Here is a 72089-nt window from a genome sequence, read left to right on the forward strand (position 1 = left end):
AAGTGAAAGGTGATTGAAATGTGAATTACTAAATATGAAAAGTGAATAAGACTTAGGAAATATTGGGAGTTTTCAAGAGTTGTTGATCAGCTGACTTCAGAACCACATTACACATGTTTAGGGGCATCTTTTGAAGAAAATTTTAACATTAAAGTTGTTCATCTCATGAGGATAAACAACTTTGTAGTTGGAGTTTTTTTCCAATTAAAGCTCGATTCAAAAGTTATAGAAGTGCAAAGTTGGAAGATCAAGACTGATTCAATTCCATTTGCCAGCCAAATTTCTTGCCAAGCGCATGTAAAATATCAATCACGTTGGTACTCAGATTCATGGTAATTTTTTAGGAGTTTCTAGGTAATGTCTCAAGTCAAGTCCAACACCATATATGTTCTCTTACACTTCCTCTTTTCATTGATCAAAGAAGTATGATGTTTGGCTGAAGGGTTGGTAAACTACAACGGTTGAAAGTCACGCTTTTGAGATTGCATTTGGCTGGCACGATGTGAAGATTAGCACACACGCGCATGAGCAGCCATGCAGAGTAATTTTCCAAGCCACATTTGAATGAGTTCCAAACCTTATCTTTTGATCTTTCAAACACGAAACATGTGCTATCATGTTCACTCTTCATCATGAAATAAGAGGGGAAGCATTTGAGCTATTGGCTAGAAGGTTAGAAGGCCATAAAGTCCACGATTGGAAATTTGTGGCAACGATCTCGCCGGCCCAGTTCGTGCTTCTGCATGAATTCAGAGCGAGCCAGCTACTTCCAAGATCATTTGCATGCAAATGCCATCATTATTTCAAAGGGTTCTTAACAGCAAGTTCCTTCTATCTTATGTCCTCTTTTGATTTGGTTACAAGGGCTAGGTATTTGAGGGAATACACATCAATTTATGGTTCCTTAATGGGAGGCATTTGGAGCTGACATCAAGGTTGCAGACTTGGCTCAGTTTCGTTGCAACATAGGTTCAGTCACGAGCCACACAATATTGATTTCAATTCCCGTACACGTTACCTCACTTTGGCCAAGCCAAATGCTGCATGTATAAAGCATACAATAAGCTTACTGCAAATGATAATGCTTGCTCACTAAGTTTGGTGGAAAAAGCTACCATACATCAACCACACCATACTCTACCATACACTCCTCACATGAAAACAAAAACTCACCATAGGAAGAACAACTTGTTCTATAAGTATACAAAAGAAATGCTACACTACATGGACCTCACCATAAGCTCATGTGCTGCAATATATAAACAGAAACTCTTCACAAATCATGGACACGTTCATTTTTACTTTTTCCAGTTTCAATCACCTTTCTCTTTACACTCTTCTCTCTTCCCATAACCAACTCCATTTTCTCATCCTCTCACATTCAACCTTTCAACCGTTTTGTAACAAAATTCAATCACCTGACCATCACCATTATCGTCACTCTTCTTCAATCATCACTATGAGCAGCTTCTTGTCTTGATCACCATCACCATCACTCTCTATCCAAGCTCCACCATTATCATCGGAATCATGGTTAAAGATTGAAAACAAGATTAAGTGCTACTCTCAACATATACATCAACCCTGAGTTTACTTCTCAGAGGTCTAGATCTATTTCAAAGCCAACATCATTGTTAAGGAGTGGAGTAGCAGCTCTGTAGAGTTTTCTTGCGTCTTGATCCAAGAACTTCATCAGGTAAGTGATTCTGGAACTACTCAGCATATTAGCAACGTGTTAGGATTCATGTAGTTGTATCTGATTCCCTACACCGGGATTTGGGCATTGGCCACTTGTATTGGTGTGTTTGTGCATACGTATGCATTTTGTTTGATTCTTGAAGCTTGTTCCGTTTTCCATGAGATAATACTTGTTTGATCGTTTAAATTGCATGATTGAGGTCTATGTGACGTGAGGATCATTTTGGTATGCTTGTAGTGTGTTCTTGCAAATTTTGGTTGTGTTAGGGTTTCGTAAATGCTTTCGGTTTGAAGTTTAGATGAAGAATTAATGAAAACAAATGCCGGATTCGTGTTCTACGTGAAAATCTGAGTGAGATGGTGGAGGTTTCGTTTATTTCTGGGCGCTTTGAGATTGCACCTCCGTGGGAGCGGCCGGAGAAGACGACCGGAGATCTCTCCGGCGCTGGCGCCTTGTTTTTAGTCTTTCCTTTTTCCGTTTCCTGCGTGGCCCTGTGTGATTGGTTATTGCTTCCGTACCCACATGATTGGAGAGTGCGTTGTGTGCTTCTGATTGGCTCATGAATCCTTTTTGTCCTTTAGTAATAGTTGACCTATTGATTCACGTCACATGTAAATAGCCAGACCATATAGTAAAATCACATGCTGAATAAATGGAAATACATGGTGGGATATTGGTATTGTTGGGCCATGAATTGAATTACATTTGGGCTGGTGTTCGTTTTGCTAACACCACGCGTGCATCTTAACAATTGGGCTTCAGTATATTAACTTCTAAAAACTTTTACTTTGTACCCCAACATTTATCCTTATACCCCTACATTTTATGAAAAATGTCAAATTTACCCTTTTGTATTTTTAACCAATTTATTATTTATTTTTTAACTTTTATTTTGCATACCAGAAGTCTTTGCAAAAGAATTTCGGTAGTCAATTTTTTATTTTGCTTACCGGAAGACTTTGCAAAAGAGTTACGGTAGTCAGTTTTAACTTTTATTTTACATACCGGGAAGACTTTGCCAAAGAGTTCCGGAATGAAAAATGATTTTGCAAGAAAAGTGTAAATTCTGACGAATTAACTTTTTTTACATACCGGAACACTTTCAAAAAATGTTCCGGTATGTTAATTTCTTTACCGAAACACTTTTAAAAAGGGTTTCGGTTTGTATGCGTAGGGGTACAATTTTTTGATTTTTTTTTATAAATAATAAAAAGTAAAATGATAAAATTGTTAGAAATATGGAAGGGTAAAATTGATATTTTTAAAAATTGTAGGTGTATAATGCTAATTGTTGGGGTACAAAGTAACTTCAGTTCATTTTACTTTTGCTTTTTCACCCCTTAGTTAAGGCAGATTTTAGAGATTGTTTAATTTGTTTTCCTCTTAATTTTTTATTGTTAGTTCATCTTTTGCTCAAATAAAAATGTGGAAAAATACCTTTTAAATACTTTAGGGTGTGTAGATATTTTTCATTATTTTTGTGGGATTTTATAATTGTTTTTAGTATTTTTTAATAAGCCATTTTCTAAAGTAGGTTCGCAATAGGTTAGATTTTGACCCTTTGTGTGTTTTGTCTCTTTTGATCGACTTATAAATTGATTTTGTTGCCTTTTTTGGTGTGTAATCAAAAGACATCTATAGGATACCATGTGTAAAAATCCAAGTTCTAATTCTCATTTTTTTTATTAGATTTTGGGTAAAGTTTTTAGACCCGATTCATGTATGCTTCTAAATGATACTGGTGTAGTTTTTGTTCATAATTTGAAATGCATTTATGCAATTGCTTAGGATCTTTTTGTATACACAATTAGAGACCTTTAGAGGACTTAGGACCCGTGGTTTGGTTTTTTTAAATCAATTCTTCTTGCTTTGTTCAAGGCATTGTTTCAACATGTAAATATTTGGTTTTTGGTTAATGATTGTAACATAGTTTGTTCAATTAATTGACTTGTAAGTTTGTGTAAAGCTTTTGACATGATGTCATAGGTATTTGAGAACCTCTTAGAGGTCATTACCTTTTGACTTGTTTGGTTCCTTTCATAATATGTATGCTTCTAAACTTCATTCACACTTTGACATATGTTTGACCTAATTCGATTTTTCTTGTAAGACATTTACTTTATTTCAAATTTGTTGGTTAACATGGGTGGATGAGAGGTCCTTGACCTATATTATGATGTTTAGTGGCTGCCTTCAGTTTATTTATTTTAGGTTCCACCTTTTCAAAACTTCATTTCTTTTCAGGTTAACTTAGTTAAGTTTCCTTTTGAAGTATTTTTATTGTTTATAAATAGAACTTGTTGTTACTTGTTCCAATTGATTCAAACTTCTTTGTGTGACACGAGAGGCTGTAAATATAGGTTATGCTACTGACTTGTGAAATATTTTCATGCATTTATATGCTTTGATTGTTATCTAATTGTCGTATGCTTACTAATTAAACTATTATTGTTTCGTGTACACTACTTTGACCTAAAACTTGTGAACCTTTTTGTGTTATACCATGAGACTTTGGTACTTGTTTTAAGGCACTTCAATAATTGATTTTCTACTGCCCCAACTCATTTCTCATTCATTTACTTGTATAGTCATACATGTTTGAGTTCATTTGAGTCATTTTTTTATTTGTAAGCATGATAGGTTGTAACATAAATGTAAAAGTGTGTTGATTGCTTTGTTAAGTGTCTTCTTTGCTAAGTTTTGTTAAACTAAAGTGAGATTGTTATCTCTATTACTTTCTAAAGTGTTTGGTTTCAAATGTTTGTTAATTGTTTGATACATGTGAGTTGTTACTCAAAGGTATAAATGTTATGATGCTACTTTGTTAAGTGAATTTTGTTTTGAGTTTTGTTAGACTTAAATGAACAATTGTAATTGTTTTTCTTGTGAAGCATATGTCTTATCTTGAGTTCTTGTTAGTTCTTAAGATGCGTGCATGATAGGTTGTAACCTTAAGTCTGGTACACTTATTTGTTTCCTTGCCTTGTTAGGTATGGATTTCTTTGTGACTTGTGAAATGTTCAAAGTAGGATAGTAATCCTTTAGCTAGGGTAGTAACCTTTAGCTAGTATTTTGCCTTGTTAGGTAGAGATCTTTTTTTTTGATACTTGTAAATATTCAAAGTAGGATAGTAATCCTTCGGGGAGAGAGTATCGTTAGATATCTTGTTGGGGAATGTCCAAAGGATTACTATCCTAATCAAAGGATTACTATCCTACTTTGAATACTTACAAGTATCAAAGAAAAAATCTCTACCTAACATGGCAAGATACTAGCTAAAGGTTACTACCCTAGCTAAAGGATTACTATCCTACTTTGAATACTTTACAAGTGTTAAAGAAATCCATAACTAACAAGGCAAGGAAACAAACAAGTGTACAAGACTTAAGGTTACAACCTATCATGCACGCATCTTAAGAACTAACAAGAAATCAAGACAATACATATGCTTCACAAGAAAAACAATTACAATTGTTCATTTAAGTCTAACAAAACTCAAAACAAAATGCACTTAACAAAGTAGCATCACAACATTTATACCTTTGAGTAAAAACTCACATGTATCAAACATTTGAAATCAAACACTTTACAAGGTAAAAGAGATAACAATCTCACTTTAGTTTAACAAAACTTGACAAATAAGGCACTTTACAAAGCAAATAACACACCTTTACATTTAGGTTACAATCTATCATGCTTACAGGCAAAAGATGACTCAAATGAACTCAAACATGTATGACTATACAAGTAAATGAATGAGAAATTATTTGGGGCAGTAGAAAATCAAGTATTTAAGTGCCTTAAAACAAGTACCAAAGTCTCATGGTATTACACAAAAAGGTTCACAAGTTTTAGGTCAAAGTAGTGTAGACGAAACAAAAATAGTTCAATTAGTAAGCATACGGCAATTAGGTTACAACCAAAGCATATCAATGCATGAAAATATCTCACAAGTCAGTAGCATAACCTATATTTACAACCTCTCGTGTCACACAAAAAAGATTGAATCAATTGGAATAAGTAACAACAAGTTCTATGTATAAACAATGAACATACTTCAAAAGGAAACTTAACTAAGTTAGCTTGAAAAGAAATGAAGTTTTGAAAAGTTGGAACCTAAAATAAATCAACTAAAGGCAGCCACTAAACATCATATTAAATGTCAAAGACCTCTCATCAATCCATGTTAACCAACAAATTTGAAATAAAACAAATGCCTTACAAGAACAAGTCGAATTAGGTTAAACTAGTCTAAACAAGTTCAAATTGTGAATGAAGTTAGAAAAATGTGAAAAAATGATAGAAGTCAGTAGTGAATGACCTCTAAGAGTTGTCTCCACCTTGAAAAGTCATGGAAACAAGTTTGTGTCACAAGTATCAACCAAAAGCCAACTATTTTCATATTGAAAGAAGGTTTTGAACAAGGGATGAAAGAATGACTAGACTAAACAAATCGAATTAGGTTAAACTAGTCTAAACAAGTTCAAATTGTGAATGAAGTTAGAAAAATGTGAAAAAATGATAGAAGTCAGTAGTGGATGAACTAAGAGGTGTCTACACCTTGACAAGTCATGGCAACAAGTTTGTGTCACAAGTATCAACCAAAAGCCAACTATTTACATATTGAAAGAAGGTTTTGAACAAGGGATGAAAGAATGACTAAACTAAACAAATCATACTATAGTTCACATAAGTTCTCTATAGACTCCTCATCACATCCACAAAATGATCCAATTATATTGCACAAGTGCGCTTCCAATTATGAGCAAAAACTACACAAGTATCATTTACAAACATAGATGAATTGGGTCTAAAAACTTAAACCAAAACCTAATCAAAAATAGGAATTAAAACTTGAATTTTTACACATGATATCATATGTGAGTCTACCAACCTCACACAAAAAATTGTGGCAAAATTTCACTCCTAAAGCCTCTAATCAAATTCATTTGCAAAGTGTGTCAAAATATAGAAATTTATGAACACATGTGAGAAAAAAGATCTTACAAAACCAAATCAAATAAAAAAACTACTAAAATTATTACAATTATCCTAAGAGGTTATTGGATCTAAAAACTATTATTTGGGATTTTTTTTTAATTTGATGGAAACGGGTTATCAACTAAAAATTAGGAGAACACAATTTTAAACAAAATATAAATCTGCCTAAGGCTTGGGGGTGAATTAGAAATTAGCAATAAACTGACTTTAGTGTCATTGTCATGTCTGGGCCTACATCAGGTAGTGCAGGAATAAAAAAAGTTATGCCTAGTACAATAACCTCGCGCTAGTGTTAGTAACATGGGAGTATGATCAAGGAAAAAAAATACTAATCCCAATTCACTCAACTAAACTCGTGAGTGAAGAATACAAGTTCTTGGAGCCTAAATGCATTTAGAACAGACACATACAACTAGGGGTGGAAAAACGGGCCCGGTCCGCGGGGAAAGCTCGTTTTACCCGTCATTTTTTGCGGGCCGATCTTGAAATTTGAACCCGCGTATATAAGTATGCCCGCCCTGCCCCGCACTAGGGCGGGCGTGTGGCGGTCACGGGCAGCCCGCGGGCATATTTTTACAAACAAATAAAATGAATTTTATGACCCATATAGCCCAGACCAAAACAAACAGCCCATTATCAAATACAAAAGAAACAAATTAATGAATTAGGTTTAGCCGTAAGTTTGTAACATCCCTTTTCTTTTCCAAAACAAAAACAGTTCTTAGCAGCTCTCCCACTCATCCGTCATACACTCTCTCAGTCTTATCTGTATACCCAGTCCCAGTAAGTTTCAAATTTATCTTCTCTCTTTCACGTCTATTTTGTAACTATCACTATGTTGGCTTCATACTGAGAGATTATGTTTTTGTTTGAGGGTTGTTTTTACTGGTTCCATTTGTGGTATTTAGGAAGGCTTGGGACTGATACTTGTTGCTCTGCCTCATGGTGGATTTACTGTTTTCTGTTGTAAAGTTCTTGATCTTTCTTTTGCACTTGTGCTTAGATTAAGTTCTTTAAAAACATAATTATTTCTTCAAAAATAAAACAAATCCAACTCATATAGTGTACTTGAGAAGAATATAACAAGGACATCTTAATTTATTAACATCTCTAACTCACGAGATACTTTTGTCTTCTGTTACCAAAGAATTTTTGTCATTAAACAAGTTACTGCAAGTGCCACCAAAATAACAAACATGTGTTCTTCTAAAAGTAATAGCATCCTAGTTAACTGAGTGATCCTAGATGATCTATTCTGTCATTGCACCGTTTATTTAAAAAGATTTATATATGTTGTTAATTTTGTTATGTTCATAAGTTTATTTTAATAGAGCATGTATGTTGATAATTTGGTATTGGTGAAAATTTAACAGCAATACTATGTTAACTTTTTATTGTATGTCCTAACTTTTTAATATGATTGAATACATAGGTGATAACTTGAAATGGATTCACAAACTGTTGGTAATGAAATTGTAGATGAAGTGAATGTGAATATGGATGATTTGGAGAATCAAACTATTCAAGGGGAAAATGAATTAAGAAACACTGAAGATGATGTTTTACCTAAGTTTAAGAAGGCCAAAACGTCAAGTGCCGATTGTTGGAAAGTGTTTCTAAAGTTGGGGTGGATAAAGATGGGAATCCATTGGCTAAGTGCACCAGTTGTTCAAAGGTTTTGAAGGGTGGCGATAGGAATTATGGTACCACGACTTTGAATTGTCATATGAAGAAGTGCACTAAAATCAAATACGCCGATGTAGGTCAAGTAATGATCGACTTGCAAGGTAGACTTAAGAATCTTACAATAGATAAAAAGGTTTCTAGGTCAATGGGTGCTGCTGCAATTATTGCACATGATTTGCCGTATAAATTTATGGAGTTTCAAAAAATTAGGGATTGGATGAAATATTTGAACCCTGAATTTTCTCCCATTTCAAGAAATACCGCTAAGGATGATGTTGATGAAATGTTCAAGACAGAGAAAGAAGCTCTTAAGAAAGAGTTAGCTAGTATTCCCTCTATAATTTCATTAACTTCTGATATGTGGACAACTTGTACAAGTGAAGGTTATATTTGCTTGATTGCTCATTATGTTGATTCTAACTGGAATTTGAAGAGTAGGATTCTAAACTTTTGTCATATGCCACCTCCACATACGGGATCTGAGATGTCAAAAAAGGTTCTTGAATTTTTATCGGATTGGGGAATTGAGAAGAAGATTTTTTCACTCACATTAGATAATGCTTCTGCTAATGATGTAATGCAAGCTCACTTGAAAAGACAACTTGTATTACAAAATTGGTTATTAGCTAAGGGAGAGTTCTTTCACGTTCATTGCTCAGCACATGTTTTAAATTTGATTGTCCAAGAGGGTTTAAAAGTATTTGGTAACGCATTGGAAAATATTAGGGAAAGTGTGAAATATGTGAAATGCTCTGAGGGTAGAATGAAAAAATTCAAGGAATGCATTGAACTCATTGGTGGTGTTGAAACATCATCTGGTTTGTCTTACGATGTTTCCACTAGATGGAATTCTACTTATTTGATGCTTCAAAGTGCATTGAAGTACCGACGTGTATTTGCAAGTCTTAGTTTTCATGATGATAATTATAAAGTTTGCCCTTCATAAGAAGATTGGAAAAGAGGAGATAAGATATGCACATTCTTGTTGCCATTCTATGAGACCAGGAACTTGATTTCTGGAACGTCTTATCCTACTTCCAATTTGTATTTTTTGCAAATTTGGAAAATTCAATGTGTTTTGATGGCAAGCATGAAAGATGAAGACACTCTTATTCGAGACATGGCTGAAAGAATGATGATCAAGTTTGAGAAGTATTGGAGTGATTATAGTGTGGTTCTTGCTCTAGGAACGGTTCTTTACCCGAGGATCAAGCTTACCTCTTTGGAATATATGTATGAAAAAGTTGATCCACTTACCTCAAAGCTTAAAACAGATGAAATTAAGCAGAAGTTGTACACTCTCTTTGAGATGTATCGTCGTCTTCATACTTCGTCGTCCACAATCTCTCAAACTCCATCTTCCATCACTAGAGGTGAATCAAGCTCTAATTTTTAACTTGTTTTAATATGTTATATGTTGTAAAATGCTTAAATAACTTGTTGTAAGTAGCTCTAATTTACTATAAATTGTTGTAATAGACTGTAAGTTACTAAAAATTGTTGTTATAACCTGCTGTAATAGACTGTAAGTTGCTGTAATATACTATAAACCGTTATTATAACTTGTTGTAAGTTGTTGTCAATTGCTGTTAAAAGTTGCTGTAAACTCTTGTCATAACTTGCTGTAAGTTGTTGTAAACTGCTGTTATAAGTTGCTGTAAGTTGTTGCAACTGTTATAAGTTGTTCTAACTGCTGTTATAAGTTGCTGTAAACTGCTGTAAGTCGCTATAAATTGATGTAACATATTCTATTATTTTTGTTTTTATCAAAATAGGATTTGAAAGTTCACAAACAACAACTTGCAACAGAGACCGGAAAGTCTCAACTTGATGTTTATTTGGAGAGGCAAGTGTGGATTTGAGTTATCAAAATTTTGATGACTTGAATGTTCTTCAATGGTGGAAGGAGAATTGGAATAGGTTTAAAGAGTTATCTTTATTGGCACGTGATTTGTTAGGCATCCTTATTACTACTGTTGCCTCTGAATCTGCTTTTAGTATTGGTTCAATCATTCTCAACAAATATAGAAGTCGCTTATTATCGAAGAATGTAGAGGCACTGATTTGTACTCGAAATTGGCTTCACGGTTTTAATAGCTTTGGTACATAATCCAATATCAAAGTTTCTTTTACTACTTTGAGATTTTTTACAATATCGTTAATTTAGTTACTTACATTAAATTATTTTATAGATGTAGTGGGTGATGATGAAGATAATGATGATGGAAGCTTGATGAAAAGTATTACAACAGGAGCATCATTTGTTTACGACGTAGATGAAGATTGATTGGTGCATCACTTTTGGCTGTAGAGAATTTGGAGACTGGTGTTAGATTAAACAATTTATGACTTATTTACTAACTTTTGCGAATTTGTGGTGTTGAACTTATGTTTAATTTGTGTTGTTGAATTGAACTTATTTTAAAGTTGTAATATTTAAGGTTTGTTGAATTTAATTTTTGGATGTTGGATTTATGAGTTTTTTTTAAAAAAATTATATCATGAGTAATAAAAAACTTTTTTTTATAAAGAGAATAGCGGGCCTGCCCGCATGCCCGTCAATAAATGGGGCGGACCTAGAAAATGAGCCCACACCTTCACCTTTGACCGTTCCGCCCCATTTTTTTGCGGGCTTATGCGAGGCGGGCTTAAACGGAGCGTGCTTGCCCGTTTGCCACCCCTACATACAACATTCAATTTTTATAGCCTTGTTTGGTTGGATTAGAAAGCACACTATCTCATTCTAGTTGCTAATAACATGGAAATAAATATTCAGTTATTGAAATAAAAAATTAAAAAATTCAAGCCATTGAAATATCATGTCTAGAAAGCAGTGATCCTTCCAAAAAGAACAAGCTGATGTGTTTATTATGATAAAACAAATAATTAGGATTTTGTAGTAGATATTATAACAAAACAAATAGTTAAGATTTGGAGTGCATGCATATTGCTATGTTTTTCAAAAGAGAGCCCACCGCTGATAGAAACTTATAATCATTAGTCTCCTATCATAGTCATATCTTTACTTTGAAATAAATAACTGAAACAAGTACTCATTCAAGGATGTGATCAATTGCTCCACGTATTTTACCATTGAAATTTGACTGAAAATTTACCTAAGTTAAAAAAAGAGAATTAAGAAATTAGAAATGTTAGATTTGGTAGTAATATAATACTACCTTTTTGGAATATAATAAATTATTTTCTTAGATAAGTTGAGTGGAGACTATTGTCGAAGAAAATAGTTTGTAGAATCAATATCTAAAATTGTCTTCAAGTCTACCAATGTCCACTTGAGTAAAACAAGGTCATGATGGTACAAATATTTTATTATAATGGTCTACGAAGTGTTGCTGCACCGTAAACTTGAGGCAATAAATATTTTAAATGATATGAATTTCATATGTACAAAATACTAGTAAAACTTTAATTAGAGACCAAAACCTTTGCATAAATGTTTTCAGTTAGAATATTTTCAAATCAACCAACAAATAAACTACAAAATTAATAAAAATACAAGTGCAAATTCATATGCAATATTCACCAAAATGGTGTGTGGACTAGCCTCGTCATCTATAGGTTCTTTTCATGTCTAGTGATTGAAAGTTACAGTTATCATTTACTTGACACTATTCTACTACAAATTTAAATAGATAACAATCTTATTGCCTTCGCCTTGGATTTCAAATTTCAATGTTAAAAAAATCTCACACCTCTATAATGAATTTTCATATTGTAAAACTCAACTCAAATAATAATGAAACTAGAATGTAGTATGAGCCCGTTCTATGTCATTTTAAAGCCTAGTGTCAAGTTTCAATATTTATATTTATATATTGCTTTTCAAAGATATTTCTCAATAAAGTTTAAATCTAGTTAAGATTGAAATTGTGACATACTTAATCTCACCTGTTTGTTATTAAGAATGGTGAGACTTTGAGAGAAACACACTCTCAAGACCCAAGCAATTTACCACTAGACCATACACACGCACACGCTTCACATTTTAAAAGGCTCAAAATGAAGAGAGAGAAAAGAAGCCAATAGAGAAAATGTATTATCATATAGTACAAGTGCTATTGTCATATATCTCATTCTTCTTCTTACTTATACTAGTCCACAGGCCACGTGCCTATTCTGTAACACTTGAAAGATACGTGTCAAACAACCTTCAATTAATGACATAACCAGTCTCATGAGCAATATTGGACAATGGACCGATTGGAGCACATGAGTCACTATCGGTGAGTAAGTGATCGTTTGTGAAGGATTATATATGTCTCTACGTCTAGACTTGTAACACATTAATTCATTAAAGTTCACTATAGGCCTATTCCAATCCAAAATATAGAGAGTGAAAAGTCTGTTCATTTCACCATCTAAGTATGTGTGCTTCGGCTTCTAATCACAATGCCAAATCTGAAGTCCATAGAAATGTTGCTGATTTTCAGCCTAGTGTTTGGGGAGATTATTTCCTTCGATATGCCTCCGAATCTGAATCTATGGTACGTAACCTTATGTATTGTTTAGCATAATCATCATTAAAAAAATAACATTTTATTTTATTTTAAAATTCTCTAAGAAATTGCAAAACTATGAGAATAGGCGGTAATATCTATAGTGACCGATGTTTTATTCTGTGTATTTTTAATAAAATTTTATGTTCCAATAGTCTATAGCTACTGTAGTTTCAAAAGGTTAGACCACATCTTGAACCTTTAACTTAAGCATTGACATTTGACAGTTTAACAAATCAGTTTACCAAGCATTTGTTAGTTGGTATAGCTTTGACAACATTTTATTTTATTTTTTTAATAATAATAGAAATTATATTTTCTTAATAATAATAAATATTTTCCAATATTATTTTGTACACACTATAACTATAAAAAAAATTAATTATATTAAAAGACTAATAAGTCTTATAAACATCTCAAATTGACATAGTACATTAAAACATTAAAACAATGTCACTTATTTAAATCTCTCAAAATTAAAACTGCATCAAATAATTAGACAGAACAAAATTGGTAGAAATTTGGCCCGGCCCAATCAAACTTAAAGTCTTTCTAATTTAAAAAAATGGACTCAAATTTAAAAATTAATTCTAATTATTTTGTCTTTGATCAATTTTTTTTTATGTATTGGATTTGTCATAATATTTTTTTATTATTAGATTTTTTATAACATTTTTATGTTTATTAATATTAATATAAAAATATTAAACTTTTTAAAAATTTTAGATCCTCTAAAATTTGAGGTCCTGTGCTACAGAGTCTACTGCTTTTGTACATGACCGGACCTGCATATATAAGGCAAATTTAAAAATTCTAACAACCATACTAAAATATACATGCTCACGTTATATGGCAAATTACATGACCGAAGCCTGTTTACTTATATTCCATCATAAAATTAAAAATTTTAAAACTAACTGGAATTCTGGTGACAGCGGACTCAGATGTCACATAAGGATGTCTTGACATCTGATCTGATATTATAAAACAGATAAGGTAGGAGTACAAATAATAGTGCAGGAAAACAACAGAAAAACACTACAAAATTGTTAATCCAATTCGGTCTAACTACCTACTCTGGGGGCTACCAAGCCAGTAAGAAGATTCCACTATCAGTAGTACTATTTTATGTAAACAACCTCTGGTTTACCTAGTCACTACCCAATGCAACCTTTATTTTAGAACTACATCTAAGACAAGAGAACCTCTGCTCACTCTCTAGTGATACCTAACTGTTACAACCCTGTAACAACTATTTAAACAACAACAGAAAGATATACTTGATCTTGCTTAACAGCTTCAATCAAGAAACAAAACACTCAACTCTTACCTACAGGATTCGAGTGAGAAAAATACTTCTCTTACCTATAGGTTTCGAGAAGAACATGGCAGCCATCCCATAGCTCGGGTGGTCTACATTGACAAACCCTAAAGACTACATCTTTTTTATACACGATTTGCTTAAAAAAACTAGGTTACAAAGCTTCCTATTTATAACCTATTCCCAACTGGACTTGGGCCTTCAATCACAGCTTTATTTGCTGTTACAAATCAGTAGAAATCTTTTGCTAAAAGAAAGGTCTTCAATCATAAGTTTCCTAAATTGTCTCCATAATTAGAAACAAATTATTCTTCAATATTCTGACTTGATTCTTTTGACTTTTAAATCTGCGCCACATAGGATTGCATAATATTCCATTAGAATATTCTGCATCTGTTTGATTACATCTAGAATCTTTATATATCAGCTTAGCAGGCGCAATATCACATAAGACATGATTTCACAGAACATGTCTTAACATTCCATAGAACATCTTGATGTTGTACCTGTTTATATTTGCAAGTTCTATAGATCTTATTACATATTGCTGCTACTACGTTTTAGCCAAACATAAATGCCAATCACATAACTCAAGGCATTAACACTAACAATCAAACTAAAATATACATGCTCATGGTATAGGTCAAATTTCTTGATTTCGAAATATATTTTTTCCCGCAAAAACATAACTTTTATCGCATTCGAAATAGTACTCTATCTTTGGATTATATGAATAGTCTTTTGATAACTTGAATAAGTTTGTTCAAAACTACGCAGGAACTTGATCCAAATATTGTGGAACAAATTGAAATGCTAAAAAACGATGTGAAGAGCATGCTTGGTTTAAATACTGAGAATTCTTTGAAAAAAGTCTACTTGATTGATTCAATATGTCGTTTGGGTTTGGGATATCATTTTGAACCTGAGATTGAAGATGTTTTGCAACATATTTACAAGAACTATGTCAAGAATGGAGAAATAACTATATTTGAAGACAACATTTACTCTCTTGCTGTGCTATTTAGATTATTGAGGCAACAAGGATTCAACGTTTTACCGAGTAAACATGTCTCAACTTATCTTTATTATTTTCTTTTTATATTAGTCTTCAATTTATCTTACATTTAATACAATAATTATTTAATGAAAATAATTATTGATGATTGTTCTGGCAAAAAACACTAAAAACACCAAAAACACTAAAAGGTTAGCTTGCTCTTTATTTTTTTTCCTACTTTTTTAAAATCTTATTATTACTAACATTTTTTCAATGTTATGGTTGATTGATAAAAACACTAGATGTATTCAACAAATTCAAAGATGAACAAGGAAATTTTAGTGAAAGACTTATAGAAAATGTTGAGGGGATGTTAAGCTTGTATGAAGCCACACATCTTATGGTTCATGGAGAGGATGTTTTGGAAGAAGCTTTGGCTTTCACTATCTCGCATCTTGAGCCCATTGCCAACCAACTGAACAATTCTCATGCAAAACAAGTTAAGCATAGCTTAAGGCATGCTCTCCATAGAAACCTGCCTAGGCTTGAGGCAAGAAGTTACATTTCCATATACGAGCAAGATCCTTCTCATAATAAAAATTTGCTAATTTTGGCAAAATTAGATTTCAACACGCTTCAAAGACTACATCAAAAAGAAATTAGTAACATTTGCAAGTAAGAACTTCAATCATACACTACTTCAATCATAGACAAATCTTTGCAATTGTGATTAATTGTGTTAATTTTTTCTTATATAGATGGTGGAAGGAGTTTGACTTATCTAATAAACTACCATATGTACGAGATAGAATAGTGGAATGTTACTTTTGGGCTTTGGGGGTATTCTTTGAGCCCCAATATTCTAAAGCAAGAGAAATTATGACAAAACAAATCATCATAATAATGATTATTGATGATACATATGACGCATATGGAACAATTGATGAGTTACAACTGTTTACTAAGACAATTGAAAAGTCAGTTTATATATATATATATATATATATATATATATATATATATATATATATATATATATATATATATATATATATATATATATATATATATATATATATATATATATATATATATATATTTGTGGTATTATTCTTTACTCTTTATCTAATTGTTATTGAAAGTGATTTCCAGGTGGGATAATAGGTTTTCGGATAATCTTCCAGAGTATCTGAAATCTCTCTATAAAAAGGTCTTAAATATTTACGACAGAAAAACATATGCCCTCAAATACTATGTAAAAGAAGTACGTTTTTGTATATGTTTTAGTTAGTGAACAAATATTTCTCATAAATGCCAATACAAGTATATCCTAAAAACGTATAAGAAGCTAATTTGTATTTAGCTAATTATAATATTTCATTTGATGGCAGTTAATAAGATATGTTCAAGCTCATATGACTGAGGCCAAATGGTTAAGCATTAATTATCAACCAACATTAGAAGAGTACATTCATGTATCAGCAGAAACATCTAGTTGTTTACTACTGGTAACAACGTGTTACATTGGTATGGAAGACACAGCAACAGAGGACATCTTTCAGTGGGTATCAAATCGGCCAAAAATTATCAATGCATCAATTGTCATTGGAAGGTTATTGAATGATATTGTGACAAATGAGGTATATATAAAATTCCAAATAATATTCAATAAAACTATATATATTTTAATACAAACTAAGTAAAAATTAATATGAAATATTATTCATTGCATATAGTTTGAACAAAAAAGACAACATATTTCTTCATTTTTGGAATGCTATATGAGACAATATAATGTCTCTAAAGAAGTTGCCATTCAAGAAGCCCGGAAGAGAATTTCTAATGCTTGGAAAGATATAAATAAAGAATTTTTTAGGCCAACTGATATTCCAATGCCTTTTCTGAAGTGTATCCTAAATGCTTTACGCTTTCTTGATGTGATTTATAAAGATAGAGATATATTCACACATCCTGAAGGAGAAATGAAAATACTCATTAAAGCTTTATTGGTAGATCCAGTGCCGATTTAAATTAAGTTTAGTCTTTCTATTTATTGTACTTCTGTTTAAATAAATAAAACATGTAATGTGTGACATTTGTTTTGGTTGAATAAGAAATTTGTTTTAATTATAAAACAAATTATTTGTTTAAATCACTTAACTATATTGTTATGCATCTCTTGATTTTGATAACATTTAATTTGGAATTAATATTTAAATTTTATATATTCTTAAAACTGCAAAATATTTTTATAAAACTCTACCCAACTTAAACTTGTTTGTCCAAAAAAAAAATCAACTAACTCAAGGAAACAAACGCAAAAATTCAAAAATTACGAATCAACAAGTTTTAAAAAATGGGCAAATGTATGGCTCAAATGAAAAATGGTACACACAAAGAAATGTACTTACCACTAACTACGACGGCAACATAATCACAAAACAAATGCTAAATACAAAGAATATACCAAACATTCTAAAACAACACCAGTTCACAAATGAATCACACCTAACACACAATCATCGGTAGATAAAAAACACACAAAAGTGAGGTATTTTCTCTCATCCAACAATCTTGCAAACAATAGACTAAATTATGCTGTCATCCAAAAATCGTATTGGAAATACAAAAGCAAGAATCACAAGAACTTTTCAAGGTTGTAATGTGGCTTGGTTAACAAACAAAGGATAATTCATAAAGCTAATTGAAACAAAAACTTGCCTAAACCTAAGGGAGTAATCAATCCACAAAGTTTCAAGGAACAAAATCTCCATCAAACTTCTTCTTTATCACAAGTTGTCCAACCAAAACTTACTACTTATTTGCACAATTGTTCCATACTTCTTTTTTTTTTCTTTTCTTTTTCAAAGCTTTTCTCTTTTTTCTTTCTTTTTCATATTTTTTTCTTTTCTCTTTATTTTCTTTTTAACCTCATAGAAACAACCAAATAGTGTGTAATCATTTATTTTGTAAGTGGTTATTTTCTTTGTAAGTGTGTAATCATTTAGTCAACACAAACAAAAGATTGTGCAAAAAACTCACAGAGGTTAATAAATCATTAATTTTGATCTTTGTTTGTGAATTGACTATTTGGTTAGGTAGTTGTGCTCAAAATGAAACAAAAATGCCTTGATCATTTTCATGTCTCATATAGTCAACACAAACAAAAGATTAAGCATAATAAAATCCAGTTAGAACAAGAGTGTCGGTCTCCAGCATATGTGAACAATGAAAAGTTACCTCACAAAAAAAAGGGAACTAAAGTGATTCATAAATGAACAGGTATACAAAAGAATGAATGACATAAAATTTGTAAAAAGCCTAAGTATCATGAATATTCTAAAGTCTAGAAAGTGATAAACACATACCTTGTACGTGTACAAAACTTTAACAAAATTATTACCATATACTTGCAAGTCAAAACGATCAAACTTGGAAAAGCACCTCAAATTTCTGAAGCTACTCAAAATGAGCTTAAAGGAAAACACGCAAACTATTAATATTAACAAACTAAAAGACCATATGAAATTGTCTAAACAAATTTAAGAACTGGTCCGATCTAAATTTGTTTAGACAATTGCGTCACACTACTAAACTAAACAAAACTAAAAAGAATAGATATGCTTGTTTAACGTCGTAAGCTTCACGCCTGTTATTTAAGAGCATTTCTCCAAGTTACTTCCGCCAGGTTATTCCTAACCACACATAAGCAAATATGAAAAGAAACAAACAATGATATAACAAATTTACAAAGTATAAAAAACATATGCAAGTATATTAAACATGTACACAAATATAGACAAGTAAGAATATACAATACATGCGATATATACAAAACTCAAAACCAAAGAAACTATTGTGATGCAGGTTAATAAACATCATTCCCCGGCAACGACGCTATTTTGTTGAAGCGGTAAAGCGGCAAGCAACAAAAGTTTTAGAAATATTTATCCGGGAAATTATCGTCTCCCCAGGAATTAGTGCATTGAACTTCCGTTCAACATTTTCCAAAGTTATGAGTTTGGATTGAATAGTTAAAAACATAAAAACGAAAAAGTAAATATCAACACAAAAAGAATTCATTCAGAAAGAAGTATTATTTATATCGTTTAAATATATGTCCTATTATATTATTTATATCCTTTAAATATTTTTTATAAAATAAATTAAGAACTGTTTATCAAGTCATATAATTTTTTTATATAAAATTAGTTATGTTATTTAATTTATTAGAAATATCTAAAACTATTTATAATTTAAAATGGACGGAGTAAAAATATTAAAGTATGATGGAGAAACATTTTTGTGACATTATAAAAGTTTATAATTTGGAGGAAATTATTCAAATAAAGTAACATTTTTGTGATATTATTTTTTTGTTTTATTTATTCATTTTTGTAATAAGTATAAAATGTTGAAATATGTGTGAGTAGAGTTGTTAAAATGGGTTATTCGGTCCTAAACGGGCGGGCTCTAGGATTTTTAAGGCTGTGTCAAAAAGACCTAGATTAATATGGGCTCGAGAATTACTACACGAGTCCGATCCTAGATGGGTACCCGGCCTAAACAAAATTTTTTAATTAAAATAAAAACTCCTTATTATTTATTATAACTAAAATTATAAATTATAGTATTATAAATATAATTCATTTTTAAGTACTATGTTATTTCTTATAAATACTATAATGTGTTTTTAAATACATAATATGTTCAAATTGTATAAAATAATACTTGAATATTTAAAATAACGGAAAAAGTAATATAATACAATTTAAAAATGTTGATTATATTTATGTATTATATTTAAAAGTAAAATATCGAATAGAATAGAGATAAAATCTAGTGAGAAAAGAAAAATTAATTTGATATTTTAGAATAAACAACTTAAATATTAATATATATTTTTCAAATTTTATAATTATACGGGTCTAATAGGCTACCCACGACTCATATAGGCTAATCCTATGAATAGCGGGTTTTTTAGGGTTGGGCTAAAAAAACCTTGAAAAATATGAACTCTAATTTTAAGGTTCAAATTCTATAATTTTTTGGGCCTAGGGGACCGGCCTATATGAACTAACTCATTTTGAGAGCTGTAGGTGTGAGAATAGAGAAATAAATTTTTTCCAAAATTTTCTAGGACTGATATTTTCCACCTCATGACATTTTATTTTAAAGAAGCTTATAAATTACTTTTACAACTCTTTACAAGTACATTTAAATGTAACATGAAAGGAGTAATTGATTTCTCAACTAATATCTACCTGCCCCTACCTACCCCCTACCTGCCCCCTACTTGCTCTTTTCTATACAAAGCGTAACAGCATTCTTAAATGGACAGCAGAGTATGAAATAGTCTTATTTCAATACTCCTCCTAATTTGCATTACAGATAGCAACACAAGGAAAGAAAATCACTTTACCCAACAAAAGAATTTTCAACACCCACTCCAATTAATGGAGATGGTGTCTGCAAGATTGGAAGAGACACAAGGTTCCAAATGCGAACAACATACGGTAAATAAATATTACTCCTACCATGTTGCATTCCATTATCAACAAATATGTAAAATGATCATTAATGTTTTCTTCTGCTTACTTAGGTAACAACAAATGAGCATTTAGCTTTGAGGATGATGATAATTATTTTACCTGCGGCTGTGATTTTCTTGATTAAGGTAAAATCCTTCAACATTTTTCTCCATTTTCTTATCTGCTTCTAATTTTTTATATTTTATATTCTAATATATGATTTTTTAAGGCTAAAATGGGATAGATATTGGAATAGAACAACAACAATGAAATACATTCTCACTAAAGAGAAAAGAAAAATAAAATAAAATTATTGTTGTGTATTCACTCTTGATTTTAATAGTAAAACTACATTATGATATTTTAAAAAACAAAGCAATTTTCAAAAACAAAGGAAAAATATAGAGACCCTTGGATTATAGTGGTAAAGTTAAAAGACACCTTTATAATTTTGTTTTTTTGTTTTTATACATAATGTAATGCTAATGTATAATTTATGGTGAATTTAAATAGTTACCTAAAGACTTTTAATTAGAGTCATAAATATTAAAAGCTAAGTTTTATTTAACTAATCTAACATTCAAAACATATAAAATCCAAATTTTAAATTTATCAACTTTCAATAACAAAAAATAATTCATATTTGAACATTCTAATATATCATAATCAGAAACTTTAGCAAAATATAAAATGTTAAGATTAAACGTTATTTTCTTCCCCAAATTTTCTTTACTCTCAATTCTTGCCCACAATTTTCAAATTCATGATTTTGTTCTCTCAATATTCAAAATGCCTTAACATTTTCCTTACATGTGTATTTGAGGTTGATTTTTTAGGATATGACAAGTGATATATTTATGTGGCAATTGAACTGATGACATAAAATTGAGTTATTAAGGAATAATTCACTTAGATAGTGTTTTGGTGTTTCCTTGTGATGTAAATTAAATTCTATTTTAATGAAATGAAAGTTAAATAAAAAATCACTAAAACAATGTCATGTCAATAATTAACTTGTCACATATGTATGTCACCAGTCAACATTTTAAAATTTTCATACTTCTTATGTGTTGCTTTTATGGTTTATGACCCAAACACTAATTGCACCCAATGCTCAAGAGACTTCCTTGTAAATTTATTTCTATTAATTTCTATTTCTATAGTGTAAGTTTTAATATTTTATAATTTATTGGTTCAGACATGTCTTCTTCTAACTACGAAATGGTGGGTATGCCCATGGAAAATAAGTATTATGAAATTTGAAGAGACAAGTTAAATACTTTGATGAACTTCTTGAAAAATTGCTAAGGTGCGTGATCTTCTTATTACTTTTGCTTCTTTTGGATGGTCTAACAATTATACTAAATGTGAAAATATAAATTTTTATGATAGAAATCAAAGTTAAAATAACATTATTTATAATTGTATTGTTATACGGTAGAGCATATTAGTTTTTAATTTAAAGTTACTAATCGTTATCTTTTTTTGTCTTATATATTTCAGGAACATTGAAGATTTGTGGTTTGGTTTTGATAAACACTTATTTTTTTGTGGGTTATTAGGACAGTTAAAAGTAGATGATTTTTTAAAACTAATAATTTTTAATATTTTATAGTTTATTGGTTGACTCATGTCTTCTGACTATAAGAAAACTCAAAAATATTAAAGAATTATTATGGATGACGTAGTTCCGATATATTTTTTTGGAAAATTTAAGATTTGTGGTTTGGTTTAGGTAAATGCTTACTTCTTGATAAGGCAATGGAACAATAGAAAGTAGAGTCTTTCATAAAATCAATAATTTTCAATATTTTGAAAGTATATAAAAATGCATAACCATTGTTCAATTATATGGTGATAGCAATTCACATTGGGTCAATAATGCATCATATTGATTTTTGTAAAGATATTGAAGAAAAAATAATGTATTTATGGCTTAAGATAGTTAGATTACCTCGCCATGCATGTCATCATGCGATAGATTCAAATTTGAAATAGATTATTCATATTTGGTTTTAGAGAATTTCCCAAACCACAAATGGGTGTGTTTGGATTGGCGGTGGCCAGATTTAAGTTTGATAGAATTGATATTTAATATAGTTGAGTTTAAAATAATTGATTTATGTTGGGATACAATGATATAGAAGTGATTGTTATCAATTAATGTTGTTTGGATAGTTTTAACAAAATTGATTTTGAATTGTATAATTACCAAAATGATAATAAATTCTAGTACAAATCAAAAAGAAAATAAGTAATTAATGAAAATTAAAGAGGATAAAATAGGAAAATTTAAAAGAGTTGTAATAAATAATATATAATAAATGTAAAATTGATTCTACTAAACTCAAAAAGCTAGGAATTGTAGTATATGTTTGGTTTGACTTTTGGAATGGCCAAAAGCAATTTTTAGAGGAGCAGAATTGATTCTCGGTGATTTTAAAATGTTTGATTAGACAAAAGTAGAATTGATTATGTCTCTAAAATTGATTCTACTTGAAGTTAGAGTTTGTAGCTTCTGTCTCTAGAATTGATTCTGGATCATTTTTACACTGTTAGCATGTTTGGATTGGCTTTTGGAAGACCTAGAATCAATCCTAGAGGTGTAGAATTGATTCTGGGTGATTTTGAGGTGTTTGTTTTATCAAAAGTAGAATTGATTCTGCCTCTATAATTGATTCTATTTGAAGCTAGAATTTGTAGCTTCTATCTCCAGAATTGATTTTGGGTCATTTTTACACTTAAACTTATTATTCAATTCACGTTTTCATAAATGTATCCAAATTTAAATCAATTCTGCTAAACTCAATTCTATTAAAATCAATTCTACCAATGTGTTTTATTGTATCTAAACTCAATTCAAATTTAAATCAACTCATTTTTACATAAATGTATCTAAACATAAATCAATTCTGCTAAACTCACTTATGATAAAATCAATTATACCAAACTCAATTCTGCTAGAATCAATTTGTTCACCACCAATCCATACACACCCGTAACTTCTACTGGAATTACTTTTGGAGGAGAGGAATTGATTTTAAAAAAGTATCCCAAAAAAAAATTAAATTGAAATAGACTAAAAGTGCTTTTGGAGCTTGTAGAAGTCAATCCAAACATGCAAATAGTTAAATTGTATTTTGACTCATACACAATTAGTCTTGCCAACATTGAATATATGTTCACTATTTGGTATAAATCATTCACTATTTGGTATAAATCATTGGACGAAATTTTTTATGAATTTATGCCTCGATAAAAGACAAAAAGTAACAAATGAAAAAACATGTGTAGCTAACCACATGGAGTGTGAATAGAAGCAAAGTGAATAATAAAACAAAATCATGCATAAACATTTTATTTTTATGGAAGAAAACGTTAAAAGAAGAAACAAAATTCTCTGCACTTTTGATTAAATATTTGCGGACTAGTGGCATAAGTTAACGACAATAAAAGCACACAACTTGTATAGTTATTATACTTGTGTTGCATGTTTGTTGATCCATGGACAACTTCCCACTGTAACTAAGAAGGATACATAAAACTGTTATTTCAAGTTCATAAATTAAAGTTACAATAAATTTTTATCAATGAAAGGGTAACCAACTTGATCTTACATTTACCAATCGTTAGTTGGTCCAGTGATGATTGGCGCTGGACTTGGTAGGTCAAACTACGGTTCGATCCCCGCAACTGCGATCGGGAGGAGGATGGAACCATTTGATGTCAGAACTCGCCTTCGAACCGGGCTAAACCGGTGGTATAAAGCCAAAAAAAAAAAAAACTTGATCTTACATTTTGAATGAGCTTGATAAGAACTCATGTATATGTTTTTAGCATTTTGAATGAGCTTGATAAGAACTCATGTATATGTTTTTAGCCTCAAAATTTGCTCTTATAACCAAATCACTTCTCCAGCATTGATTGCTCTTATAACCAAATCACTTCTCCAGCATTGATTTTAAGAGGTGAACATGGAAAGATAAAGAAAAATCAATATCAATTTACTAAAAGTTTTTAAAATTCAAGATAAAGTTAACCTAGTTCAATTTACAATGATATATTTATAACTATTTATTTAGAAAGTGACTTACTCTTCATAATTAAAAAAAGCATAACCAACTATTTGTTTTGCAAAATTAAAACCTGTGCGGTAAAACACATATGCAATGTAAAAAAACTAAATGTTTCACGCTCTAGTAAACTTACAATTAAGTTATGAGTTCTTTGTAGATTATACTTAAATGTATCTTAGTAGCATCACACATTAAATAAACTAAAGAGCATACAAATGTAAATTATAAGACATGAAATGATCTTCTATAACATTCTTATAAGTGCAGCGTCTGAAGCTGCTTCTGCGTCACTTGCAGCCCGCGGTTTCGGGCAGTGATGGTGTTGTTTGGTTGGCGGAAGCGGACAACGTTTCTTGGTTAGAAATTGAGATGGTTTAGATTTTGTAAATTCAAAAAGGTGAAATCCGGTAGAGAATGGACTATTTGGTTGGCTACTTGTTGGTCTATTTGGAAACTTAGAAACGAGATCATCTTCTAGAATGATTCTTGGAATGTTTTCGATACCGTTTGGAGCATTAATGCGCTTATTTGGCAGTGGTTGTACCTAAGGAAAATTACTCGTACAAATTATAACTTTTATGAGTTTAACAAATCTCCTTTATTATATCTTTCTTAGGTTGTATTTCGAGTGTAATTTTTCTTCAGTTCGAGTTTTGTCTCGCCTTTTGTAATTTTGCTCTAGAATTTTTGGTTTTTTTTAATATATCTTGATTAAAAATAAAAAAGGATAAAGATATGGTTTGGATTTTGAACAAAGAACCTGGTTTTTTAATTAATGTTGAACGGTTGATTAATTGGTGTGCTTTGTGAGTATAAGTTGGCATTAATATGTTAATTATAAAATTGAGTATTTGCATGACTAAAATTGTGAAACACGTAAGAGCGTTTTAGAGTGTCTAGTGACTTTCAATGCTCTTAGATAATTAGTTGATATTAATATAAATTAAGACATAAAGATACATATTGTGTGAATACGAGGCAGTGTGAAAATTAAGGTATATATACACACACACTCATTTTCATTTATTTTAAAGAGTAATTATTTGTGCTAGTATCTATTTCAAATATTCTCTCATAATGGTTATGTATATTCTTTTTCTTCAGATCTTCATTAAATCTGAACATTATTGTTCCCCTTAATCATGATTAAATATTATATTGGGATTATACGTTATTTTAATTTTTGATACTATGCTTTAAATCCTATTAGAGGTTACTAATTTATAAAAATATCTTAATAATATTTATTACTATTTTTTTATTGTTCGTCTAGTTAATAATCTCATGGTCATAAGTTATAGAAATCTTTAATAATTTTGTTTAAATTATAAAATATAAAAGAAAATGGGTCTTGCACTGTAAAATATTTTTACACTGTCAACCAATTATCACTATATATTCAATTAAAATATTTTTTATTCAAAAAAAACTTTAATGACATGGCAGATCAATGACTCTCTATTAGATAACAGTGTAAAACTATTTTAGAGTGTCAGTGGATTATCTTTAACTCAAAATATAATTAATTTTATTTAAAAAAATTATAAGTTATGTAAAATAACCATATTATTGGATAATGGTATAGAAACATGAATCAATAGAAAAAGTTCAACCAATAAAATTGAAAGGAATAAAGTAGTGCCTCAATTCCAAATTATTATTTTGTAAGAAACTTCAAAATATAGTTATTTTACTATTTCATTATATATGTCCTATTATATTATTTACTATTTAATAATTATATTTTTTAAAATATTTTTTATAAAATTAATTAAGAACTGTATATCAAGTCATATAAATATTTTATAAATTAATTATGTTGTTTAACTTATTTAAAATATCGAAAACTATTTCTAATTTAAAATGGGCGGCGTAAAAATACTAAAGTATGATGGAAAAACATTATTGTGATATTATAAAAAGTTTATAATATAGAGCAAATTATTCTACTAAAGTAACTTATAATTATAATACAATAAAATAAATATTTTTAATTTAAAGTTTAAAGCAATATTACTTTGTAAAAGCAATATTGTAAAAGTAATATTACTTTTCGGTTTTATTTATTTGTTTTTGTAATAAGTATAAAATGTTGAAATAGGTACGAGAATAGGGAAATACTTTTCTCCCAAATTTTATTTATTCATGACATTTTATTTTAAAGTACATATAAATGGAACAAGAAAGGAGTAAATGATTTCTCAACTAATATCTACTTGCCCCTACCTACCCTACCTGCATTCTTAAATGGACAGCAGAGTATCAAAGTAGTCTTATTTCAATGCTCCTCCTAATTTGCATTACATATAGCAACACAAGGAAAGAAAATTACTTCACAACAGATGATTTTTCAGCACCCTCTCTCGTCAATGGAGATGGTATATCCAAAACCGATAGAGACACAAGGTTACAATACGGTAAATAAATATTACTCCTACCATGTTGCATTCCATTATCAACAAATATGTAAAATGATGAGTAATGATAGATTAATTTAGTTAATAGCATATATTTGATATTAATATTTTCTGCTGCTAACTTAGGTAACAACAAATGAGCATTTAGCTTTGAGGATGATGATAATTATTTTACCTGCGGCTGTGATTTTCTTGATTAAGGTAAAAATTCTTCAACATTTTTCTCCATTTTCTTATCTGCTTCTAATTTTTTATATTCTAATATATGAATTTTAAAGCTAAACATTGGTTAGATATTGGAAGAGAACAACAACAATGGCATACATTCTCACTAAAGAGAAAAGAAAAATAAAATAAAATAATTTAAGTTGGATGTCTTGTTGTGTATTAACTCTTGATTTTAATAGTATAACTATATTATGATATTTTTAAAAACAAAGCAATTTTCAAAAACAACTTGCAGAAACTCTTGGATTATAGTGGTAAAGTTAAAAGTACACCTTTATAATTTTATTTTTGTGTTTGTATATAATTTAATGCTAATGTCTAATTTATGGTGAATAGGAGTCGTTACTACGTCGACACTTAATATGGCCATGTTTCGGTAAACTTGACTGTAAGGGGTTGGATATGTTGAATTGTTTAGAAGGAAATGAGACGTAGAAAAGAAAGAAAGCGCATGGCGATATAAGACAAGGTTCCAATAGCTTGGCTCAGAAACAAGGATTTTGGGGAAGCTAGTGTCACACAACCTGTTTTGAAGTCTTGTATCATGTCTGAAGCTGTGGATACAATACCCATAACGACACCACATGCTGCTAAACCTGTGGTGAGTAAGAATCTACCCAAACGCTAATAACCAAGACGACCAATTTTTCATAGGTAGATGCATAAGAATAATCAGTCATTCCATATCTATATTCATTGCAAAATACTATTGTTGGTGCAATGATGTGAAATCCAGCTATGTAATACCACTTCAACTGATAAAAATGTGGAGATAATGATGATTGAGATGAATGAAATGATGACATAGTCAAAGATTCCAAACCAGGAGGAGATTTGATCCTTGAAGAACATTTCAATTTTTAGCTTATTGTTGATGTAACCTACTTGAGCGAGATGAGCATTTGATTCATTGGATTGTACTCTTTTATCTCTTTCTTTCCACTAGTTGTACAAACATATAAGAGTATGGCGCTAGAAACTTTCATAAAGTCGTATAAGCCATCACCAAGAACCATCTCCACTGGTATGAAAATCTGTTATTCAAAGAATATATAATTATGCAACTAAAGAATGTGTCAATAAAGATTTATTACATCATAGTATATCCAAATACCTATTGTTCTAATCCAATTGTATTCGAGTTTATACTATAGAAGGTATGGGTTTGATGGATTGATAATATAAAATTTGTTTCAATAATTATATAAGCCTATGATTTAAAATAAATTAAATTAGAAACGTGGAAAGAGGACTTACTTGTTAATCTCCAAAACCACTTAAGTTGCTAGTTCCATGACCTCTCGATACGTTCATGATTATTAAGGCCCCATCATTTCCCTAAGAACCAAGGGAAAAAAAGCAAAAAAAAAAAAGATATTGACTTATTTAATTTTCTCTACATTATTTTTATTATAAAATATATTAATTTAGTAATAATAGATAATTAATATATAATATCTCAATAGTAATGTGCAATCAAATTTTATGGTTCAATCTTAAATCTTTCTTACCCTTTGTTGAAAAAACTTGGAAAGAGGCGGTTGTCGAAGGGAGAAGTGATTTTGTTCTCAAAGAAAAGTTTCGTATCCTCAAAGGGAGACTCAAATGGTGGAACGAAGAGGTGTTCGGGAAGATAGATTTGGAGATTGAGGAGGAGGTGGCGGACTTGAATAGGTGGGACTCTTTATTAGAGGAGGAGATTGTCGAGGGGAGGGATGATATCGTTAAAGTTAGAAAAGAGGTGTGCGGTCGTTTTTGGTTGAACCTGAGAATCAAAGAAAACATGATTATTCAAAAATCAAGACTTGCATGGCTAAACGGCGGGGATTCCAGTAGTAGATTTTTTCACAAAGTCATGAAGGAAAGGAGGAGGTATAATCACATCGGTCCCATTATTTCTTCGAGTGGCTTGAAACATTCGGTTATGGAGGTTAAGGATGAGGTATTCTCTCACTTTTCTAGCAAATTTGTGGAAGCGGAGAGGTCTCGGCCTAGTTTGGAAGGTTTTACTTTCAAAAGGTTAAGTACGGAAGATTGCTTGTCGTTAGAAGCCCCTTTTGAGGAAAATGAGATCAAGGATGCCATTTGGGGATGTGGGGGAGATAAATGCCCGGGTCCGGATGGTTTCTCTTTTTTGTTCATAAGGAAATGTTGGGATATTCTTAAATATAATTTCTACCGTTTTTTCAAGGATTTTCATTCCGACGGGGTTCTCTCTAAGGCGGTCACTTCTTCATTTTTGTCGTTAATTCCAAAAACTCATAACCCTCTTAGTTTGGATGATTATAGACCAATTTGCTTAATTGGTTGTTTGTACAAAGCGGTATCCAAATTATTGGTGGGAAGATTGAAGTGTGTCTTGGATTCTATTATTTCTCCTAATCAAAGTGCTTTCGTTCCAGGAAGGCAACTTCTTGATGGAGTTTTGATTGCTAACGAAGTTGTTGATTACGCTCATAAAGAAGAGAAAAGCTGCTTTCTTTTTAAGGTCGACTTTGAGAAGGCTTACGACAAAGTGAATTGGGATTTTCTTAGATTCTTGTTGAAGGAGATGGGGTTTGGGTCAAAATAGATGAGATGGATGGAGCTTTTGATTTTCCAAAGTAAAATGTTGGTGCTAGTTAACGGGAGTCCTACTAAGGAGTTTGTGGTTGAGAAAGGATTGAGGCAAGGAGATCTGTTATCTCCTTTCCTTTTTGTTCTTGTGGCGGAAGGTCTCACGACTCTTGTGAAGAAAGCTACGTCTTTAGGGGATTATGAAGGATTTATCATCAACGGTAAATGCTTGGTGGACATCCTTCAATTTGCGAACGACACTTTATTGATAGGGGAGGGCAATTGGAAACAAATTTGGGCTATTAAGACTGTGTTGAAGGCGTTTGAATTGGTTTCCGGTCTTTGGCATTAATTACCATAAAAGCAAATTGATCGGCATCAATATTGGCAACAACTTGATGGAAGCGGCATCCTCTCTTTTATCTTGTAAAGGTGGAAGGCAAAGTTTTTTCTTTTCTTGGCATAATTGTTGGAGCTAATCCTAGGAGAATTTCGACTTGGAAACCGTTATTGGATAAGATGAAGAAACGTCTCTCGAGTTGGAAGAATAGGTTCCTTAATTTTGCGGGGAGGATTACTCTTATCAAATCCATCTTATGTTCTTTATCTATGTGATGCCGGTGAGGATTGTTAAAGAAATTACCAAACTTCAATGTGATTTTTTGTGGGGAGTCTCGGAGACTCATAGAAAGATTCATTGGGTGAGATGGAAAAAATTATGTCTCCCGTTCGACAAAGGAGGTGTGGGTTTTAAGAGGATGGATGGTTTTAATTTTGCTCTTTTAAACAAATGGAGGTGGAGGATTCTTCATGGATCAGATTCTATTTGGCATAACCTTCTCCGTGCTAGATATGGTGACATTCGTTTACAAGGTTCGAAGGGAGGAGATTGTATCACCGTCGGTTCCTCTTGCTCTACATGGTGGAAAGATATTTTGTCTCTTGGGAAGAATTCATTTAAAGACGCCATTGCGAATAACTGCTCCTTTTGGGTTGGAAACGGTTACAATACTTCTTTTTGGCATTCCAAGTGGGTTCTTGATTCACCGTTGAAGGATATTTTTCCTTCTCTTTTCATGTTGTCTCGTCTTAAGAATGTCTCGGTGGCTTGTATGGGGGGATGGAGTGATGGTCAATGGAAATGGGGGGATTGTGGATTACCTATTGGGGCTGCACACAGTCAGGTTTCGGGGGTTGTTTCTGAGCTGGGCAGGGGGCGGTATTTTCCTGTTTCGGATGGTTCTGTCCCAACGAGCTTACGCTCTGCTCGCAATCAGCTGCATGAGGCTGAAACTGTGCTGGACAGTGGGCCTAGCAATGCTGTTGCGGCGGTTTCTGTCAGCACTGATGGGCTGTTCAGGGTGCTTCGCGCTGCTGACTTGAGGGAGTCGGGAGGAATCGATGTCGTTAGGTGGGATGCGGAGAATGATAACATGTATTCTGTTAAATCTTGTTATCATTTTTATGCAGGTTTTTCTATTCCTTGTGGTCCGATTGAGAAGCACGATGGAGCTTTTTCGCTAATATATGGAGGACGAATACTCCGTTCAAGATCAAAGTTTTTGGTTGGAGAATTTTGATCAATAGTTTACCTACGAAGGAGCTTCTAGTTAAGAGAGGTATCTCTTTTACATCTTCTTCGCCTAATTGTGTGTTTTGTGGTATTGCTCTTGAATCGTTAGAACACATCTTTGTCAAGTGTTCTATCGTGAAGTTAATTTGGAGGAAAATAGCGGAGTGGATTGGTATGTTGGATGTAACGGAGGAGGACCCTAAAGGGAGTTTCATGCTTTGGTACTTTTATTGCAAAAGCATGAAGATGAAGGAGGGTAGACTTAGTTGCATTTGGTTCTTTTCTTGGAGCATATGGTTAGTTAGGAATGGTATTATTTTTCGAAGGGATGATTGGAGTGTGCACAACTTGGTTTGGAATATTAAGACGATGATTAATTGGAGGTGATCTTTTTGTGGAGAGATTACTCATCCCAATTGCAACTTCTACGATTTTTGTAAAGATCCGGTTTATTTTCTTTCGTAGGTTCAATTGGTCTGTAATATCTCTTGCCGAGTTTTTTAACTCGATCTTGTGTAATAGATTTTGAGAACCCTTAGTTCTCCTTTTAATATATCTTGCTTACAAAAAAAAAAAATCAATAGCAATAAAGTTGCAGCAATGAAAACATTTAAACGGAGATAAAAACATTTAAACGCAAAAAAATATAAGTTTATTTATTTTATATTGTTAATTTATCATTTATTTATAAAAGAATGATAAATTGTTCAAACACTTCTAAGAGACTTGTTAAATTATTAGTATTAAAAAATAGATAAGTTTAATTTGTTCTGCGTATATTATTTTTGTAATAAAGTATAATTAATATAGTAATAGTAAATAATTAGTATAGCATTTTAATATTAAAATATAATAAATTTAACAATAATAAATTTAGAATGATTTAATTTTTTTTTACGGGTACAATGATTTATATCTGTTGACAACTTGACATACGATCAAGTATATATTGAGTATTTTATTGTCCTTTCTGATTTAATATCATTAAAGTAATATAATATTTATTTAATATTATTAAAATACATTCAAATTAAATTTTCCTTTCTTATTTATTGAAGCTATGGAATTCAATATTTTTAAAAAAATTAATAATTTAATGTTTTTTATTGCGTGATAGCGCAACATATGTAACATATGTAATAGATTTTTGTATCATAAATTTGCAAAATTATAGACTTTTTCTATTTTATAAATTAATATTTAATTTATTTAATTAATTTTATAAAATAAATTCAAATTAAAATAATAATTTTGCAATATATTTCATATTTTTAATTATTAAATAGTTATTTTTTAATTTATTTATTAAATAAATAAATTATATCGTATTTAATTAAATTCATTATTTTTTAAATAAAAAATTTACATACAATTCTTTAGGTGTGGTTTATACTATTTTTTATTGAAAACATGACAAGTGTATAACTTCCTCCTTTACATATGCAATTTCCTTATATTTTTACTACGTAAGTAACAAAACAAGATTCACTAGCATCAAAACTCAAAGAAGATGAAGAAAGATGCTTGGAAAATCTTGAGTAATTTTTGTGAACTTTGATTTTTTTTTCTTCTCTTCTCTTGCCCTAGACTTGTGTTATGAAAAGTTGGTAAGAAAAGATAAGGATAAAACCACCCAAAATATCTCAAGTGCCTCTTTCCATAAGTGCCTCAAGAAGTGATCTCGCTTAGCCAGCATGGTGCGCTAAGCGAGCTAGCAAAAATATCTGCCACCAAGTTGACTTTGCTTAGCGCGGTTGACCCGCTAAGCATGCTATGAAACTTGGGAAGTTACTGGATTTAGCCTATGGAAGCGCGCTAGAGGCTGACTTAGTGAGCTTGCTGAAATTCCACTTCTTGATTTTGATTCCTAACCTCTTCCAAGCCTTTTTCTTCTACCATTTGAATTCCAATGATGCCATAACTAAAATCACCTATAAATTTCAAGGAAGAGTCAAAAATATAATATTTACTATCCAAACTCAATTTTATTTATTTACATGAATATAGTACATAATTAAGTAGAAACTTAGGAAAAGAGTTGTAAAATACCACAAAAGTTATGAACAAATATATGTACAATTTGGCTTCTAACAACGGCAACACCCACAAATGTGTTAAAGTGTTGGAATTCTGACATGAACATATTTTTAGATGAAAGTATGTTAAATCAACTTTCCACAGGTTCAACGACACGTCAAACGGACATCTGAGTCAAAAGTTATGGATTTTTTAAGTTTAGAAAAATTTGCCCAACACAGTGATGTAACAGGTTACATCAAAACAGGTAACCGGTTACATGCATTCCAGTAGCCAATTTACTCAAAAAGATTTAGTGATAATTGGTTTACTTTAAATCATGTAATCGGTTACATGACCCCAAAAAGCCCAAAAACGCTAATTTTCAATGAGGTAACCGGTTACCTTAAAACATGTAATCGGTTATCATTGTACCAGAGGTACTTTTTTTGCATATTTTTCAAATACAAAATCAGCCCCGACTGGTCCCAAAATCCCAATTTTATCATATTAAAATACAATTCCAATTACGGGTGTGTTTTCTTATCAACACACAACAATTACATAATAGTTCATGCATCAAATTTATCATACTTTTCACTTACACAACATCAGTTCCATCATATTAAAAAGAACAACATACAATTGCAATTTATCCATAATTCATCACACCCACATAACACAATAATGGAATTCACCCAATAATCACACAAACATACATACAATTTCAGAATTCATATAAAATACCTAAAATCCTAAGAGGGGAAGGAACCCTCACTACCCTCTCATGTTCAATCACCTTAAAAGAACCCATTCTCCCCCTTACTTTAATTTCAAGCTTTGATCCCTTGACAATGGTGAAATTAGTTGCTTCTCTCTTCTTTGCTCTAGCACTCCTCTTTCTCTTTTCACGTAGAATGAACTCTAACTTTTCTCCTTTCTCCCTTTATTCTCTAATTCTTTATTATTTTAATTATTAGTTATTTATCCCTAATAATGCTAATAATAATATGAATAATAATAACAATAATAACTTATATTATCTATTATTAGTATCCAATTACTATTATTTTATTATTATAACACTACCTTAATAATTAGTTAATCCCTTAAACTCATAGTCTACCCTTGCATTAGTGCCCTTAGCCTCATCACAACCAAATCAAATAATTATAATCAAACACAATAACTAAACTTCGACAACATACTTGGATAAAAGAAAGGAGAATCGCGAGATTGAGGATTAATCTGAAAAGGAATAGTATACGATATTTGACTATGTATAAAGACAACCCCAAATAAACCAAACAAAGACCAGGAGGCGAACCGATAAAATTATATTGTGAACCTATCACATATTAATGGCCCGGATTAAAGAAGAACATTTATTTAAGGGAAATTTACACGCCAAACTCATGTGCACTTAAGCACTCTATGAACCGCGTCACATCCTAGCTGGTCACGTCATCACATGTGTCAGGAATGAGTGATGAAGCATCTCAATGATGAAACCGCATTAAATGCACTTGTTCCCCATTACTTTTCAAAACTAATCCCAAGTGATTCAGTTCTACTTCGTAACGGACTACGACGTGTAGGCCGATCAATGACACTTAAGGCTTACCCCGGCTCCTTCAATGCCCAAGAAATCCTTGGTGGCAAGTGTTCTAAACCGGCCAAAGGCCTAGGTGACTAAGGCCCAATCTTTCTCAAGCCCATTCTACTCGACCTAACATATAAAAAACAGTTCATATGCTATGAGAAGGTACACAATCTCTAATCTTCAATTTAACTTTACTCTTCTAGAATAATGAACTAACTTTGATGTTAGATTGCTAACCATGCAAGTCTATCATGCATCGTCGTAAATGATATTGAAGTCTCTTCCACGATTAATTAACAATTATCAACCTCTCTTCATTTCTGATTCCTTCGAGAGATAGAGCATCCATTTCTAGTTCCCGAACTAAACAAAAGCTATGCAGCGAAAAAAATCACATAACAAAACTCTTTAAGCAAAGTAATCTAGTACACTATGGGTGTTGTTATCTGGAGTTTTTGACACCATGTTATTACTAAAGGAAATGAAATATCTTTTATAGGTATTGGGAGTTTTCGACAAATTGGCATGTTTGCTAAAAGCCTGTCGAAGTCGCTTCTTATAGGGGAAAGTGTTGGACATAAACTTAGAAATATTTTCTGAGTTTTGTAGTTGGTTCGACGAAGAGGAGCGTTCGACAGGGCGTTAAGTTTGAATGAAGATGTAAATTCCTTTCGTCCTTATCTGTTTCATCAGAAGACGTGTGGAGCTTTAGGACGAAAGGAAGGCATGCCAAGCGAAACGTGGCATACTCTGAATGAAGGACCATTAGAAACGATTATTTTTGATTTAGTATATATAGAGGTCTTAATGATAGGATTCGGGGTGTTCATTTATGTACACAATCTCACTAAAAAACTCAAAGTATCTACGTAATGAGAAAAAAGTCTTCTGAGAATGTATGTGTAAACACCATTTTATCTTTTTTACAGTTTTATATAACTTACCATTTCCAGAATTTACATTCTTGCAATTTACTTTCAATTGCCTTTACTTTACTTTCTTTACAAGTTTACAACATTACTTTAAAGAGTTACGTAGATCAAAACAAACATTTCAATAAGAACATGAACGTAGTCGGAGTGTTCTTCATTATCAAGAACAAAGTTTGAAATATAAATCACATGACCTAGGATCAATCTAGTCGATCATGTGAGTAACCAAAGATTTTTGTTTTTGGATGACTAGCGCTTGTTTACCAATTTTCCCGTTAAATAGATTGGCACGTCCAGTGGGACGGTGCTTTAATTACAAATTCTTTAATCTTGTATTGTCTGTCACAAAATTCTTCATTGTCCGTTAGTATATTACGTTGTTGCATGAGACTTAGAAGTGGTAAACTAACCACAAACAACGAACAAATACTTAAGAGAAGACGTGTTAGGAAAATGGCAAGTAGAAATAAATATTTAATTAATTTTATATACTTTTAAAATATTCACTGATAGGACTAACTAAAAAATTCAAATTTTCTAAAAATGAAAAATTAAATAATTTCTTTTATTATATATTTTCTATAAATTCAAACTTTTGAAAAAATTCACCAACAAAATATTTGAATTTATAATAATTAATTGTTCAATTAATAATATAAACATTGTATTTGAATTTTAAAAAAAATAAATTAAAATGGTATATAAATTTAATTATATATCTTGATTAATTTAATTATTTATATAATTAATACAATTGATACAATTTGATTTTAATATTTTTAATAAATATTGAGTTATTTTGGAAATGCATCTTTAAAAAATCATAAGACCAAATATTAGGTGATTGGAAATGTATCTACGAAAACACATTTTTCGAAAAAAAATAAATTTATTTGGTAAATTCCGAGATGCATCTTCGAAAACACCTTTAAAAAAAATAAAATGTGGTACATACAGAGATACATTTCTAAATTCTAAAATAAAAAAGGAATTGCGCCGGACCTTGAGAAGGTACATGGTTGGAGTTCCTATATCTTTTACTTCATCTCAATTTGTAAATGTGAATAAAAATCATACGGAACTTTATCCCAATTTGATTCAATAAAATCTACATGATTATATTAATTCTTAATTGTAATTAAAGTTAGATCATGAATGATGGATATGATCTTTACAAATAAATAAATAATAAAAATAACAAATCAATTGAAATAGTTTTGAATTTCCATACTAAAAGTATGTATAATAATTCCACTGCCATCAAGATTTAAAGTAAGTTATGTTAATTAATGAGGAGGATGAATTCTTGGAAAGTTGCAACTTGGAGAATTCGGAGGAAGCGGTCAAAAGAAGGAGTGAAGCTATTAGCCGGTTTTGGACTAAGTTGAGGATAAAAGAGAACCTTCTTTTTCAGAAATCTAGGCTCAAATGGGACAACAAAGGCGATGACAACAACCGGTATTTTCATTGTGTAATGAAGGAGAGAAGGAGGAGGAATTACATTGGTTCATTACCAACGGCGATGGGAGTTCTCAAGGAGGTAGAGGAGGTTAAAGAGGAGGTTAATTAGGCGCCACTTTTCCGAGAAATTCGAAGAGAGTGATTATAATAGACCGGTTTTGGAAGGCATTTCTTTTGAGAAATTGGGAGTTTCGAAGGCCGAAGGCTTGGAGGCTCTTTTTTTGGAGGAGGAGATTAAGAATGCGGTTTGGAGTTGTGAAGGAAATAAAAGTCCCGGGCCGGATGGTTTCAACTTCTTCTTCATTAGGAAGTGTTGGTCGTTCTTGAAATTAGATTTTGTGAAATTCTTCAACGACTTCCATAAGTATGCGGTCTTGTCTAAAGCGATTAATTCTTCTTTTTTGACCCTTATTTCGAAAAAAGATAATCCTTTGGGGCTTGACGATTACCGTCCAATTTGTTTGGTTGGTAGCCTTTACAACTGTTTGGCAAAGTTGCTTGCTTCTAGGTTGAAACTCGTTTTAAATGATATAGTTTCGGATTGTCAAACGGTGTTCATTCCGGGTAGGCAACTCCTTGACGGGGTGGTTGTGGCAAATGAGCTAGTGGACTATGCGGTTAAGGAAAAGATAAAGTGTATTCTTTTCAAAGTTGACTTCGAAAAAGCGTATGATAGAGTTAGTTGGGATTGTTTGAGATATATGTTGAGGAGGTTAGGTTTCAGAGATTTATGGTTGAAGTGGATGGAAGCGTTGGTGTTTAAAAGTTACATGTTCGTATTGGTGAATGGTAGCCTGACAAAGGAGTTTAATGTGCTCAGAGGCCTTAGACAAGGTGATCCTTTGTCACCCTTTTTATTTGTTTTGGTGGTGGAAGGTTTGGCGGGCCTAGTTAGAAGGGCTAGTTTGGTTGAGAACTTCAGAGGGATAAACATCAATGGAGAGTGTAAGGTGGAGCTCCTCTAGTATGCGGATGACACTTTATTGGTGGGGGATGGGAGTTGGCAACATATATGGGCTTTGAAGGCGGTTCTTAGAGCCTTCGATCTTGTGTCCGGTCTTGGAGTGAACTTCCATAAGAGTAGTTTGATAGGCATAAATTCAAGTTTGCATTTTGTGGGGGCAGCAGCGAATTTCCTAGCTTGTAATACGGAGAATCATAATTTTTCTTTCCTTGGTATCCCGATAGGTGGCAATCCGAGGCGTATTTCCTTTTGGCAGCCTTTGATTACTAAGTTGAAAAGGAGGCTTCAAGGGTGGAGTGGCAAATTTCTTAGCTTGGGAGGAAGGATCACTTTATTGAAGTCGGTTTTGAGTAGTCTTCATATTTTTCTGATGTCTTTTTACAGGGCCCCAGTTCAAGTTTGTAAAGAGATCTCTAGAATTCAAAATTCTTTTTTGTGGAAAGGGGTGAAGGATAGGAGGAAGATCCATTGGGCGAGGTGGGGCTTGGTTGGCCTTCCTAAGGAGAAAGGTGGCCTCGGTTTGAAACTAGTGGAAGAATTTAATGTTTCTTTGCTTTTAAAGTGGAGATGGAGGATTACAAAAGGAGGAGATGCGCAATGGATAAAGATGTTAAGGGCAAAATACGGTGGGATAAATATTTTGCTTGGTTTTTCTGGCTTTTCTTGCAGGTTAGCCTCTTTTTGGTGAAAAGACATCTTGATGTTGGAAAAGAGGCACATTGAGGGTGAGTTTCTTGAGAGATGTAAATGTATTCTCGGGAAAGGAAATTCAATTCTTTTTTGGCACGTTAATTGGTTGGGGGAGTTTAGTTTGAAATCGGCTTTTCCGGATTTATTCATCCATTCGGTTTTGAAGAATGAATTGGTGGAAGGTATGGGAGAGTGGGAAGAGGGTAGATGGAGGTGGAGTAATTTGGGTGTTTCCGCTTCTAATAATCCTCTCATTTGGAATCGGCTTCAAGAGTTAAAGGCGTTGTTAGGTGGTAGCTCGCCGGAGCGTGGGAGGGAGGATGAAACTTGGTGGACTCCAAATGGAGATGAGAATTTTTCGGTAAGGTCTTGTTACGATTATCTTTCGGTAAATATTCTTTGTTCTATTTTTATTCCGGATAGAGAGAAGGCGTTGAAGTTGGTTTGGAAAGCTTTAATTCATTTTAGATTTAAAGCTTTTGCTTGGAGGGTTTTGATTGATAGACTCCCATCAAAAAATCTTCTTTTTGTTAGAGGTATTATCTCTTCTCCCTCTGATCTTTTTTGTGTGTTTTGTAAAGATAGTGAGGAAAGTATAGCGCACCTTTTCTTTTCTTGTGAAGTAGCTAGGAAAGTGTGGAGTTCCATTTTGGAGTGGTTTGATTTGGAATTGGTTTTGCTTCCGTTAGTTTGGGAGAACTTTCTTTTAATCTTTGAAGGTTTTAGGAGGAAGAAAGTGAAGAAGGGATCGGAGAGCTTGGTTTGGATAGCGGTGTGTTGGGGGTTGTGGAGAATGAGGAACAAAGCCATTTTCGGGAACGATAGTTGGAGTGTCCCGGACATTGTTTGGAGTATAAAAGTGTTGGTTTGGAAATGGTCCTTCCACGACGAAATTACTTACGGCAATTGTAATTTTTATGATTTTTGCAAAGATCCTTTGTATTTTTTAAGATAGATTGCAATTGTTTTGTAATTTCGTGCGTCTCTTCGGTTTATTCCGATTTTTGTAAGAGGGGTTGAGTATCCCTAGTACTCCTTATATTATATTCCTTGATTAAAAAAACAAAATTTAAAGTAAACAACAATGGTACCACCGATGTACATTATTATACTAGAAAATTGCAACGCTGAATCACGTGATTTACCATTGCAATTTGTAATAATAAATGCAGTGAGAAATGGCATGGATGTAGAATTGAATGTGGGAAGCCAAATGGGACAAGTTTGGTGTAGTGTAGGCCTCTAGAGTGCAGAGTAGTGATGTTTGGATGATGATCTAAGAAGCGTGCTTTTGTGAGTTGTATTATTTGCAAGAAAGAGGGAGTATGCAGAGAATCAAACAGAAAGTGATATTGGAAAGTGTCAAAATGACAAACTTAAATGAATTTGTGACAAAATTGGTTGTAACAAGATCGTTCAATTTGAACTGAGAGTATACAAAAATTACTGGCTTTGCATCAACTTTGCAGAATGCCAAAAATTAAAGTGAAAAAGAAAAAACTAAACACAATACAAAAGGGAGAAACAAACCCCAACGAGTATTTTCACATTTTCAGCTTCATTACTAGTTTCTTTTTTCTTTTCTTTTAAACTTTTCCTTTTTTTCCCGAAAACATTAATCTAGTTTGTGTTTGTAAATATGAACAAATTAATAGCTTGTTTTGATTGACTTTTGGAAGAGTTAGAATCAATTTTAGAAGTGCAGAATTGATTCTAAATGATTTTGAAATGTTTGTTTTATCAAAAGTAAAATAGCTTTTACTTCCATAATTGATTCTAGGTGATTTTTACTTTGAAATTTATTGTTCAAATCACTTTTACATACATGTATCCAAACATAAATCAATTTTGTTAAACTCAATTTTATTAAATTCAATTCTGTTAAAATCAATTCTAGCAAATTTAATTCTATTAGAATCAATTCTCTTCACCGTCAATCCAAAGACACCGTAAATGTGAAAGGGGGAGAAAGAACTCCTAATGTTCATCTTAAATATTGCTCGTGATATATGTATATAACATATAACACGTCTAAAATTAAATACTCGTATTACATTTTTTTCTCATCACTACACTCGTATTGCTCCTAATGTAATTCTTTTTTTTTTTTTAATAAGCAATTTGTATCTAGCGGATTTCGAACCTAAGACCTTGAGAGGAGCACACTCTCAAGATCCAAGCGATTCACCGCTAAACCACACACACGCACCCATTTGTAATGTAATTATGATTAATTTTATTACTAAAACTATCACTTTATTATTTTACTTTAAGAAAACAATGATATTGATATTTGTAAATTTTATCATTAAAATTCGTTATTTTCACGAGACATTATCATCAAAATATATTTTTTATTTTAATATATCAACAAAATATTTATAAATATTAGTGATATTTGTGAATATTTATAATTACGATACAATTGAATTTATCATATTGATGATTTGCTACATTTTTATTTTTAAATATTTATAATAAATAGTAATTTTATAATAACGATTATATATCAACAACAACTAAACATTATCGAATTATCTAAGCGGCCATGCTTTCTTTGGCATTTAAGATATTTTTGTTTGGATGATTATTTAAGCAGCCATCCTTTGTGAGCTGTACTACTAATATTTACAAAGAACTCATAAATAGAGAAACAACATAGAAAATGGATCTTGCTTCAAACTCATCACCACTACAAAACCTATGAACATTTCAGTCCAAAATATATCCCTTCTATTACCCTTTTGATCCTCTAGTCTTCCGGCAATTCACCACTCTGATGTCCCTTTCTCACGGCCAAGATGGGCCACCTACTCCTTTCCGGCGGGCCTTTTCTTGACACTGTGTGCAACCTCATCTTCCACTCACTACCTTGATTTTCTTGATTGAGGTATAACTACTTCATCACTTTTCTCCTCTTTCTTTCTTAACTCTTAATCTTGTTAAGCTTGTTTTTTATATTTTGTGAATTAAATTTCATAAGCATATGGCATGATATTTTATCTTTCAAGCATTTGTTTTTAGTTGTCTAAGTGAAAACAATGCAAAGTTACATGATTTGGCTTCAATGTTTGCCTTTATGAATTAGGTGTGGGTTGCTCTTTTATCTTTAAATAAACTTATAAAAGAGGAAGAGAGTCTTTGATTGTAAAACCTAAAACTATTGATATACTGTAGAAATTATTGGAATATTTATTTTTAAACTTTACTATTACAATCTTTTAATATTTACATAGAAAAAGGAAATATGAGAAAAGAGAAAAAGAGTTTTGATTGTATAACTAACCTAAAGCTTTTGGTGGCAATTGAATGGATGACATCTATGTTTGGTTTCCGTTTGAGACATCTAGAATTGATTTTGACGTATTTGGTTGATCTCGAGCAGAATTGATTATGCTTTTCAGAATTGATTCTATTTGAAACTAGGATTTGTAGCTTTTAATCAAACGTGATTTATTGTTCAACTTACTTTTGTAAAAATTTCTCCAAACATAAATTACTTTACCTTTAACTCACTTATATTCAAAATCAATTTTACATCATCAATTCATTCAAAATTAATTTTTTTTCACCGAAGAACCAAACACACGCTTCATGAAAATGAGTTATTAAGTGAGAATTCCCTTAGATATTGTTTTGCATCAAATACGATTGTTTATGATGTTATAATTTATAATTTGATGAAACAAAAATTAAACGTTTTTGAGATAATTAGAAATTATTATTAACAGTAATAAAAGTATTTTGTAAAATATAACATAGACTAGCTCTATTAACATTTTATGAAAAACGATAGGAAAAAAATACACTACCACATCATGTGATAGAATACAAAAGGTTTACAAAGTGTCAAACTATACACACATTAGTTTCACATACAAAATACAATACAAATGAAATGTCAATTACTCTTATACAAAGTAACGCCTTACAACAAACAAAAAACTCAGAAAATCAAACGCCCTTTGCACTTTCCATTTTTCCACAATATATAATTTTTTTTAGAATTCTTGAACTACATGACCGATAATAGTATGTCTCCATTGGCATATCCAATTTTTTTTTTGTAGTTTTCTTATAATTAAAAGATTTGTCTGAATCAATAAGTCATAAAATATTAAAAGTTATTCTATAATTAGAAGACATATACAGTCTCTCGTAATTTTCTTAGTGTTTATATATTGCATATATGTACCTAAAATTTTTGTATATATCTTAGAAAATAAAATTTAATGGAAGTAACTTTACAAGAGATTCTGCTTGAGCATTGTGGGATGATATCATGATCCTTGTTTTAACACTAACCGGCTAAAGATACATTATCGGAGACAGCAATTTATCCAAATAAATTTTTATTTGTTTTGCAAGTTCTCGCGTGATCTCGGCAATCTGTAACACAACAAAAATTATGAGAAGGTTTCTTCAAATTATATATGACTTTTTATTTATTTATGATACAATAAAAAAGACGCTTACCTACTTAAGTTAAGTGTTTTTGGTTTGATACAAAAAGATTTACTAAAATTTAAACCCTAAAATTAAATATATGTTATTATATTTCAATGAAATATGTGTTATAAACCATAAAAATAATATATAAAGAAGCATGCAATGTTGAGCTGCATTTAAAATATATATATATATATATATATATATATATATATATATATATATATATATATATATATATATATATATATATATATATATATATATATATATATATATATATTTTAAATGCAGCTCAACATTGCATGCTTCTTTATATATTATTTTAGTGGTTTATAACACATATTTCATTGAAATATAATAACATATATTTAATCTTTTCGTTTCAAACCAAAAACACTTAACTTAAGTAGGTAAGAGTCTTTTTTATTGTATCATAAATAAATAAAAAGTCATATATAATTTAAAGAAACCTTCTCATAATTTTTGTTGTGTTTATTGCCGAGATCACGCGAGAACTTGCAAAACAAATAAAAATTTATTTGGATAAATTGCTGTCTCCGATAATGTATCTTTAGCCGGTTAGTGTTAAAACATGGATGATGATATCATCCCACAATGCTCAAGCAAAATCTCTTGTAAAGTTATTTCCATTAAATTTTATTTTCTAAGATATATATAAAAAATTTAAGTACATATATGCAATATATAAGCACTAAGAAAATTACGAGAGACTATATATGTCTTCTAATTATAGAATAACTTTTAATATTTTATGACTTATTGATTCAGACAAATATTTTAATTATAAGAAAACTAGAAGAAAAATTGGATATGCCAATGGAGACATACTATTATCAGTGATGTAGTTCAAGAATTCTAAAAAAAATTATATATTGTGGAAAAATGGCAAGTGCAAAGGGCGTTTGATTTTCTGAGTTTTTTGTTTGTTGTAAGGCGTTACTTTGTATAAGAGTAATTGACTTTTCATTTGTATTGTATTTTGTATGTGAGGCTGATGTGTGTATAGTTTGACACTTTGTAAACCTTTTATATTCTATCACATGATGTAGTAGTGTATTTTTTTCCTATCGTTTTTCATAAAATGTTAATAGAGCTAGTCTATGTTATATTTTACAAAATACTTTTATTACTGCTAATAATAATTTCTAATTATCTCAAAAACGTCATGTGTGTTTTGTTTATGTTAAATTTTATAATTTTGAAATAATACTTAAAATGAAAATTTGAAACTTTTCTCGTACTCCATAGAATTTGATTGTCATTTTGTTTAATGTTATTATTTCAAAATTTGCAAGATTCTCATAGTTTCCAAAATTTTGAAATTAACCCTAAAAAATTTTAAACTAATTTTGAAATTAACCCTAAAAAATTTTAAACTAATCTTTAATAATTTTCAAATTTTATAAATTGGTCTCTTCAAAATTAAAATTACAAATTAGTTCATATTTTTAAAATTAAAATTTTGGCCTTAACTTTAAAATTTATAAAAAGACCCAAAAATCTAACAATAATTTATTTTTATATTTTATTCAAACGAAATCATTTAAATTGTTTAGAATTTTAATTTTTTTTTAAAAAAATTAATTATCTCATCCAAACACACTCTAATAAATTGAAGAGAATCACCTTTTATCACTAGCCATTACAACAAATCAAACATAATCCAATATAGTAGAAACATAATACATTCCAGTACAACAAATTGCATTGAAGATTTGAGAAAGACCGATTAAAAAATAGGAGAGAACAAATCAAACTTTATTGCAGAGACAGAGTAACAGTTGTCATCAAACATATATGGTCCTAATAGAATTAACAAAGCTTTGATGTCATATTAACATCAGAAATTTATATAGAAAGAGAGAAGACTAAATTAGTTGTAATGTCTATCAGAAACATCTTAAAGTTTCACATTGATTAGAGATAGATCATTGAAAGAGTATATATAGAGGGACAGTCATCACCTTATCAACCGTTTTGTAAGGATGAGTTAGGTCATTGAATATATATATATATATATATATATATATATATATATATATATATATATATATATATATATATATATATATATATATATATATATATATATATATATAGAAGAACTCTTTTTACCTTACCAACCTACCAACCGGTTTTATAAAGATGAGTGAAGATAATTAAAAACAATTTTGCTCTTTTAAATTAACAAACTCAACTTTGCAATACTCAATTTTTTTAATAACAACAACTTTACACCTTCCCCAAGATTTACTATCATCATAAAATATTTCATTATGAAAAAATGTTGAACAAATTTGCAATTTCTTTTAAAAGACAATCATGGAAAAAATTGAAAGAAAACATAAATGGTAGTATTTAAGAAATTAAAACACAATTCTGGAAGAAAGCTTCATGCAATAGATTAAAATGTACTATTTTAAATTTCTGGAAATAAATAAAAGAAAAAAACGTGAATAGAGGAAAGAGTGGATGAGGCTACTAAATAAGAGGAGGGAAATTTAAAAGCCATATTAATTATTAAATGAATAGTTTAATTATAATTATTTGATTGATCTAATTGTAACTATTTGTTTCTCTCACCTCTCATTAAAAAATTCTTCTCACTTGATATGACTCTCTCACCTCTCATTATAAAATTTCTCTCTCTTTTTTTATTTTTGAATGAAGGTTAATATATATAAGAAAAAAAATTGATACACACAAAAATGGGGGGATTAGGCCAATATCCACTCAAAAGTATCGAAATTTAAAAATAGGCAAACCAAGTCTATTTTTTACATAATCGTTTCTAATGTCAATCGGTATAGAGTCAAAAAAATTTTGAAGGGAGTAGATGTGCGACCAATATTAGAGAAAAAGTCGGCACCGTTATTTCCTTCTCTGTAAGTATGCGATATGATGAAGGATATGTCTATGATAACCTTAATACAAGAAAACCATCTACCTCTGAGTTTCCAAGGAACCAAGCTTGGGCAAGGAGAAGAGAGATATTTAACAATTGTTATAGAATCAGATTAAACCCAAAGAAAATTCCAATCTCAGTCTCTAGCTATCTCAATGGCACGAAGAACACCGCAAATTCAGCTAAAAAGAAGTTGTTCTAAGAAAGCGATTCAGCAAAAGCAAGTAAAAACATACATGAATTTACTCTAAAAAATGTCCCCACAACCCGTTGAGCTCGAGCTAGAGGAGTAAGCACCATCAATATTACACTTAATCCAATTTAAAGGAGGAGATTCCTGAAAATTTCTTTCATCACAGGAGCTCTATCCGTATGGATGGGAACTTTGAGCGTTTGGATAAGTGAAAAGTCAAACCAACCAAGCTTGTATGTCAGCTTCGACTCAAAGCAGATAACTGAATCTGAGCCAAAATCTTATTACAAAAGAACATGAAAAGCGAAATTGGTTGTTGAACCTAGCGGAATACCTGGAAGTCCAAATGGCGTTAATCAGAAAAATGCAAGAAGCTTGAATCACAAAAACATCTTGCAGAGAGGTGGCCTTGGAACACGAATTTAAGAAACAGTTTGCAAATTTGTGAATGTCAATGTGAAGAAGGTTTCCTAACCAGCCCCATAATTTGACAGCAAAAGAACATTGGAAAAACAAATGGTCGTTGGATTCCCGGTCTAACTTATAAATAGAGCACATGTAGGCCATTTTAATACCTCTAAGTTGTAATGAATCATCAGTGGGAAGTTTGAACTTTAACAGCCTCCACCTCAGTAAAGAATTAGAAGGTGGAATACAGTTATGACATATGTAATACACCCACGGGAATTCAGTAAAGAGTGAATCAGGTGCAACAAGTTCTCTTAATATTTTATTTTGATCAACCATGATATGATTATCAAGTTCAAAATCAAATAAAATCACTATCATTAATGAGAATCAAATCAATAATCAAAATCAAATCAACACAGATAAAATCTAAAAAATTATAAATATATGACTAAAAATCAAATAAAATAACAAATCTACAAAAAAAATTGGATTTTTTTGAAAATATGAAAATATAAATAAAATCAAGTAAAATAGAAGAAAAAAATGAAATTGTGATTTTGAGGGTTTAACTCCTTAGAAGTATCTTCAAAGGAAGTACTATTTATTTATTGTTTTTAATGATTTTCTGGAAAATATTCGGAGCAATTCGAAACAATAGCCTGCAGAGTCACCTTAGAGGTTAGGATACTTAATTTTGCAACCCTGAAAATCAATAAACAAAAAAAAAACAATAAAAATTCCTAACAAGCCTCTAAACTAGCATTCTAAAATTGGTTAAAATCAACAGAGAGTCATCGACAACGGCGCCAATATGATCTGTTGTCGCAAACGGGTCAAAAACAAGTTTATAAATGTAGTTAATGAAAGCAACACTCAGTCATATTGTAAGGACTCTTGATAATTTTAACCGACCGACTGAATCTGGGGGATTAAGGTTCAACCTTAAATCGCAGGTAAACAAATTGAAAGCAAATATGATGAACAAGTTATCTACTATTTTGGTTTTCGACTTATCATCGATTCTTATAATTCCAAAACCCAATGGATTTTATTCTCTTTTCGATTACAATAAAAATCAACAAGCGCAATTGATACTATATGAAATATGTTTCTAATTTCTGAATTAACTAAACGGATAAAGTAAAGGCAAATTAAGCAAACGCGACTTAATCAAATGTGAATTAGCGAAAAAAGCGACGTTAATGCGATCACGGTAAAGAACATACATCAATCAAAATAAATCAATTATATTCAATAAGCATCAATCGAATTAAGCAAACAATAGTAATCAAATTAAGCAATCAAATGTATAGAAAAAATTGAAAAGAAATTGAAATTGAATTAGAAATTATGAAAACCTCAAAATATAGGTGGAAACTCGAACAGAAGATCAACCTTAGGTTTTGTTCTCCATAGAATTCGTAAGTTGTATTTCTAATTTCATGAATACTCAATGATAAACCTAAAACTCTGGTTTTGTTTAAATGATACGAGAGAATTTAGGCCCTAACAGTAATCGACCCGAAAAACATAAAATCAACCCAAAACTAATTATTTAATTAAGTCTGAAGATAAAACGAATTATTCGACCCTTCTTCACTCCGAATTTTCTTTTTACTTCTACAAGAAACTTGTAGTTTATCCTTTCAGCTTTCCAACGCATATTAGAAAGTGTTAAACGGCATCAAGTAGCCCAAATTATGATATGTACAACGAAATGGTATCAAATAATTGTTTATGCTGAAAATAAAATACAAAATTAAAATAAAGGTAAAAATAAACTAAGTTTAGGAAACACGCTAAAATAGTAGAAATAACAAAAGACACTCTAGAATTGTCGTGACATAATAGTGAAAAAGTGTGCATGAAAATGCACTAATCACTTTACGTTCAATGTTTATGTCAAAATAAACATGGTGAAAACAGTTGTATTTAATAATAAACGATATCTCAACCCACTAACTAGTATGATATCATTTAGATTCGATAACATCTATGGATGCTAAACCTAAATCTATGTCTAGAGTTTAGTATCTAACAGATGAAAAGCTTTGATCCAGGAAAGAAAAGTATTTCTCAATATCAATTCAAATTCATGAAAACATGTCCTAGGTAGCTATTCTAAAACAAGCATTAAGCCTGAATATTGGTCAATACTAAAGCATAATTAGAATTGCATAAGACGCCATGATCAAGACTAATACATGAAAATTTTGACGATTACATCTAACTCAAACAAAAATAAATTAGCTACTCTTACTCATTAGTTGTGCAATGATAATCTAAAAGAAAGAATTGGGATAGAATCTATGATGATTTCTCGGATATCACTTTTGCCTTCAATTTTCACTCTTCCTTTCTCTTATGTTTCCTTAGGGTTTATGGTAAAGATAGTGACTTGAATGGTTTCTGGAATATCCCAACGGAATAACTTTGATTGTTATTTATAGAGTTTTGCGGACGCATTCTCGCTTAGCGAGACTTTTAGTTTGTCAAACGAACTCTTTTTTGCACACAAGTTGGTTGTCAGCTCATCCAAATGATCTTTTCCTCCTAGCTTCGCTAAGTGAGGCCATGCAAACATCTAGCAAGATAGACTTCCTTTACCTTCAGTTATTTGACTTGTAAGGAATCTCTCAAATCGCCTTGTGTCACTAACCAAATTTGCCATCTTCATATAGACTTAGAGACGGGTGTGAGGGGTGGATAAAAAGACGTATGCTGAAAGAATTGCAGAGTAGTGTGGTGAAGATAAGGTCGAGCAACGTGACAAGAGATTAGGGGTGTTCAAATCCAAACCAGCCCAATAAAAAACTGCAAACCGAACCAAACCAGACCAAAAACCGTAAAAACCGCATTTGTTTCGGATCAATTTGGGTCATTTTGTGACAGAACCGCGCGGTTTGGTTCGGTTTGCGGTTTATATGTTGAAACCGGCCCAAACCAAACCGCAATACTTATAAATTAACCCCTATATTTTAAAATATATTTAACTTTAAGGCCCATATTATTTGAGTTTAAGGCCCAATATTTAGAACCAAAAAAAGTCATTTTGAGACCATACCCGGCCTGCTGTGTCGTGTGAGTCTTCCAAGTTTCATTTCAGTATTACACGGTGGTTGGCTAGGGTTGAGATATATGAGATTCCAAACATTCGTCAGCGGCTTCCAAGTTCCATTACATCAGAAACACGGTGGTTCTAAACTTCGTCAGCGGAGCTGCAGCTGCTTGTGAATCGTCACCGGCTTGCCGTAATCTGTTCTAAACTTTCGTTTCTTAGGTGAGCTCTAATTCTACCGGTTGCGAATCGTTGTAAAAATTAAATTATATCTTTTGATTCTAATCTATTCATATCTTTCTGTAATAGACATGGCTATTGATAATGATAAACAAGTTGATGTTTCTGATGCTTCCTTTTCCATTTCCATGGCCGAAAATCAGGTAACTGTCTTTGAGCCCCAAACTTTGAATATAGTACGTTAATTACACATTACTTCACACAACAACCAAGCAATTTTTAGTAGTGTAGAAATTAATTTCATTGTTTGATATAAATGAAAATAAAAACAAGTTAAAACAAGTGACATGTGGTGGTAGCTGTTAAGATGTGTCGAGGAATGAAAACTAATTTTTAATGTAGTGAAAGAAACTACCAACTTGATAGCACCAAATATAGTGCTGAGTTAGGAAAGATACTAATTATGTTTACATGATGCTCCACCAAGGCACAACCAGTTTCAGCCAGCCATAGCCTTTTCATGTGTGAGTGTGTTGATTTTTGAAACTTATGGTTGTGATGAATAATTATGTAGTAAAAAGAAAAAGTGGCATAACTGAGTATTATTACCTAGAATATTTTCTGTCTGGCATAAACTGAAAGAATATTTGATTTTGTGTTAGCCATAGATAGATGTTTGATGTTAAAATTCAGCATATTTTATGTAAATAACAATGTGTTTATTATGCATATGCAGCCTCAAAGTAATGAACAAATGCCAACAACAAATCCACCACAACCTATTGATTTGGATGTTCAAAAGAAGAAGAAAAGGAAAGTTGGAGAACCTGATGATTCTAATGTCGATGATTATAATGCTAGAGATGCAGGTAAACAAAAACCTTGTTGGCTTAAATCTTGGGTTTGGGATCATTTTACAAGAGATGATTCGGGTACTCGGGCTAAGTGTAATTGGTGTACAAAATCTTATGCGGCTAATTCACACAAGAATGGAACCTCAAATTTAAATAACCATTTGGTGAATCAATGTAAAAAAATTCCCAAGAGTGTTCTTGATCCTACTCAAACCACTCTTAGCGTTCAAGAAGGCTCTAGTAATGCACTTGTTGGTATTCATTTTGATGTTGAATTGTGTAGACAAGCTTTAGCTAGAATGATAACCGTGGACGAGTTACCTTTTTCTTTTGTTGAAAATGAAGGATTTTGTCATTTTATGAGTGTTACACAACCTAGGTTCCCACTTCCAGGAAGGCTTTCAATTGCTAGGGATTGTTTGAGTCTTTACACTAGTGAGAAACATAAGTTAATAAGCATGTTTACTAAAACAAAACAAAGTGTCTGTCCAACAACTGATGCTTGGACTTCTGTGCAAAATATTAATTATATGGTTCTTACTGCACATTTCACTGATCAAGATTGGAAGATGCATAAAAGGATTCTTAATTTTTATCCTATAACATCTCATAAGGGAGAGATAATTGTATAAAAGATTGAAAAGTGCTTGGAGGGTTGGATGATAGATAAGGTTTTCACCATCACAGTTGATAATGCGGCTTCAAATGATGTTGCTATGACTTACCTAAAAAACAGAATGGAGGATTTCACATTCACTAAAAGGGGAGCAGTTGCACGTTAGATGTTGTGCCCACATTCTTAACCTTGTTATCAATGATGGGGTGAAGTTGAAGATCATGCATTCTTCAATTTCCAAAATTAGGAGTGCAATTTGATATGTTCGTCAGTCACCGGGTCGTCTAGATAGGTTTAGAACATGTATTAAAGAAGTTAGGATACAAGACAAGTCTACGGTGCAATATGATTGTCCTACTAGGTGGAACTCCACATACCTTATGCTTGAAAGTGCATTGAAGTTTCAGAGGGCCTTTAAGAGATTAGGAGAGAAATGTGTTGAGTATGCGATGATAGAAGGTGGTGTACCAAATAATGAGGATAGGGATAATGCCAAGTGTTTTGTGAAATTTTTGAAGTTATTTTTTGAAATCACTAAGAATGTGTCAGGTTCAACATATATATCATCTTCTATGTATTTCATGGAACATTGTAAAATATTAGGGACATTAAAGACTTGGAAGGAATGTCACAAAGATGACACACTACTTACAAGTATGGCTAACATTATGCATGAAAAATATAGTAAGTATTGGGGGGTGTCATAAAGATGAACAAGTTAGTATTTATTGCTGTAATTTTTGACCCTCGGTGTAAGTTTCAGTTCATTAGGTGGGGATTGGATACGTTTTATGAGAAGAATGTTGCTGATTCTTTGTGTGATAAGGTAAGGCAAACATTAAACAAAATGTTTGAAAGCTATACACTTTATTTAAGTAAAGGCCAAACCGAAAGTGTTGCACAAGAACCATCCGAATTTGTTACATCTTTTGATCATATGGATGATGAATTTGAGAAGGACATGGATCAAGATTCGAATTTAAATAAAAACGAAGTGGATTTGTACCTCATGGAGACGAGGGAGAAGAAAAGTCCAGACTTTGACATTTTGAATTGGTGGAAGGTAAATTCCACCAAATACCCTACTCTTGGTATGATGGCTAGAGATATCTTGGTTATGCCAGTATCTACGGTTGCTTCCGAGTCTACTTTTAGTACCGGGGGTCGAGTTCTTAGTTGTTATAGGAGCTCTCTTACACCACACACTGTCGAAGCTTTAATATGTGCACAAAATTGGTTAAGATCCTCCCCTTTGAAAGTGTGGATATCAAAGAGAACTTGGAAGAATTGGAAATATATATATATATATATATATATATATATATATATATATATATATATATATATATATATATATATATATATATATATATATATATATATATATATATATATATATATAACGTTTGTTAATATGTTTGTTTTGTTTGTAGAAATGGCTCCGGCTCCGATCCCACAATTAAATGAGGGACTTTCTGACATTGAATCGGACTAGTAGACGTGCTTGAAAAAAATGGTATGAATTTGTTACTATAATTTGTTACTATAACATGTCAGTTGTAGAAACGACAATGGACTAGATTCAGAACTAGCAAAAGAACTATTTGAATGACATTGCAAAGATGCATGGTCTGGTCTTCTTCTAGATTGTGATGCACTTAACATTGATTTATGTTTATAAAAATTGATTAATGATATTGAAATGCTTAAATAACTAAGTGATGATCTGAACTATGAAAGTTAATGACCATATGGAAATGCTTAAATAACCAAGTAATTTATGCTTATAGGATACTAAAATCCAATTATGGAAATAATTGACTTGAATGTTGTATTTGTAGACAATCAGGATGGATGCTAGAAGACAACATGAAGCAATATGTAATGGTTGAACTGGATTTTGAATGGTGGAACAAACAAGATGGGTGAACTGAAATTTGAATGGTTTATGATTTGAATGGTTGAACTTTAATTTATGTATTAATTTGGAGTTTTGTCTACATATTGAAACTTTAACAGAATTGCTTGGTTTTGTGGTTTTGTAAGACTTTATTATGTAATTTTTGGTTTGTTGTAAGATTTTATTGTGTAGTTTAAGATTACATTGAATGCCGCCTACTGTTGTGGTTTTGTAAGATTTTATTGTGAAAGCTTTGATTATGAAGAGGTGCAAAAATTACAACTTACTAGATTATATAAAATAAAAGTTTGTATTTTTTTAAAAAAAAACGAACCAACCGAACCAATCCAAACTGCATTGGTTTGGTTTGTTTTTTTTTTTAAAGTCAACCGAACCAAACCGAACCGCATGCCTTTTTCTCTTACTGTTCAGATAATTTTTTAAGTTAAAACCGGTCAAACCGCACCGCAAACACCCTACAAGAGATCCACCATAGAGAAGAATGTTGCCACCTTAGATGCAAGAAAGGGACATTGCAATGGTGGATCGCCGAAAGACTAGAGAATTACAATGGTAATAGAAGAAATATATTTTGAGCTGAAATGATCATAATTTTTGTATTTGTGATAAGTTTGAAGCAAGGTCCATTTTGTTTGTTGTTTCTCTATCTATGAGTTCTTTCTCCTCATTTCACACTTAATTTTGTTCATAATTATAAACACAAATTAGATTAAACTTTTTGATAAAAAAATTTTAAGAAAAAACATAAAGAAAAAAAACTAGTAAAGTTGAAAATGTGAAAAAAGAGTTGTTTTTTCTTTTGTACTATTTTTTTTTTTTCACTTTAATTTTTTCTTTTTTTTTTTAACTAAAAATTTATACTCTCACTTCAAATTGAACGGGTTACAACAAATTTTGTCACAAATTCATTTATGTTGGTCATTTAGGCTATGTTTGGGAGTTTGGAGGGAAAGGGATGGGAAGGCTTTGAAAAATAGGAAGAATTAGGTGAAAAGGATAAAAAGATTTTGGGTAGGAGGGTTTTGGAGGGTTTGAGTTTATTTATAACACCAAAAACCCCATAAAATGGGGAAACTCAAAAATTGTATTTGAAGGAGGGTTTTTAAGGGTTTTTAAGGGCTTACATTAATTTTCCAAATATCTTTTAGGTTGTTATAGTATGTTGAAAATTAAAAATTTAGTAATGATTATGACTATTTTATCATTCTAAAAAAAATCATTTTTTAAAAAAATGTCAAATATTTTTCTATATTTTTTTAAAATTTCGTTTTTGGAAGTCTTCCCCTCCCTTCCCCTTCAAACTCCCAAACATAGCCTAAGGCAGTTTCCCTATACCACTTTCTGTTGGTTTGTCAGCATACTTCCTCTTCCTTGCAAATAATACAGCTGCTTAGATCATCATCCAAACAAAACAAAATTGCATTAAATGCAAAAGAAAGCAACCACATAAATGGCTATATATATATACTATTATAATATAAATTTTTCTCTTCTGATTTTGCTGCTTTTTCTTCTCGTTTTGCAGTTTGCACCAAACAATGTTGAATCAACATCACCACTCTGCACTTTCTTTTCATGACTACATCAAACTTGTACTATACTATTTTGTTTCTCACATTAAATTTCACTTCAATTGTTACTCCCATCAAATTTTACTACCATTCCACAATTTTCTCAAGCTCTATTATCTATACACTGTACATCGGTAATATTTATTTGAGTTCAACGATGGTTTTTTACTTCATAAATCTTCATGGTAGTGGAATTAATATTGATTTTGAATCATTTATATAAAAGTGAGTTCAACAATAAATTTTAGTATAAAAATTATCTTGAATTAATTCTAGAGATAGAAACTATAAATTTTAATTTTAAATAGAATTAATTTTAGAGACAAAATCAATTTTACTTTTGATAAAACAAACAACTAAAAATCACTCCGAATCCATTTTAATTATAACTTTAATTATTAAACATGATCTAATTTTAATTATAATTAAGAAGTACTAATATATAATAAATATATAATTTATGTAGATTTTATTGAGCCAAATTGGGCTAAAGTTTTATATCATTGTTATTCGCGTTTACAAATTGAGATAAAGTAAAACAATATATCTTTATAACATCTTCGGTGTTATAAACATTTATACTAGTGGATGTCCATCCCTCTTCTTATTCTTCATCTTCCTATTCCACTTTAATGTACTTAATTTTCTACATCCCTTACTTAAATACTTGTGGTTTATCTTTTGAAAAATTAAATACAACGATCATATATGAAGATAATACCGCATGCATCGCTCAATTGAAAGATGGTTACATTAAAGGAGATCGGACAAAACACATTTCCCCAAAGTTCTTCTTTACTCATGATCTCCAAAAGAATGGTGATATAAGCATCCAACAAATCTGTTCATGTGATAACCTTGACCTTTTCACAAAGTCACTCCCAGGCAGAATTTTTAATCAACTAGTACACAAGATTGGTCTTCATCGAAGAAATGACTGTTCAACTGAGGGGGAGAAATGAAAGGATATTGTACTCTTTTTCCTTCACTAGATTTTTTTCCCACTGGGTTTTTTCTAGTAAGGTTTTAACGAGGCATATCCTCAATGGACATCCAAGGGGGAGTGTTATAAACATTTATACTAGTGGATGTCCATCCCTCTTCTTATTCTTCATCTTCCTATTCCACTTTAATGTACTTAATTTTCTACATCCCTTACTTAATTTTCTACATCCCTTGGGTCCTATAAATAAGACTCATGTTACAATGTAAAGTTCACCCTTGAGAAGAATATAATACAATATTGCTTGTTCTCTTCTCTTCCTATCTTTTGATCTCTATATAGTTTTAGTTGGTTTTATAATACGTTATCAGCACGACGCTCTCAGGTATGATTTGGAGGAGATCATTATTTTTATTTATTTATTTATGATATTCAGTAAATATAATCATATTAGGAAATTTAAAATTTTGTAATTTTATTGTTCAATGATTTTATTGTAATTTTATGGTTAAGATTATGTAATTTCATTGTAATTTTATTTGTCATAGAATTGATGTATGTTTAAGAATATTATATAAAAAAAAATCTCAGGTAGCAACTCAACTTTAAGTAAGATGGGTTGATGTTGTTGAGGTTGTGGATAACACATGTGGCTTTACAATGATTCCAATTTTGATGGATAGTGCACAAATAAATTTAATTGTGTCAAAGGATTAAAAGGTGGATTTGGCTTAAAGCATGAAAGAATTATTTTTGTTTATTCGGTGGAATTGAATTAGAGAAAGAAGAAATAACTTTTTGCATCCCAGAAGGATGGTTTTAATTTGAACGCATCCCAGAAGGATGGTTATAATTTTTAGATCATTGTTTGTAACAAAAGCAAGGCATCCCTGAAGGATAGCGAAATAACATTGTATAGTTCATGAAGAACTCATAATGCTTTATTTATCTATTTTATTTTATTGTATATGTAAGATGTATTTTGTCACTAAATTAATTTTTTTTTATAAAAAAAAAAAACAGATAATTTTAAGACTAATGTGACAATCTAGTTTACTATTGTGTTATTTCTAAATATTAGAATTTACAAAAGTATTATTTTAAATATTAATATTTAATATTTCCTTTATGATAATTATCTCATTATAATATTTTTATTTCTTTTATTTTTTATGATAGAACTACTAAGTATGTCAACTCTTACAAAATTGGATTTTGGGGCTCTTGATATTTCGGGAAAGAACTATTTGACATGGGCCCTAGACGCCCAAATTCATTAAAGCGCAGAAGGTCACGGTGACACTATTAAAGAAGGAAATAAATCATCTGATCAACAAAAGGCAAAAGCCATGATATTCCTTCGTCGTCACCTTCACGAGGATCTTAAAAATGAGTATCTTACCGTAACTGACCCACATGTCTTGTGGAAAAATTTGAAAGATAGATATGATCATCAAAAAACGGTTATCCTACCAAAAGCTCGATATGAATGGATGCATTTACGTTTGCAGGATTTTAAAAGTGTAAGTGATTATAATTCTGCAATGTTTAGAATAACTTCTAAGTTATTATTATGTGGAGAAAAAGTAACTGATGAAGATATGCTAGAAAAAACATTTTCCACTTTTCATGCATCCAATGTGCTCCTGCAGCAGCAGTATCGAGAAAAGGGGTTTATTAAATATTCTGACCTAATATCTTGTCTTCTTGTGGCTGAGCAAAATAATGAACTATTGATGAAAAATCACGAGGCCCGTCCCACTGGTACAACTCCATTCCCAGAAGTGAATGTGGCAAGGCACGACCACTATAGGAAAAATCATGGTCGCGGTCGTGCATACGCACGTGGACGTGGTCGTGGTCGTGGTCGTAATTATGCTCATGGTCTTGGTTTTGATCGTGGTCGCAATGGGAATCATAAAAACACATATTTCCACCCGAAGTGGAAAAATGTTGAAAAGAATGAAAAAGAGGGTCAGAGTAGCAAAACAAATGAAAATATTTGCTATCGTTGTGGAGGAAAAGGTCATTGGAGTCGCACTTGTCGTACTCCAAAACACCTTGTTGATCTTTATCAAAAATCACTGAAAAATAAAAAGGAAAAGATCGAGACTCACTTTGCTAATGAAGATGATGATCCAGATTATGGTAATATGGATGTTACCCATTTAGATATTGGTGACTTCTTTGCTGATCCAGATGGAAAAATTGATCACCTTATTGGAGATGGAAGCGTCAAGAAATAAAATTTGTGGAAATTTTCTTTTTATGTTTTATGGATGTTTTGAATTTTATTTTCGAATAATAATAAAGTGTGTTTTCTACTTGTTTGTTTACATAATTTACTATTTAAATAATTTGTGTTTTTAATGTGCGCTTATAACTTATTGTTAAAAAAATTATTATTGTTCTTAGAATGAATATGGACGCTAGCTCCAGTAATGAAGATATGTGCCTTGCTGACAGTGCAACAACCCACACAATTCTCAAGCATAAAAGATATTTCTCTAATTTAGTGAATCGAAAAACAGTACTATTTCTGGCACCTCAAAAATAATTGAAGGCTCTGGAAGAGCCCATATGTTGTTACGTGGTGGAACAATATTGCACATTGATAATGCATTATATTCCCCCAAGTCCCATAGAAATTTATTAAGTTTCAAAGATATCCGCCTAAATGGATACCATATTGAAACAGGAGATGATGGAGGGATTGAACATCTATGTATTACAAAACACAATTCAGACACAAAATGTGTAATGGAAAAGCTATCGGCTTTATCCTCTGGCCTGTACTACACTTATATTAGTACAACTGAAGCACATGCAACTGTAAACCAGAAGTTTACAAATAATGATAAATTTCTAATTTGGCATGACCGGTTGGGCCATCCCGGTTATATAATGATGCGAAAAATAATTGAAAATTCATGCGGTCATCAATTAATGAGTAGGGAAATTATTCAATCGAATAAGTTCTCATGCAGCTCTTGCTCACAGGGGAAGTTGATAATTCGGCCATCACCAACAAAAATTGAAAATGAATCTATCAGTTTTTTAGAGCGTATACATGGTGATATTTGTGGGCCAATACACCCATCATGTGGACCATTTAGATATTTTATGGTTTTAATTGATGCATCAACTAGATGGTCACATATTTGTTTGTTGTCAACTCGTAACCAGGCGTTTGCGAGATTGCTAGCTCAACTGATTCGAATAAGAGCTCATTTCCCCGATTATCCTGTCAAGAAAATTCGTCTTGATAATGCTGCAGAATTTTCATCTCAAGCATTTAATGAGTATTGTATGTCTATTAGGATTGACATTGAACACCCAGTAGCACATGTTCATACACAAAATGGACTTGCAGAATCATTTATTAAACGAATAAAATTAATTGCAAGACCACTGATTATGAGATGCAAGCTCCCAGTTTCTGCTTGGGGACATGCAATTTTGCATGCTGCAACATTAATTCGCATCAGGCCAACGAGCTACCACACCTCTTCCCCTTTACAATTAGTTTTTGGTAAAGAACCTAATATTTCCCATCTAAGAATTTTTGGATGTGCAGTGTATGTTCCAATTTCTCTACCACATCGCAATAAGATGGGTCCTCAAAGGAGGATGGGAATATATGTTGGATATGAATCTCCGTCTATTATAAAGTACCTTGAACCAACAACAGGAGATTTATTCACTGCTCGTTTTGCTGATTGTCATTTTGATGAATCAAATTTTCCAGCATTAGGGGGAGAGAATAAGAAGCTGGAAAAAGATATCAGTTGGAATGAATTATCATTATCTCATCTTGATCCTCGAACAAAACAATGTGAACTAGAAGTTCAAAAGATAATTCACCTGCAAAACTTAGCAAATCAATTGCCAAATGCGTTCACTGATCCAAAAGGTGTGACTAAATCATATATACCAGCTGCAAATGCTCCAATAAAAATTGATATCCCTGTTGGACAATCTAATGAGTATCAACCACGCCTGAAGCGTGGTAGACCAATCGGTTCCAAAGATAAAAATCCCCGAACAAGAAAGGGAGCTAAGAATAAAGATGGCCCAAGTGAGGATATAGGAAATCTAAAAGAATCGTCAGACATAATAGACATTTCATCTCTAGAAGAGATTGATCGGGTACCTGAAACTCATGAAAATAAAGAGATCTCGATAAATTATGTCCAAAATGGAATACAATGGAACCGAAACGAAGTCGACATTGATGATGTTTTTGCATACAATATAGCGCTAAATGAGATAAATGGCAAAGAGGATGAGGAACCAACGTCTATCAAAATTTGTAGACAAAGTGAGGACTGGCCAAAATGGAAGGATGCAATTGAAGCAGAATTAAACTCACTCTACAAAAGACAAGTTTTTGGACCTATAGTCCGAACACCTGAAGGTGTGAAGCCAGTTGGATACAGATGGGTTTTCGTACGAAAACGAAATGAAAAAGGTGAAATTGTGAGATACAAAGCTCGACTTGTCGCTCAAGGATTTTCCCAAAGACCTGGAATTGATTTTGATGAAACATATTCACCTGTAATGGATGCAAGCACTTTTCGATATCTAATAGGCCTAGTAGCACATGAAGGGCTTAATTTGCACATGATGGATGTTGTAACAGCTTATCTGTATGGTTCACTTGATAGTGAAATTTACATGAAACTCCCTGAAGGGTTCAATGTACCAGATGCACACAACTCCGAATCTCGAGAACGCTACTCCATAAGATTGAAAAAGTCCCTTTATGGGCTGAAACAGTCTGGACGAATGTGGTATAATCGCCTCAGTGAATATTTGCTTAGAGAAGGATATACAAATAACTCCATTTGTCCTTGTATTTTTATAAAAAGATCAGGAAAGGAATTCGCAATAATAGCTGTCTATGTGGATTACATAAATATTATTGGAACTCCTGAAGAGCTCCCAAAAGCTATGAGTTGTTTAAAGAAAGAGTTTGAGATGAAGGACCTAGGAAAGACAAAATTATGTCTAGGTTTGCAAATTGAACATTTGGACAAAGGAATATTTGTACATCAAGAAGGCTATATAGAAAAAGTGTTAAAACGCTTCTATATGGACAAAAGTCATCCGTTGTCTACTCCAATGGTTGTTAGATCATTAGATGTGGAGAAAGATCCTTTTAGACCTCGAGAAAAGGATGAAGAATTGCTTGGTCCTGAAGTACCATATCTCAGTGCAATTGGAGCACTAATGTACCTTGCTAATTATACACGTCCTGATATATCATTTGCTGTAAATCTATTAGCAAGATACAGTTCTTCACCAACACGAAGACATTGGAACGGAGTCAAACATATACTTCGTTACCTTAGAGGTACACTAGACATGGGTTTGTTTTATACAAAAGTATCCCAATTCGAATTAACAGGTTATGCAGATGCAGGTTACTTGTCAGATCCTCATAATGGTAGATCACAAACTGGTTATTTGTTTACATGTGGAGGTACAGCTATTTCCTGGAGATCGATGAAACAAACCATAACAGCAACATCATCTAATCATGCAGAACTTTTAGCATTACATGAGGCAAGTCGAGAATGCGTTTGGTTGAGATCCTTAATTCAGCACGTCCCGAATACTTGTGGTTTATCTTTTGAAAAATTAAATACAACGATCATATATGAAGATAATACCGCATGCATCGCTCAATTGAAAGATGGTTACATTAAAGGAGATCGGACAAAACACATTTCCCCAAAGTTCTTCTTTACTCATGATCTCCAAAAGAATAGTGATATAAGCATCCAACAAATCTGTTCATGTGATAACCTTGACCTTTTCACAAAGTCACTCCCAGGCAGAATTTTTAATCAACTAGTACACAAGATTGGTCTTCATCGAAGAAATGACTGTTCAACTGAGGGGGAGAAATGAAAGGATATTGTACTCTTTTTCCTTCACTAGATTTTTTTCCCACTGGGTTTTTTCTAGTAAGGTTTTAACGAGGCATATCCTCAATGGACATCCAAGGGGGAGTGTTATAAACATTTATACTAGTGGATGTCCATCCCTCTTCTTATTCTTCATCTTCCTATTCCACTTTAATGTACTTAATTTTCTACATCCCTTGGGTCCTATAAATAAGACTCATGTTACAATGTAAAGTTCACCCTTGAGAAGAATATAATACAATATTGCTTGTTCTCTTCTCTTCCTATCTTTTGATCTCTATATAGTTTTAGTTGGTTTTATAATATTTGGTATCTATATACAAAAAATTATTCTTTTTTAGTATAAGGTTTCAAATCGGTAATTATCCCAAAAAGACTCGGTGGCAAAATTATAATTAAAAATATCTAATAATTTATTTTATTTTATTTCCTTGTTAGATTAGATGATAATTTTTGAAAATTTCTTCACCCACCTCCTAACCTTCTTGTCCACCCCTGGTGAATTTACCACACTACCCCTTGTTTCGGAAGTTCATTTCCGAAAAGGTATTTTTTTTGTTGTTAAAAAAGGTGTTTTTGGAAATGTATCTCCGAAAACGTGTTTTTTTTAATATAAAATATTGATTTCGGAGATGCATCTCCGAAATAAAGTTACTTTTCAGAAAATGTGGTGTTTTCGGAAGTTCATCTCCGAACGCACCCCCTTGGAGGAATTCGGAAATGAACTTCCGAAATATTCCAAGACCAAATTGGTCTTGGAATGTTTCGGATATACACTTCCGAAATAATTAATAATTATTAAAAAAATTAAAATCAAGGTGAATCAATACAATTAATAGATATAAAATCAAGGTGAATCAATAAAATGAAGGTGAATCAATAAAATCAAGGTGAATCAAAACATCCTAAACTATTTGAAAGTTAAAAATTATTTTACTAACTTATATAAATCAAAAACATTTTAATTCCATAAGTAAATTTTGAATTATATAGAATTAAATATAAAATTTATTCATTAAATAAAATTAAGACAAAATCTTTCTTTAATTTTTTTAAACTAAATAAAAAATTATCTCATTTTTAATTATGAATCAGAATAAAAATATATAAATATATAATAATAATTATTAATTTTGTAAGTGAAATATATAAATATATAATATATAAATATATAATAATTAATATATAAATATATAAATATATAATAATTAATATAAATTAAAACACTCATTTTTTTAATTTTTATAATTATTATATAAATATATAAATATATTTATAATTAATATATAATAATTTTTATATAAATATATAAATATATAATAATTTTTATAAATATATAATAATTATTATAATTATTATATAAATATATAAATTAAAACACTCCTTTTTTTAGTTTTTTTTTGTAAATACATAATGATTATTATAAATATATAAATAAAAAATTATAACTCAATTTGTAAGTGAAATTATTTTAATTTTTTTAATTAAAATTATTTTAAATTTTAAAATATGAATCAGAATAGAAATATATAATAATTATTATTCATAACTAATAAATTATATCAAAATATATAATTATTATTATTTATTACTCATAAATTATATCAAATTTATAATATATAAATTAATTCATATCCTAAAATTAATTTTTGGAATTTTTAGATTTTTTTTGTTTTTTCGGAGATGCATCTCCGAATTAATCAAAATCCCAATTTTTGGGATTTTTTCGGAAATGCACTTCCGAAGTCTGAAAAAATTTAGAAAAAAAAATATTTCGGAAATGTATTTCCAAAGCAGGGGTAAAATGGGATTTTCGCTGGGGTGACCCCCATAGGGAGGTAAGAAAAAACCTAATTTTTTTTTTATTTTCTTGGTTGTGAGTAGAAAAAGAAGAGATAAAAAAAAGAGTATGAAAAAAAAGATAAACAAATAGAGTATATTTGATATATTATTTAATAAGAAAATAATACATAAAAAGTAGAAAAGAAAAAATATAAATTATTTTGAAAAGTATTAAAATATCTTTGAACTAAAAAAAACTTCCATCAAAATCAATTCAATTTTTTATTTGAACTTATTTGATTAATTTTTGAAATATTGCTCAAGTATGTTTTTAATTATTTATAGTATTACTTAATTTAAAATTATTTAATACTATTTAATTATTTCTAAAATATATTTAATTATTTAATATTAATTGAATTTAAAACTAGTTCACATAATAACCAACAAGTACTATCCTTATGCCCGTCGAGTATCCCTTGACTATAACTCCGTGTGTAGAATAATTAAAGACTCACTATCGTATAGTCATGATCATCATATTTAAAAAACTTTTTTCATGAAAAAGCTTGAGATGGCACAAGTGATGAAAACATGAAAATAAGAATGTGGTGGGAATAACACAAAAGAAATAATTTCGATTTTTTTTAAATAACTATTTTCCCAACAAAAATATTAAAGTAACTACATTTTTACAAAAGAATTTCAAAATGCTCATGTGTAAAGCTCAAGCTAATTTAATCGACGCTCTCATTTAACTATTTGAAAGACAAGCCACCTGAATTGGTGTCTTCACTGGAGCAAGCCAATTCAATTGGCGCCTCTAATAAGACAAGTCAATTCAACTCGTGCCTCCTCTTTGATCTTTAAATGGGACGTCAATTCATCTGGTGCATCATTTTTTTATTTTTGCATATATTTTTTGTTTTAATTAAAACAATTAACTAATTAAGAAAAAAAATTATTAAGTATTAATATTAATTAATTTAAATCAGATTATATGCGGAAATATTTTTCACACTAATGATAATGACCCGCTTGATCATAGTGGCCACCGGTTCCACACCCTGAGGTGTCATTTCTCGTACAAGTATACTTTTATTCACTTAAGGTGTTTCATACGAGGTCCTTGACGAATCACCGTCAGCATCATTCATAAGTATTTCTCATAATTTTACATAGTCTCGTGTCTGCATTAACGCGTTGCTGTAATTGAGATTGTTGCCCATGATGTTGTAGGTTGTGTTGTTTGAGTTTATGGGGTTATTGGTGGACGACTTGATCGATTAAATGACGACATTAGTGTGAATGCTTCGTTGGAGAAAGGAATAAATGATTGCTATGGTGTTTGGTAGCCATAGTTTTGTTGGGTGTTTTGATGTTGTGATGTTTGTGTGTTTTGGCTATGGTAGAAAGTGATAGTGTCATATATTTCTTGCGTGTTTTGGATATGGTAGGATGTGTTGATCGCATATATTTGTTGGGTGGTTTGATAATAATCATGTGGTTGTTGGTGGTATGAGGTATGCTCTTTGTTTTGTATTTAGGTGTGTGATATATATTGGTTGTGGGTTTAAGTGTTTGTGGGTTGGCAATTTTGTTAGGTAGGAAGTTGTGTGTAAGTGGGTTGGTAATTTTGTAGGGGGTTAGAAGTTGAAGTTTGTTGGCGTGGGTCCTATAAATTCCTATTTTCAGAGGAAAAAGCCAATTGTAACTGATCTATACCAATACATATAATTAGGAGTTGGTTTAGATTCGGTTGGCATGAAAACTTTGATTAAGACTCGTTGATTACGACCAATACAACGAGTAACACTTTTATGACGAAGCTTTCATCTCCAACATGCTAAAAACCGAGAGGATATGTCCTGAGAGTGTAATGTTTTATTTTCTTAATAAGATAAACAACATGTTACGTCAGTGTTATAAAAAACCAAGGTAACACAACTATAAGTTAGCGCCTTTTTATCCATAAAAAATTAATAAACCTGTTATCTTAGTTTTCTTGAGAGTCGAGGTAATATAGCTATAAGAACCTCGCTTCAAATCCCCCGTCGTCGCATTTTAAACTTAATTATCAATGAATAAGAATAGGCAATAATAGAAAAAAGAAATATTTCATTGATAATAATAAAAAAACACAACAAAGAAAATTACTCAACAAATTCAAACTTTTCAGTCCACTCAACTTCAACATTACCCTTAACTATTCCTAACTTATGGAAAAGTTCAAAAAAAAACTCTTTCATAAGATATGAGGAAAGTCATTTCCTCCCAAGAAATATTTATCATTTCCTTCAAGAAGTTGAAAATGATAAGAGGAAGATTAATTCGACAATACCAAGTATTGATATTAAGATAGTTAGTAGTAAAATGGAATCACAACTCTTTCTCTTTCAAGATTATTTCTCAGTTACCTTTCTATTTGATTTTTTACTTCTAACCATTATAAGCTTTAAGAATGCACAAATCTGCAACACCTGCTTTCTGTAACATTATGGTCCCATCACCATCTCTCCAACCTTACATATGCTCTTAACCCTAATTCTTGACAATAAATAGAAGTACAAAAATAAGTTTTCGGAGGAGGCTGAAAGTGAAGAGGAAACAAAACAAAAGGAGGGAATTTCTTAGCAGTTTATTATAGATTCTCGTGGCAAATGGAGGTCTAAATACCTCAAACTTTACCTTATTAAATTGTTTTTTGTATTAAAATTAGATGAATGTTCTTTTTCAATTCAGCAATTGAAAATTAAATTGTGCATTTTTGAATAATTTCAACTTGGTATGTTTAATTTTTCAGGTGGGTATGAAGTTTTAGTCAAGATGGGCTCACGAGGTTCTATGGCATGCTTCCTCCAAAACTGAGCAACATGGTTGTCTTCGGCAGAAAAGGTGAGAATAAAAAATGTATATTTTTTTTAATTCCACTAATTTTCAAATCCAACTCATCTTTTCAAGGATTTTCATTATAATTCTAACTTTCATTAATAAAAATGAATTCATACTTAAACATTTTAATTCATCATAATCATAATCTTTAGCAAAATTAATGGGAAATAGTTTTATACTTTTATATTATTTTAAACAATATTGTATTTTATATAAAATTATAGGCTTAATAAATGCTATTTTCATCCACTAATTTTCTTTCATTTTAATTGTTACCCTCTATTTTTAAATTCATGATTTTTTCTCTCAATTTTCTAAATGTCTTTAACACTTTCCCCATATATGTTTTGGAGGTATATTTTTTTATGACATGACAAGTGATATACTACATGGCAAGTGTATTGATTACATGAAATTAAGTTATTAAGTGAGAATTCACTTAGATAGTGTTTTGCAACAAATATGATTGCTTGTGATGTAAATTAATTTATTTTTTGGTGTGGAAATCTCAATGATGTTATTAGCATACAATGTTCTAATTGATTCATCTCGTTAAGTTATTTTCATTAAATTATATATTTGTAGGGATATAATTTTTTTTTTAGATAAATATGGAATATATAAGTATTACGTAAGTGTTATGTTGTAGGAAAATGTGTCCCGAGAAAAACAGATTTTTGAAGAGTGGATGAACGTTAAAATAACATTGTTTATAAATTGTATTGTTACATGATAGAATGCATTAGCTTTTAATTTATAGCTACTAATCATTATCTTTCCTGGTACTATATCTTTTAAGGAAAATTGAAGATTTGTGGTTTGGTTTAAGATAAATACACTTTTGGTAAGTGAAATGTTTCCAACGGCTTATTATGTAATAATTTTAATTTTTCTATTACTTTAGTTAATGGCCCTACACATGCTCAAATAAACACACATAGAAATTAAGAAAATATGGTGATCTTGAATTTAAACCAAATATTTCATGTAAAACAGATTCAAACATTCTCATTCAAATCCAAAAATATTATTTTTACTAATCGGCCTTTACAACGGTACCTGTTACTTTTTTGGTCCATCCAAAACTATATTTTCAAACATCCTTATCATTGTGATTTTATCATAGAGATTGGTTGACTTAATTATCATTATGATTTTATCATAGAGATTGGTTGACTTAATTATCATAGTTATCATAGAGACTGGATGACTTAATTATCATAGTGATTTTATCAAAATATTAAATTTGCTTTAACCTTTTACACTTCTCATGTACGCCATAGCACACACAGATGCTCCTGAAATGACAGTTAATCGCAATTGTTAAGCGTCTTTTTTCTTACAAAATTTCTGATTCTTCTTCTTTGCCCATAATTATTTGGTGAATGACACTCACTTTCCTTAAAAATGTCTCATCGAATCGATATAATTTTCTTTCTAACATATTCCACAAATCGGCAACAATGACCAAACAACCAACCATCACATAAAACATAGGAGTTGCATCCCATCAATAATATAGGGAAACATTTATTACAAAACACATTTCATAACCTTATAATCGTATAAGTTTGACCCATTTACACAAAATCAATGCATTCCTAAAAATATGATGAAGATCTTAAAGAAATGTTTTGTTGTATCATTGATGGGATGCAACACCTTTATCATATTTGATGGTTGGTTCTCAGAAGATTGCTGCCAATTTCTAGAATATGTTAGAAAAAAATTATATCATATTTGATGGTTGGTTATCAGAAGATTGCTACCAATTTGTAAAATAACGTTGAGTCTTTTTAAAAAATAGTGAGTGTGATTCACCAAAAATTATGATAAAGAAGAAAAATTGGGAATTTTGAGGCCAAAACACGTAATAGTCGTCACTGTCATTTCAAGTGGATCTGTGTATGCTTTGGTGTATTGTTGAATTCAAGAGGTTGGATGCTTTTTAATATTTGATATAATAACTCTAAGTAAGAAAATCAATATTTTTGATAAAATCACATTGATAAGTAAGGAAACTAGTGTGTCTCTAAAATCACTTTAATAAGGAAGAGTTTTCTCAATAGATATCAATAGCATAGACGTGGTAAGGCAGTGCTTGAGGTAGTAGCTTTTATGTTTAGTGACATCTCTTTCACTTGATATTTTGATTTACTTTTACTGAAACCATGTGGTGCCGCTGGCATAAGATAATATTTGTTTTTCTTGTGAGTGGTGTGAAAGTGATATGCAATTTTAATGCAGCATTTTGAGACTCGAGTACATTATGCAGGGAGAAGTTTGATTTTTTGGGTTATTGATCAGCCGCAGTAATGCAATTGGGTGATTTTGCATAAGAGTACTTGATTTATTTATTTGTCTTATTTTTTGTACGTGAGACTAGTATGTCTAGTTTGACACCTTGTAAATCTTTTATATTATATCATATCTAATTATATGATATGATAATGTGATTTTTTTTTTTAAATTCTTCCTAAAAAATTGATAGAGTTGGTCTATGTTGTTATACAAAACACTATAATTATTACAAATGATAATATTCTCTAATTATCTCAAAAAGGCCGTGTGTTCACTAATACTCAACTTTACCAATCCATTAAACAAGGTAACCTCTAAACGCAAAAACATTTGTTATTAAGTGAACTTAATTTTTTTTTTATATCATAGCCAAATCTTTGTATTACAAAAATCATTATCAAAAGGATTTATTTTTAATGCATCTTTTTTTTTTTTAATTTAATCTTGATTTGATTGGACATTTTTGAATTGCATACTCTATTTTTATTTTATTTTTTTAAAATGGCTAATAAACTGTTTTTTCAAATATGACATAGAATTAGGAATAACATAAAAATTCATACATGCGGATAAAATCAGTCACGGATATGGGCGAGTAACTTAATGGATATTCATGAATAAAATAAATAAATATTTAAATACCGATTTGTTAATGGATACGAATTCGAGTTTAATGATACTTGTGCCCGCAGATATTCGTATCCGTTAATAAATTATAAAATTATTTAAATATTATTAATTTATCTAACTTTTTATGTTATAAAAACATTAGATATATATATATATATATATATATATATATATATATATATATATATATATATATATATATATATATATATATATATATATATATTGAAATCTTATCTGAAGAAAACTTTCCACGTTTAATATAAATTATATTTAGAAAGTTCATATTGAAGTTGCTTCAATGCTCTATACTCCACTTCAACAATTCTATTGTCCAATCAACCAGTAGCGCCCTTCTCATGTCCAACTAGTGCCTCTCTTTCTATTTTTCTGTCGTCTGCTATTCCGCCATAACTAACAATCACAATATATCTTATTTATTTTGGTTGAAAAATGAAATTTATGAATATTATGTTTGCATACTATTATGTTTTGGTGAAAAAAAGAGGAAATTAATGTGATAAAATTTGGTTGTTAAATTGAGACGAATTGTATGGATGATATGTGATAATAATTTTTGTGTCTTTAAAAGATGCTTAAAAATTATTTATTTAAAAAAAATAGAAAAAATGATATCCATGGATATTTGTAAATATCCACGTATACCTTAAAACTCGTAAATTATCCGCTTAACGATATCTGCATGAATATGTGACAGATGCATATATGATATTTATCCAACGAGATTGACACATATATCATAGTATCTGTCTTCATGGATATTCATTTACATCCCAACATAATACAAACATGGTACCGTATTAGGTCTTTATTAGTTTTTATCGAGTGATTTAATATCATGTATATAAATTTCCATGCCCCCTTTCTTGATGTATAATGCTTAGTTTTAAGTATAAATGTGATGTGATTTTTTTCACTTTTAATTATTTAAGCAAAGTAACTGATTGTTTTATTATTTTATTTATACACAGAGTTTGGTGGAAACAAGTGAATATTGATCGTTGTGAATAAGCAAGACTGATTAAATAAGTATGATCACAACATACTTATTTAGTGTTAGAAATAAATATAATTTGATGGAAACATATTGATTTAGTGTTAAGAGATAAATCTAATTTGCTTGTAACATAGAGAAAGTTAAATAAAAGATACATAAAAAATAATTCTTCTCACCCAAGACCAAAGCATCATATCCAAATTGAAAATGTGATATCCTGAATTAATTTAATGCCCCAAGGCCAAAGCTACCCTGAGTACAATCCATTGTTAACACTTAACAAAAGCTTTCTACATCGAATGAAGACTTTCGACATGTATTAAAAAAAAAAGAGAGAGAAAGAGGATCACTTTAACTCAATCTTTTTCCACACTTGAATTCTTCTATTGGACAACTCTTTACAAGAGCTATAGCTAGAGTTTAACTCAAGCACTCCTTAATCCAACATCCCCACTTAAATAATATATCTTTCCCTATCATTTAGTTTATATTTTAGAAAATTTCTTTAGCCACCTCCCTATGGGGGTCACCCCCAGCGAAAAACCCAAATCACCCCTGCTTCGGAAATGAACTTCCAAAGCATTTTTTTTTTAAAAATTTTTTACAATTCGGAAGTGCATCTCCGAAAACACCTCATGGGGGGTGTTTTCGGATATGAACTTCCGAAAACACCTTTGTTCAGATTTTAGGGGGTTTCGGAAATGAACTTCCAAATTATGCAGAAACTGTGTTTTTTTTTATGTTTTTCTTAACAGTCTTGTATTTTTAATTAAAGGAAACCGGGAAATAAAATAAGCGACATATAAACAGAAAAAACTAATATGATAAAAAAAATAATATATACAAGCCGATCTAAATCCAAATAAAAATAGTGTGCTAAAGGTGATCGTCATGCAAGGTGATCGTCATCTCCCCAACCGGCAAGTGGAAAGAAGACGTCTCCTTGTGCCAGCGCTCCACAAATGCCCCCTGCATGCCGTGGCTGATGGTGGTGTACCCCGTCATGCAGAGCCCGCTAAGCCCTGAACCTCGCACCGCGTCGTTAAACCACTCAGCTGCTGGTTTAAACAGACTGAAAATCTTCCGGGCGTGGTTCACCATTTTCAAAGGATCTCTCTCCTGTTACAAAAAAAAAATAAA

The 72089-nt window shown here is 31.0% G+C and overlaps 2 protein-coding genes and 3 long non-coding RNA genes across 8 annotated transcripts; all 5 read left to right on the plus strand.

Annotated features, from left to right (window-relative positions):
- Positions 1 to 12679: 12679 nt before the first annotated feature.
- Positions 12680 to 17314, plus strand: LOC131631667 ((-)-germacrene D synthase-like). 4 transcript variants are annotated; one of them, XM_058902438.1, is made up of 7 exons: positions 12680 to 12891; positions 15182 to 15284; positions 15524 to 15896; positions 15980 to 16198; positions 16374 to 16485; positions 16613 to 16861; positions 16958 to 17314. In XM_058902438.1, exons 1-7 carry the CDS (start codon positions 12772 to 12774, stop codon positions 17249 to 17251), a joined length of 1470 nt encoding a protein of 489 aa, XP_058758421.1. In that variant the 5' UTR covers positions 12680 to 12771; the 3' UTR covers positions 17252 to 17314. The 4 variants fall into 4 exon arrangements, with proteins under 4 accessions (XP_058758421.1, XP_058758418.1, XP_058758420.1 ...); XM_058902435.1 differs by having other exon boundaries at positions 12681 to 12891; positions 15002 to 15284; XM_058902437.1 differs by having other exon boundaries at positions 12681 to 12891; positions 15002 to 15284; positions 16374 to 16431.
- A 3261-nt stretch (positions 17315 to 20575) lies between these two features.
- On the plus strand, positions 20576 to 23020 carry LOC131631699 (uncharacterized). The gene is made up of 4 exons (XR_009292786.1): positions 20576 to 20737; positions 20824 to 20898; positions 21951 to 22061; positions 22256 to 23020. It is a non-coding gene; the product is annotated as an uncharacterized LOC131631699 (long non-coding RNA).
- Positions 23021 to 27110: 4090 nt separating this feature from the next.
- LOC131631677 (uncharacterized) lies at positions 27111 to 28571 on the plus strand. The gene is made up of 3 exons (XR_009292781.1): positions 27111 to 27245; positions 27372 to 27446; positions 27810 to 28571. It is a non-coding gene; the product is annotated as an uncharacterized LOC131631677 (long non-coding RNA).
- Positions 28572 to 41854: 13283 nt separating this feature from the next.
- LOC131631696 (uncharacterized) lies at positions 41855 to 54138 on the plus strand. Its single transcript, XR_009292785.1, has 6 exons — positions 41855 to 42158; positions 49627 to 50530; positions 50618 to 50691; positions 51225 to 51357; positions 53392 to 53474; positions 53800 to 54138. It is a non-coding gene; the product is annotated as an uncharacterized LOC131631696 (long non-coding RNA).
- A 3604-nt stretch (positions 54139 to 57742) lies between these two features.
- LOC131631701 (uncharacterized) lies at positions 57743 to 58639 on the plus strand. Its single transcript, XM_058902466.1, has one exon. The coding sequence runs from the start codon at positions 57743 to 57745 to the stop codon at positions 58637 to 58639; it is 897 nt and encodes a 298-aa protein (XP_058758449.1).
- Positions 58640 to 72089: the final 13450 nt, after the last annotated feature.

Source organism: Vicia villosa, unplaced genomic scaffold (genome assembly GCF_029867415.1).
Source record: "Vicia villosa cultivar HV-30 ecotype Madison, WI unplaced genomic scaffold, Vvil1.0 ctg.000857F_1_1, whole genome shotgun sequence".
Classification (NCBI taxonomy): Eukaryota; Viridiplantae; Streptophyta; class Magnoliopsida; order Fabales; family Fabaceae; genus Vicia; species Vicia villosa.

Excerpts from the sequence above, each read along its gene's own strand:
- LOC131631701 (XM_058902466.1), top strand. The coding sequence starts at position 57,743 with ATGATATTCCTTCGTCGTCACCTTCACGAGGATCTTAAAAATGAGTAT.
- LOC131631667 (XM_058902435.1), top strand. The coding sequence starts at position 12,772 with ATGTGTGCTTCGGCTTCTAATCACAATGCCAAATCTGAAGTCCATAGA. Across the intron at positions 12,892-15,001 it reads CCTCCGAATCTGAATCTATG|GAACTTGATCCAAATATTGT; the intron begins GTACGTAACCTT and ends AAAACTACGCAG. Across the intron at positions 16,862-16,957 it reads ATGATATTGTGACAAATGAG|TTTGAACAAAAAAGACAACA; the intron begins GTATATATAAAA and ends CATTGCATATAG.